The following is a 71,589-nucleotide window of genomic DNA, read 5'->3' on the forward strand; positions in this document are numbered from 1 at the left end:
ACAAAAACCTAAAAATCTTTACCCAGGATTTGTACTGATACACAACAGTCGTTTGCTGGTCTTTCACGAACCAACCAGTTCTGGTCACTTGTATCAGTTTCCCTTCTGTTTTGTCTCCTCAATTATGATTAGGTCCCCAATGAAACTCTGTATCCTTCTTTCAGTCAGATCTGGTCTCAGCCCTAACTATAGCCCCCCATCCCAGGGCTGAAACATGTCCCAGGATCCCACGAAAAATAGCTCAGTAAATGTTGAAGAACTACTTCTTTCTCCAAAAAACAACGGTAGTAAATCACAATACCACCACAATGAATTTCTTGCCAAAAAATCAAGTTCTAAGAGAAAATAACAGTTCACTATTTTCTGCCTTTAAAGTCTAGAAAAGCGACGTCCAATAAAAATTCCTACAATGGAAATGTTCTCTGTCCAATACAGTAGCCACTAGCACATGCAACAGAGTCACTGAGGAACGAAATCAATGTATACACCTAGAAAGTTTGTAAACACCACTTCAACTCTGACTACTTCGATATAGGGGCTCTAAAATTTCAACCAGTAAACTAAAAGCACAAAGAACTAAAAGAGAGAGAGAGAAAAGAAAAAAAAAAAAAAGCTTTGTAGGGGTAGCAAACATAAACACAGCCATCATCCACAGCTCCTTAAATTCTAGGAACTCCTCCCACTTTTCAGGGCCCTCCCCCAACTCCATCTTCTAGGCTCCTCTTGGTACAATGAATGGCTTGGATAGAGGCTGAGAAGGAATGTGGAGGCGGGGGGGGGGGGGGGGGGGGGGTTGTTTCAGTTGTCAGGGGTTTTTGAGTAACAAACATTAGCTAGCTAGACCATGGCCTGCCTTCCAGCCAGGTTTGCAGCATGCAAACTAATCCCAGAGCCAAGCAGATACAGAAACACTGTCCTTTGGATTGGCTGAGCATTAAATTCACATCTGCCTCTTTTTCTTTCCATCCAGTGAATGGGGTGCCACTGGGGCCATTAGCCTTTGTTTCTCATAGGCAACCTGAAAAACATATTTCAGGAAAAACAGAAAATGCTTTTCAATGCAGGGACACAGCACCACAAGTCCATACGGCAAAAGCTGGTTGGCACAGCTTCAAGTCATATTTTCCCTTCTCCACCTACAAATGTCAAGGTCACATTTTTCAAAGTGCAACAAAAACAATGCCCTTTTTTGTAACGTTATTTTTTTGACTTGAAATCTTAGGTGCAAATAAGATGAACGGGGGTAGGGAAAGCCAAGGATTCTCAATTATATAACCTATTGTGCCCATGTATTTGCTCAGCTTAAATGCCGCTTACAAGAAGTGTCTACATTTCTATGGAAACATTAATAACTTCCATCTGATCAACCTACACCACCTTTCATACAGTTTTTCAGGCTTTCTAGCTTTGTAATTACAGCCTTGAAACCAGACTGAAGGCAAAAAAAACAACCCAAGATTATGACATTTCACTTTTAAGAAATTTTTAAAAAAATGAAAACAGTACACAGCTTCAAGGCTATGATTACAGAATCAGAAGATGAAAACATTTTAGGAAGGCAATTAGGTTTGATGAGTCAGAGGTCATTAGTGTTTCTATGGAAATATAGTACAGACATTTCTCTGAAAACTGCACGTACTGATGAGCCTCTGACATTTTTGCTTTACAATTTCTGGTTCTCTGGAGTAACAAAGGGATTGTTCATAATTCTTCATTCAGCCTGGAGGTTAAAGAAATTTCAAAATGCACACATACAAGAAAATGTATAAAATAATCTGTTAGTTGCCATTTATTAAACCTTTACTATATGCCAGGCATTGGCTTGATGCTTTTATGTGAACCTTATTGAAAGTAGCTACTATTACCTCCCTCTTACAGGTTTAAGAGGTTTATATTCTGTTACATGGAAAGAACCACAAAAGTCAAAACAAGATAACTTATATTCAGAGCAGCCTGGCTAATGAAATCCCACCACTGCAAGATACAGGATTTGTAACAGCCAGATAGGGGGAGAATTTTTCGAAAAGCAAACCCTGACACTCTCCCAAAAGCAGAGCCTCAGAGTCCAAGAATACCACACCTTAGATGAAATGAATCCCTCCGGAGCAATCCAAGATGTCCATGTCAGAAGAAGCTAAAGTAATTTCACCAATCAGATCAAACCAAAGTATAAAACCTTCAATGAATAAGTAAATTAAATAATTAGGCAAGAACTATCATAGCTTCTTTTGAAAAATTATAAGTTGATCCCAGTAGGAGTAAGGAAAGTGAAGATTTTTTTTTGCTCATTTTCACTTCAAAGGCTAGCTACTGAAAAAGAGTCTTATGGACCAAGAAGTTCGCTTGAACACATAGTAGAGAGAACTTCTGAGGTCATTCAGAAAGTGCCCGATACCATCCAACAGATATTTTGATGGAAGAGTAGAACCAACCTCGTTCAGAGCATCCATTATTAAGGATCAGATGCAACCAGAAAGGTGCCCCCAAGCAGCAGAATTTACCTTTCCCACATACTTTCTGAAAGCCCCAATATAAAAAAGGAACAACATGACACCCTGGCTGCTGTGGCTCAGTGGATTGAGTGTCGGCTTGCGAGCCAAGTGTCGCTGGTTTGGTTCCCAGTCAGGGCACATGCCTGGGTTGCACGTCAGGTCCCCAGTTGGGGCACGAGTGAGAGGCAACCACACAGTGATGTTTCTCTCCCTCTTCCTCCTTTCCCCTCTCTCTAAAAATAAAACTAATAAATAAATTATAAAAAATAAAATAAAATGAACTGAATATTATTTTTTAAAAAGTTTATAATGAGCAAATACTATATTAAAAACCATGATATGAAATTGTACTCTCAGCATGAGTTCTCCTATATTCTCACACATACATACATGAAAAGGTACATTTTGGTCTATTTCTCCCAGTGAGTCTATGTAAGTGTGGGCATTATGGCTGGGTTTTTTCCCCCATTCTACTTTTCTGAATAAAAGTATGTTGTTTTTATAAACAGAAAACTGGACATTAAAAAAAAAATCCTAAGAACAAAATTATTTGGCTTAGCCCTCTAAAATTAACCACTTCAACGGAAAAGAAAAAAAACTATAAGACATTCTAATTCTCTAAATGACTTTTGAATTACTTATAGAAACACAATTCTGGGCTCTAATCTTTCTGACACAGCAGTTATTAATGCTAAAGCTCAGGACTATCTCTCATATCCCAGCTTCAGAATCCATTGCGTGGCAACAAAGAGATACAACGCCTTTAACCTTTCACCCAGGATCTTTAAAATCTGAAGTAAAGCTAGTCAAATCTATGAAAAACCCCACAAGAAATTTTTAAAAACTATTCAAACTTAAGGTCAAGATAGGAGAGCAACCACCAACATGTTTAACCAATACATTTATAGCGCTAAATACAAAGGACACTCCACAAACAAGATAAAGGAGAGCCCTGGCAGGTAGCTCAGTTGGTTAGTGTTGTCCCCATACACCAAGAATGTGGGCCCTGGTCAGGGCAAACACAAAAATCAACCAATGAGTGCATAAATAAGCGAACAACAAAAACAATGTTTCTCTCTCTTCCTCTAAAAGTAAATTAAAAAAAATTTTTTTTAAAGATTAAGGGTAGAAAAAACTCATGCCTCTTCTTAGATGCTAAACTTACCTACATCCTAAAATGAAGTTCAACAAATATGTACCTGACATTTTTAAGGTATATTTTATTGATTATGCTATTATAGTTGTCCCAGTTTTTCCCACTTTACCCCCCTCTGGTCTAGTACCCCCTTCCCTCCAGGAATCCCCCATTTCGTTCATGTCCATGGGTTGTGTATGTAAGTTCTTTGGAGTCTCCATTTCCTATACTATTCTTAACATCCCCTTATTTTGTTCCGACCCATTATGTTTCTTAATCCCTGCACCATTTCCCCCATTCTTCCCCTTCCCTTTCCAACTGACAACCCTCCAAATGACCCCCTTACCTATGATTCTGTTCCTGTTCTAGTTGTTTGCTTAGTTTGTTTTCTTTTTGTTTTTTAGACTGATAGTAGTGAGTTTGCTGTCATTTTAATGTTCATGGTTTTGATCTTCTTTTTCTTAAATAAGGCCCTTCAACATTTCATATAATAATATCTTGGTAATGATGAATTCTTTTAGCTTTACCTTGTCTGGGAAGCACTTTATCTGCCCTTCCATTCTAAATGATGGCTTTGCTGGATAAGAGTAATCTAGGTTGTAGGTCCTTGCTTTTCATCACTTTGAATATTTCTTGCCAGCCCCTTCTTGCCTGCAGTTTCTTTTAGGGATGTTTTCTTTCATTATCTTTTCAAATCAGTTTTCAATTTCTTGCTCTTCCTCTTCTCCTTCTGGCACCCGTATGATTCAGATGTTGGTATGTTTAAAGTTGTCCTAGCCCTGGCTGGTGTGGCTCAGTGGGTCGAGCACCAGCCTGCAAACCAAAGGGATGCCAGGTTGATTCCTGGTCAGGGCACATGCCTGGGTTGCAGGCCAGGTCCCCAGTTGTGGGCATATGAAAGGCATGATTCAGTGCAACATGGCACATGCTTTCCTGGACTGTTATACGGAAGCTGATGACATCGTATCCCAGATCCTGAAGGAGAGTGCTGACAGATAAGAAATGAGGAACTTCTGGGCATGTTTTTGGCTTCTATCCTTTTGGGGAACAAGGGAAGTGCTAGGTCCCGTGGAAGAAAAGGGCTCTGAGCTGAAGTGCTCACTACCCTCCCAGGTTGGAATACTGTAAATAAAGACCTGTTTTCCTCAACACTCATTGTGGGGTTTTGCGCCAAGGTGCCACATGAAAGAATTCCCTTTTGCTCGGTAACAGTTTTGACAGGCAGCAGGAATACCAGCTTTTCAAGCTTCATTACAACTAAAATATAGAACAACTATCACTCAGAACTGTCAGAAATCGAGTTGAATGGAAATGACAACTACAGAATGAAAGAAACCACATCCATCTAGATTGGTAGGAGGAGCGCAGATGTGGAAAGGACTGGTCCCTCACCCATGTGTGGTGAGCAAAAATTTGGGAGGGATATCTCGGAAGCAAGGAGTCCCAGTCCCACACCAGGCCCCCCAGCCCAGGGTTCCAGTACTAGGAAGATAAATCCCCACAGCTTCTGTCTGCAAAAAACAGTGGGAATTGAGTCCATGGAAAAACTGTTGGAGCCCCAAAGGGTCTTCTTAAAGAGCCCACACAGGGACTCATCTAATACTATGCCATTCCATATAAGAGACATGAGTAGCCACACATTTTGGTACCCAAGGTGGATCCTGGAACCAATGTCCCATGGATATCAAGGGACCACTATACTAATAAGCCATTTGTGCAATGCTGAGTGATCTACTGTGCTCCATTTTCTCTTCAATAAAAGAAGAAAGTATGGCCAATTTTCTTAGTATTCCTTTCAGCTCTAAAGTCTATGAGTTTATCAAAAGTTGGCACTTGTGTGCCCTAGGGGTGCAAATCATAATATTAACGCCTGAGAAACATTAAGAAGTTGCCAAGATTCTTTAACTAGATTCTTTTTTTAACTAGAAGAAACACCTTACAAATCATTCCTAATCTCTTCCCTCCCATCCTAGCTCTCATTTTACAGAATCTGGGAGAAATTGTGTAAAGGGAGTTAACATCCATCTGCAGCATCTCTCTGTGACTTAAAATACTAATCATGGTCCTAAAAGCTCTGGCATTTTCCTAATCAAAAAATGGGAACAACAAAACGCCACAAGGCTGTTGAAAAGATTAAATGAAATTCTAAAAACTTAAAGCACTCAAGAGAGTGCCTGGCACACAGTAAATGTTTAGTAAGGGTTAGCCATTATTATCATCATAGTTGAAGCCATTCTGATCTTCACCCTCCAAACTACAAATGTAAGTTTACTTAGGAAACAAGACTTCTTGATTTAAAAATGTAGACCACTTTGCAGCAGCTCTACAGAAGCTATTCCACTCTGCACAAGCATAGGGAATAGCAGCTTTTATTAAGTCATCACTCAGTGCTATTAGGGAGAGTTGGCTTCTTGATGAGCCTACAGCATTCATGTGAAAATTGACCTCTGGGTCAACCATTCAGATCTCAGATCATTGGACCAATAAAATAAATGATCAGGGCATGTTTAAGAGTTACTGACACTAGTTTACCCTGCCCCACTAAAAGTATACTCTTCTTGTATAATACATGCTTCTTTATAGTCTTTGATACCTATTATAAGTTCTACCAGCTTAGAGGTAAAGTTCCTCTATCGGGTTGGCCAAAAAGTTGGTTTAGTTTTTTCCATGCGATGGCTCTTAGTAGCTCTTAGTTGTCATTAACTCCATTTGAAACAACTTTCTTAAGATTGTATTGTGACAGCTGTCATATCGCAGTGCATTAAAAAAACTTAATCAAAATTGGTGAGTTTTTGTGCAGCTATTTTATATTGAAGGTGGAAGAAAGTACACATTTTCAGTATATTATGCTTTATTATTTCAAGAAAGGTAAAAATGCAACTGAAATGCAAAGATTTCTACAGTGTATGGAGAAAGTGCTGTAACTGATCAAACGTGACAAAAGTGGTTTGCAACATTCCTTGGTATTACTGACATTTTGGCCAAATAATTCTTTGCTGTGGGGCTGTCTTATGCATTGGAAGATGTTTAGCAGCATCCCTGGCCTCTACCCACTAGAAGCCAATAGTGGGAGATAGCTGACATGCTCAAAATATCCAAATCAATAAAGTTACTGGTGAAAATAAAAAATGTGTCTTATTTTACAGAAAAAAACTAAACAGACTTTTTGACTCAATAGCGTTATCATACATAGCATTATAACAAAGATAATTTTAGAGTATTATTCTTACTTCCCTATATCTCTAAACTAAGTCAAATATGGAGAGCGTCATGCTTTCAAAGTAAGAGACCATTATTTGGTATACAGCTGCTCTGATCTGACCAGCAATCCTCTCTCTGAATGTGCCTCACATTCCTGAGTAAGTCAAAGTGGGCATATTTTTCAGAAGCAAATACTGGCTAATAATGTTAAATGAGAAGAGCACACTTGTAAACAAGGCTGAAAAAAATACAAGCTGACTTGCAAATTTTAACTGTGTAGACACATTGGTTACTTACAGTCTCTACCATATTACAGTATTTCTGTTTTTATTGAAATAATGTTATTCACTTTTAATCTTGTCTAAATATCGACAGTATTCAAGTAGCCTAATGCTACTTTTCTTTATTTCCTAAAAGGTATTAAGTACTAAAAGTTCCTCCCATTCCACAAAGAAAGATCAGCCTCTGTGTCACAGGCCCAGGGCCAGCACTGCCTCCCATTGGCAAGGACCTGTCCTAAACCCCCTGACATTGTCTACAACACCACAAATGGGCTTTCAGACTTTGTTCTTTTCCAACACATCTTTAAAAAAAATTAATGACCGGTTAAGAAAAAAAGTTACAAATTGTAAACAAGCAATTTTCAAAGAGCACACCTGTCCCTATGCCTAAAAATAGAGGAGACATTACTCTGATTTTGGTTTTAATTTTTGCATCTACCATTAAAGCAATGTCTTCTAAGCACTAGACTCCCTATAGTACAAAGGACCCTTAGGATCCTCTACCAGAAGCTGGTGCTGAAATTCCAAGAGTGTGAGTACTAGAACCCAGACAGACCTGGGTTTGAATCCCATCTCTCCCATTTACTGGATCAAGTCACTCAGTTCTCTCATCTACAAAATGATGGTAATAATGTAATTCTCCTTATAAGATTACTGCATATAATAAGGACACAGTCAGTACACAGTAAATTTCACTTTAAGAAAAAAGAAGAGGCAAACCTTTACTAAAATTTTCAGAGGAAGAAAATGATCACAAACCAAGTATCAATAGGCTAATTTTGCATGTGAATAGAGTTGATAAATCACAATTCAGCTAAGAAATCAGTCTGAGACAAAAACAGGAAGAACACAAATAGTGCAAACATATGCTCTAAGCAAGAAAGAAATTTTTTGTTTGTGATTTACAACTGAAGTGGTAAAATTCTAGCACATAAGAGTTGGTAATAAAATTTCAAACTCTTCGGTTTGAAGTCTCTACTGGTATACTTCATTCATATCAAGGCACGCTGTTAAATCTTACCCTTGGCTAAGCTCTGGGTTGAAACCTGAGGTTCAAAGTGTCATAGAGCGGTGAATTATATATTTTAGTTTACCCCAAGTATTAGAAAACTTTTATCAAGGTATGAATTAACAAGTTTAGCATACCATATCTACACCAGTGTGGCTCCTGGGATTAGCAACTGATTAGGAATACATTTCAAAGACGATTTATCAAGAATCCATGGTAGCCCTGATAGGTGTGGCTCAGTTGGTTGGGCATCATCCCGAAAAGCAAAGGTCACACGGTTTGACTCCCAGTCAGGGCACATGCCTGGGTTGCAGGTTCAGTCCCCAGTAGGGCATGTGTAAGAGGCAACGATGGATCAATGTTTCTCTCTCATATCCATGTTTCTCTCCTTTCTCTCTCCCTTCCTTCCCCTCTCTCTAAAAATAAATAACATCTTCAAAATACATATTTTTTAAATCCATAGTAAATATTCAAAGATACGTCTAATATAGGTAAAGTACAAGAAAACAGATATAGGAATCAATTCACAAAATAAACTCCCTGAATAAGAACTCTTCAAAAAAAAAACTTCTTCCATCCTTAAGTATGCAAATTATCATAACTGATTTCTAAGAAAATTCTTCATAATTTCTTTCCAAGTGCAAAATGTTTCTATGAAGAATTGTATAGATGTTACTTAAAATAATTCAGAGTGAAATCTTTTTTGTGTGTAATAGCTAGTGAAACAAACCTGTTAAACAAGAGAACAATAGAATTCCTCCCTATGTATATTTAAAAAGCAACTGACACAATACACAATAAGAAAAAAAATGACAGTGAGATTTTTTTTCCATTGAGGTTTTTAAAGATTAAAAATCAAATTAAAATGTACATAATATTTTTAAATAGAATTTTTAAAATTCAAACTATAATCTAGATTCCTATTATCTCCACTGAAACATAATGAAATAAAATGTTAATTAAATTTATAATTATTGTAAATTACAAAACTACAAAAGACAATAAAATCAAAGAAATTGCCTTTTATTGCACTGGAGATAACATCTGTTTCAAAAACTGCTGGCAATATCCTTTTCAAACTTGGTTTTACAACATTATTTAATTAGAAATCAAATAAAGGTTTCTAATGTCTTTAAAGGTATTTCAATAAATACTTTATGTGGGCATACAAATACCTACAAAATTACTGTAGTTTTAAACCCAACTAAGCAACAAGAAATGCCACGTTTGGAGAAAGACCTGAGTTCTTTAAGATGAAATCCTATCTCACCATAGTTAAATGAGCATAAAAATGCATCTAAAAATCTCCTTTTCTACACCACCTTGGAGTCAGCTGAATTCTCCTAGAGGACGGGGAGGAAAAAAAGGAAAGGTGAGGAACGAGGCAGAAGGAATGATGAAAAGGGAGGAATAAGAGAAGAAAAAGGGGAGAGGAGAAGGGTAGCCTAAATAGTAAGGTCCGTGAAACTAGTGATTCACCTTTGAACAAACTTCCTCCCCTCAGCTTACTCAGGTGGAAACTGAGCACACCATCACCTGTGTTAGAGTTCCTACCGTGATGAGACTACTGGAAGATTTTAAGCAGTACGAAAAGAAAGCATTTTAAAACATCCCAAAGTCATTACCTTTTCTATTCTCTTTCAATCCTTGTAATTACATCAGAAGAAAAAAAAAATCTCTGCTGCTAGTCGGTCTATTACCTCTCTAATACTCGTTAATCACCCTTCTTATAAAAGGCCTGATAGACATGGGCAGACAACACCTTAGCTAGAATTTAACACAATATTATTTTTATTGTTTATTTTTACTGTTACCTTCTATTTATGGCAAATATTTTTTCATTTAGTATAATGACAAAATTTCCCCTTAAAATAAATTTGGGGGTGCAAAGTGTTAACTACCCAATATTTTAAATGTTAAATAAACAATATATTAGGAAATGACAAAAATCATGATGGTGATCCAGGAAAGACTAAAGTCTGAAAAACACTGGTTTAGTGGAATAGCAGTAAGTCATTTTCAACTCTAAGTCACAGTTAACTCATCTGTAATATGGGAATTCACAATACATCAAAGAAAAGTTGTGGAAAGGATTACATTAGCTTAGTACAGTGCCTGACACACATTGGGCACTCAAGCAACCATTTGTTCCCTTCCCTTTTTAAGGTTATAACCAGAAAGCCCTTTTAGAGACCTCCAGAGAGGTGGGGGGTGGGGAACCAGGCTTCCTGTGTGTTACAGACAGGAGCATTTGTTCTGGTTGTGATACTTCCCACCGGGAACCTCCAGAGACCAGGTCTTGCTTTTTACTCTGATAAAGCTGCAGTTTACTCTCCTAAGGCTCATAATTCTAGTTGCAAGTGACTGGGAATAAAGTGCTTCAGGAAAGTGATACATATCTTAAATCACTGAGCAATCAGACCCCAAAGGGTAACAATAAAGGCAAAGCCATTTTATAACAGATGTCCAAGCTAAAAGAGGGTATTTCATGTGGGCAAATTTCACAACGCTGTAATGGATGGTCCATAAACCAACCTTGATCGCTTCATCACTTGCTATTGCCCAACTAGAGCCCACAGGTGAGAAAATCCTGGGGGGTTGGGGGTGGACAGTTCCCGAGTAGGAGTGCTTAGAAAAAAGGAACTGAGTACTTTAAAGTAACTCCAACCATTGTGTAATATTAGGCACCTTATTTTACATATATTGCCTAATTTCTCCAAACATAACTGTGAGGTAATTTCAAGTCAATTCACCAAATGGCCAAATCTCCAAATAGCCAATTCTCTAAATTTAGCAAAATTTTGTTTTAAGTATTTAGAGAGTTCACACAATCATTTGTTTTGATCAGGCAGTTTAATTAACTTTTAAAGATTCCTGCCAAATTAAGATTGACAGGATAGCCCCGTTTTCAAGAATGCTTAATTTGTCTCTACCCCAGCTCTCTGCAGCTGAAGCTGGAAGGGCCATGGCACGGAAAGGAGCCCTACTTGCGGAACGATACATCCTGGTCTGAACTGCAGGTGATGCAGAAGAGACGGGATACAGGAAAACAGGGAGAAGGAAAAGGGCAAAAATGGCAGGGTAGCAATAAGGGAGTTGGAGAATCACAACAAATTCTCTAAGTTCAGATTCAGCAAACTGTTTTTGTTGAATTGGATACTGGGTAAATTGAACACTTGGCACACTAGTTTCAATGACTTGGATTTCAGTAAACTGGCTGCTTACCTATGAGCCAGGTGGTATTATTACCTTACTCACAGACAAGAAAATTGAGAAATGTTAAATAACGTTCCTAAAACGTAACACAGCTACATTCCAGGTTCTTCACACCCGACCTTATTTTATTCTCCAGGAAGCTCCACGTGGTGATTCTACATCCTTTCACCACCACCATCTTCCGAAAAAAAAAAAAAAAAAATCACAAAAGTAGGAGAGAAAATATTTAAAACCAGGTCTAACCCTAACGCACCTAGTTACCACCACACAATAACCATTTACCAAATGATTTTTAATTGCCACCTCCACCAATGCAGTTTTGTCTGCCGCAATACAATAACCACTTATTCTCCTGTAGAGTATCTGCTATTCAGAGGTTGAGCGTAATTGTTGCCAGACTAAATTGGAATAATTTCAGGGGGGGGAAATATCAAAATTTAATTAAATTAATTTATTTATTTATTCTTAGAGAAAGGGGAAGGGAGGGAGGAAGCCAGTAAGAGAAACATGGGTGTGAAAGAAAGACATCTACTGGTTGCCTCTCATATGCACTGGCGCCCCACAACCTAGGCATGTACTCTGACTGGGAATCAAACTGGTGACCTTTTTTCAGGATGATGCCCAACCAGTGAGGGCACAAGTCAGAACTTTAGAGACATTATTTTATTTAGCCTGTACAACCTTATTATACATATGATTTCAGATCCAAATTTGCAAAACTAAGTTCACTTGAGAATCCCAGTTACCATCTTTACAGATCCCAAACTGGCAATTCCTGCTGTGAACTACAACTTCTTTTCATTATCTCGATTTCACACACACACACACACACACACACACACACACACACAAGCATACAATTTTCTGATCAATTGTTTTTGATGAAAGTCTGGGCTAGTCTCATTAAATAAATGTAAAAACAAAAACAATTCTAAAATCTACAAGATATTAGTACTTGCTCAAACTATTTGCCTTACTAATGGACTCTTCAGGGATTTATCATGTTTATGATGATGCCAGGAGTCATATCCTATCTCACCCACTGATACATAAGATTTGGCTTTTCTTACAGCAACAATTAAGTTTCCTTCTATCAGATAGTAGTTTCTCAAGTCTCTCTTTAAAAAAAAAAAAAAAAAAAAACCAAACTATTCCATAGATCTTATGACACAATCTATATATAAAGCATTTTTAAGACTAATACTTTTACTTTTATGCTGCCTGCCTGAATATAATCAGAAACCTTTACTATCAAAGTTGCCATTCCTATAAAATATTTTAAGAACTAAAACAGTACTTTTAAAAAGCATTTAAACATTTGATGTGATTCCTCATTAGGTTCAAAATTCTCTTTGATGTTAAGATGGGGAAAGAGATCTTTTCAGCAAATCTGAATATTGCAAACTGACACAATGAAAATGCTGCCCTACCTTAAAACCTTTTCAAGTATAGATTTTACATATTCAACGAAGAAATGACAAATTTGATTTTTTAAGTCTGTTTCAGGAGTCTCTTTTGCACTCAATAGTGCCTCTTTAATTATTTCTTATCTTCAATGTACACCCAAGGCTACCCTTAATGTTTCAGCAAATAGCGATTCTACCTAACCTCTTTTGAAATCAACAAAAGCTATAAATTTAACTCAAGACAGCTTTTGTAGTTCAGTTAGGCTCAAGGTCATCTCAAGGCTTTTAATTACTAGCCAGGATTTGAGGAGGTTTGCAACTGGTATAGCTCAGGGAAAGAGCAGCTGGCTTATTCACTTTCTTATTAAAGAGCATTATAAAAACTGTCTTGGCAAATTGCAGCTTCTCTGACCACCAGTGGTGAGCACAAAGAAGCAGAGCAAACGATCTTCAATCTTCATTCATGTTTACTCTCAATCAACACAAACTTTAAAAATTACCAGAAGACTCTATAATTTTAATTTCAACAAATATGACTTGTGATTTAATTCAAAATTTGTAGATAGCCAGTTTCCCATTCTGAAACCACCCTTGTTAAAAACTGTGGATGCCTTTCAAAATTAGCCTATGATTTATTTAGATCTCTTCACTATCAAACCCTCTGCAGGATCAGCATAGAAGTCAGCCACTAAGGAACCCATGCTGATTCTTCAGATTTCTAAAGGAGTAAGTTTAACTTCACTCTTCATGCACTGAATTTCTAATCAAATTCAGTTGTAAGTTTCAGGACTCTGAGGATATACTTGTGTGATGCAGACACACACACACAATCCATCCCCCTGAGAGCTGTAGAGGCAACCAGAGAAGGCGTGGGTGTCTTTGCCACCCATTCCCCCATAATCTGCAACAGAGAGAAGACAGCCACAGAAGAGACCCTAAGCACTGCTCTGACCAGGCGGGAGATTCTGGAGTGAGGGTGTGGGGCCTGGTACTAGAAATCTAAAAGATTCAGAGGACAAAGGGCATTGGGAATGATTATATCTCTCCTCCACCCTCCAAAAAATGAGAACAGAGTGAATAGCCTACCACAGTGCCTCCATTCTATCTCAAGTACCAGGCATTTATTTAAAAAATAACTACTGCGGACAATCCTAGATTTTAGTATACAAGATATCTTAGTGTTAAATTAAACTGGTTGTTGGTAAGTGTACATAAGTACTTCTAAAAATCTATCCCCCCATCTTTGCAGAAGTGGAAGTATGGTAGCCAATGAGGTTTATCTGAGGTGCGATTATTGCTAATTGAAAATAATAATAATAATAAATAAAAGAAAAAAAGTCTATCCCTCCAAAAGAAGCCAAAATAAAAGAAAGCACAAGATGGTCTGGGCAGTACTGTTCTATCAGGAAGACACAAGAACTATCTCAATGTCCAATAAAAAACAATGGGCCATCATATATCCATTAAAATGTTTAAATAATCTTATGTTGAACAAGTAAAGTTCCTAAAATAAGGGGGGGGGGGGGGAGCTTTAATCAAAAAGCATAAAACTTAATGGTACATATAATCACAATAACAACAAAAAAACCTAGGATTTGAAGTCCAGAAGAAAACGTAAGAAAATTTTAATGAAAGTTGCTTAGAGGCAAGATTACAGGTAATGTTTCCTTAATTTTCTGTCTTTTCTACAGTGACCAAGAAGTTCTAATTCAAAAACAATAGACTCCCTAAGCAGTTCACACCTAAGGACCTAAGGGCCAGAGGCAATTCAAGCACAGAACTGGGAGATCACACCATTTAAAATTTAAATACAAGATAGAGCTAAACCCCTCCTGCTTTTATTTATATGCAAGCCAGTACTTCCAACTGTGTCCCCCTGGCTCTGTTCCTTAGTGCTCTAAAGTTGCTTTACAAACAAGGCACTGGAAACATTGGGGAGTCTCCAGCCAGCAGCCCCATCTATGCTCCTGAAAATGAGCTTTGGAGAATAAATGCACAGGACTTCACACATTTCATATTACCCATAAATGCTCGGTAATTGTTTTTTATTGATGGGCACACTACATGAAAATCAAACTTACTTTGAAATATTCTGAAAAGGCTCACAGCGGATAGGAAATTATATCTTCAAAAGTTAATTGCATTTCATCACAGAACTACTTGCCATCAGAATTCCAGCCAACCCAACTATCTTTCAGATTCCATCTGTCAGCAAGTAAGGAAATTTTTTTTTTTTTGTAGTAAAGCAATTTTAATTTCCCACATTAGGTGATTGATTAAGTTCTCTCCTCTAAAAGGCTGATTGGTTTCCTGGTGCCAGTAAAATGATTGATGAATATTTCAACTGCAGCTCCCTTGCTACCCCCCCCCACACACACTTCACCCCTCCCCCATGCACTGCAGCTCCTTTCCTGCCGGGTTCCCTTTTTATAGACCAACAGTATTTAAGGGATTTTTGCAATTTTGCATAATGAATCTACATTCTCAAATGTGGGGCATTTAATCTTAAGAGGACAGGACTCTTCTCAATGCTGAATGAGTTTTGCAGATAAAAATCCTTTTACAAGGAATGACGGAAAACTCTGAAATTCACTACAGGTTTGATTCAGTGAATGAAACTACTTACAAAAGAGAAAGTTTGCCATAGAAGGGTTATAAGTGGGAAGAAAGTGATATTTTAAAAATTAAAAACGTCTAATTTCAAATTTACAGTATCAATTATCAAAACACTGGAACCTTGGTTGCAAACATTTCTATAAAGTGAACCTGGAGAATGGAATTTACATGTAAAGTATTTGATCCTACAAACTTTAAAGCAGCCAGGTGTTCTAAAATCAAAACAGGGTAACGGTGTAAATGTTCTATGAGGGGTAATTGAACAGTATCTGAAATCAAAATCATCCAGGAGAATCTGGCTGTTAGCGCCATACTTCGGCGCTTTAGTCAGGACTTTCCTAAACTGCAATTTCCTGTTTTACCCAATTCATTCCATCATCAAGCTGAAAAATCCCTTCAGGAATTATCTAATTTCGCTCCTTCATTTTACAGGTGGGCCCATAGATACGCGACTTTGTTAACAGGACTAGAATCAGAACCTGGGCAAAAAAACCCAGACCCATCAACTATTTCCTGGACCTCATACCCCCTCAAATAACATACCTCTTCCTCTCGCAAATCTTTTCCTACTCAAACCACACTGCTACCATCATCCGTTAACCCACGCTGCCACGTCTTCCTCACTCTCCTCGCCAGGAAATCACCTTCTACATTTTACAAGCTTTGGAGAACCGGCTCTTGTATTTCCATTTTTAAAGGGTCACATCAGCTTTCTTGGATTGGTTCTCCTCTTTCATATAGCCAGCTTTTGTGTGGCAGGGGAAAAAAGGTACAAGAGACAAAGGCCATCTTTTCCTAAACTGCATTTCCCAAAGCAGTCAGTCAAGCACATTTGTATTTATCTGGTGTATCTCATCACTTTAGTTACAAGGAGAGCCACATTTTCAAACAGAAACTACATTCTGATTCCAGGAGGACGCATAAAACCTTGGATTTAGCTTTGACACTCTTTTGACTTATATACTGGCCCCAGTTGCTTCAAGTGACTAAAAAACACTTTCCCTTCCCTTATAAGTATTTTGGAGACTTCCTGTGACTACCAACAAAAGACTCAGATTCCTTTCTTTCATTCATTCAACATTCATGAAACACCAAATCCTTGTACTTAATGCTGAGGATACACATACAAGATATAGTATCCCTGCCTTGAGTAGCTCAAAACCCCTTTCTTCCTTAGCACCCCTCAGATTCACCAAGGATTTTCCCTGATTCTGCAAAACTGTTTTCTAGTCGGCTTATTAAAGCCACTGTAAAAGAAAAAAGTCACTTGCAACTTTAAGAATGGATCTTTGTGACTCTAATCTACAGGGAGTTGATTTCTGGGCCTCCTCAACAACTATAAATGGCCTGGATTAACAACTGCTTGCTTTGGGGCAGACACTATGCTTGGCACTTTATAGACTTTGTCACTAATCCTAGTCACCCTCAAGTCAATTTCAGAATGCTATAGTGCGTGGGGGAGGGCGGGGTGTTAAATCTAGGAAGCAAATTATTAATGCTGTTACTGTGAAATCTGGGGCTTAACTTCTGTGGTCTTCAGTTTTCACATCTGTAAAATGGAGATGATAATAAAACAACTACTTCACAGGGCTATGAGGATAATTTGAGCATACACACACACACACATATATGGTGCTTAGAATATTATATAACAAGCACTATATAAATGTTAGCTGGTATTATTAAATGAGAACACTAAAGTTCAGAGAAGTCAAGTGACAAAGTCACATAGCTGTGATCTTTGTTCTGCCACACTCCAGAATCCCTGCTCTTTCCCTCTCACACCGCCTAACAAAAATCCTTCCTCCCTGGCTGAGACTACTACTGCCACTTCCAAAAAACAAAGCCCTCTAAATAGGTATCAGTGGGGGGTTTCCCCCAGGTGGTTTATTATCCTGCTAAAAAGGCATTTTAAAGGAAGAGTTGTAAGGCTAGAAAGGAAGTCTCCTGACAGGTTAGATTTCAACAGTACACCAAGAATATGGTAGGAAAAAAAATCTGCCTCAATTATTAAATTTAGTAATTAAAGCAAATTAACTCAACCGATGAAGAACGCATTCAAAGATTTCATCTGAAATCTAAAATAAAATCCAAGTATTAAAATGAAAAAAAGGATCGTTTCTTCTTATGACTAAATTGCAACCCCCACACAACACAAAAATGCTTTAAAAGGTACATTACGTGACACTCCAAGAACATCAAGGTAATTACAGAGCTCTCAGGAAGCAAGCCCAAGTATCTTACTGATCTATCATCACTCACCAACCTTCATCTTAAATTCTGACCCGGTAAACTCCTTTTTGTTATTCACACTGTTAGGTGACATTTCTTCTATTAGCCATCTGACTACAGAAAGAGTTGTACCTAGCAACTATCGTAAGAAATAAATCCCTAACTGTTTAACAACACAGTAACTGACTTACACTAAAATGTTACTCACACTAGGAAAGGATATTCTCAAGCCACAAGAGATGCTTCTCCTGTAAGGACTTTATGACCACCTCCCCTCAGTGAAAAGCAGGTTAAATGGCAAATCAATCTACAAAATGACAATCGCAACGTTAGAAGACTCAAAGAAAATCAAACATGTCTACTGAAGGCAAACAAGCAAGCTCTTCTTGATGAAAGTTTTGAAAAAACGGTAGAATTTTTATCTCTTACAAATGTTTCGTATTTTTATAGCAATAACACTTAATAGTAAGTATTTTTGTGTGGTCAGATTTATTTCCATAATTACAAATCTGCCCTTTGTGAGGAAATAGGTTCTATTGGAAAGTTTCTGCCACCAGATAATTAACAGTTAGGCAACAGGTTTCATGTAGCAGGTAACAAAGCCTTATCAGAGAATCCAGTGAGGGTGAACTATGACACACTTCATTTAGTCTCAAGCAAAAAAAACTTAAATGGTACGAACTCATTTTCAATTGTTTTCCCTCTGTAGCTCCTCTACAGAGGGTGGAAAAAAAGGAAATGAAAGAAAAACCCAAAGTAATTGAGTACTAATAACAGTGTTTGGTGAAGTCACCATTTTCTAATATTTTAAGTTGATTCACTCAGAACAGAGGTTTTTCTCACACATTTTAGTCTGAGTGCTCTTAATGAAAAATAACTGTATTTTCTAACAAAAAAAAAAAAAAGAGAGAGAAAAGAGTGGCACTGTTTATATTTTTGCTAATCTCTAGTATCTGGCTTAATTCTGGTAGCTAGTTTCTCCTATATGCATTCAGTATGTTGTGATGTACTTGTATTGTTGTTTATGTTGAGGTAGAGGCAGAAAATCTGGCCTCACACAGATTTATAACTGGAAAAGGAAGAAGTATGTGCTTATTAAAAAATTTTTTTTAAATCACAAAAACTCAGTAAGTGCTGGTTTCTTGAAGGTTAGTTCAACATGAAATCTAAAACCACATCAATAAACTGTGTACTCTGTTGCATTAAACTCCATTGGTCTATATAACATTTTGAACAGATTTTTTACCCATGCGGGATTTTATAACATCATATACCCAACGATTTGGAAAATATTCCTTCACTGAAATAAGATGATCTCCAAACTGCTGACATTTAATTATACAATATCAAAAAATCACATTTGTTAAAATCACCATCAGTCTCATCACTAAAAGTTTTAAGTGTTGGGAAAGTGTCAAACTCAAAGTAACAGGCACAAGTTTTCCAAAATTCTATTGTTGCCTGAAAGCTCAAATTTTACTCACCAGCAACAAATAATGGCAGTTTTGGAGTAGCAGGCTTGCTGTTCCTTTTCCAAAAAATGATTTGCCAAATACCCAAATCTCAATAAACCATAGTTTTTCAATTGTTTTTGCAAGTAAAAATGGTGTGTGTCGGGGGGCAACTAATTCAGCTCACAACATAATGAGCTGCACAAGCACTTTTCCTTAAAAAACTCTTCTATTTTGGCATGCAGCAGAAATGCTCTGTGTGGACCTGCCCTAGAATTATAAAAAACAAGTATACTCAAGAGTTGAGTATTATTAATTCAATAAAATTAACCACTTTTACTCTTTCATCTAAAACCTTCTTAGGTGAAAATTACTTTTTTTAAATACAGGTGTGTGGAGGTAAAGATTACATAGACTACTACTACAGTTTGGTTCCTTGATTTCTGTTAAGGAACCAACAGTTTTCACCCACCACTGTTCTTGCAACATCAGTGCAAATATCGACACGGTGAAAAAGGCAAATAATGTCAGTATTATTATAAAAATAGTTTTGAGCCCAAGAGCTTCCTTGAAAGGGTCTCAGGGACACCTCCAGAGGTTCATGGATCACAATGTAAAAGATACTGGTTTAAATAATACAGTAAGTAACAAATTTAATGACTCAGCAAGTAGGAAGAGATTAAGTCTGAAACAATTCAGTAATGAATGATCAACAAACGATGAATGGTAGAAAATAATACAATCCACCTAAGTACTAGTGCATTAATCATTTATAAATTTTAAAAGCAAGAAATGAGGAAGCAGGCTTCACAGAATTGTCATGTAGTCTTTTTTTTCTTTTGTTAAGGAACAATGAAATTGCATAAATTGGAGTTAATTTATAGCTTTTTCTTAGTACAAGTGTATGAAGGTGAAGACGACAATGACTACTACTAAGTTTGCTGCCCTACGATAAACAAGAACACCGCATCTGATCCAGCACAATATAAGGAATGTTTTTTAATGATCGAGACTGAATTTTTAATCCTTCCAAAATGATACAGCTTCAGGACTGAAATGAGTACATGAATTAAATAAAATTAATTTTTTCTTTTTATTGAGTATACTGGGGTGACACTTGGAAATTACTTTTTTAAATGAAATATCGGTACAGGTTAAGTAGCTCCCCTCACTGAATCAGTCTGTCCTTCAATTTGTCACAGATTTGTTACTGAAGTGTTTCCTCAGTCTTAAACTAAGACTCAAAGGAAATATCATAGGAAGTTTAAACATCTGTTTAATTAATCATGTCCTTTTTCAATCAATGGTTTTGGAGGAAGAAAATAAAGACCACAAATTTTGACACTACAAATGGATTGAAAAAGCAAGCAGGACCGACTTGTAAAACCTCTGAAATGCTTTTACAGAGAGATTAAAATTCTATGATACTATGAAACATAAAGAGTTGGAAATAAAAAGCTGAGGCTATCTACCTCTTCCACATGAGGAATTTAGTAGTGCATTTCTCTCTCAAATATAATTCTTGAGTATATTTTTAAATGAATTACAAATTATTTCCAATGCAAACAGTTGTTCAAGCAAGTATCTATGTTTGATACAGCCTTTGCTAACACCGCCACTGCAGTTCCAATAAGCTAAAGCTTATTACACAAACAATTCCCTCTGTCCCTATTACCAAATTCTTTTTATAATTTCCCACTTTGACAACGAAAGAAAAGTCACTGCAGGTATTCTGGTTCAAACCACCCACGGAGTATATCTACAAATCAAACCGCCAGGATTTGTTTCCAGAATACATTACATGTTGCTGCCTAGGGAATCGGTTTTGGAAACATTACACTTACGAGCTGACTTATCAACGGTGCCCATAGAATTGACACCAACTTGAAGGGAAGAATCCTTCCAGAAAATAGAAAAATATGCTACTACTGCCATCTGTAGTTTATGCCTGAATAGCTTCTCCCATGTAAACAAATTGAAAGGTGTACAGTTAGAAACTAGGATCCAAAGACCTCATTAGTTGAAGAGACTTTTTAAAGTTAACAAATTGTAGCATTTAGTTAGTATATGACAGAAGAATCTGTGGTTCCCTTGTGAACTTATTACATAACGCTGAAGGGGAAAACCACAAACTAACTACCTCGAGTGAAAATGGTTACAATGCATAAGAGCTAACTTTTGTTTTCCCCAAATTACCACACTACTAAGGAAATTCAAAAACTTGAATGCTTCCTGTGAATTTATAAGTAGTGTATCTTCTCTTGAAATAGTGACAGTCAATATTAAAACATTTTTAAAGAAATCCAGGAATTTTCTACTTAGACATGAGAGTTTGGTCAGTTTGTTCACTTCAAGATAAATTTTAAAGGTTCAATTATTCCTACTTTTTTTTTTTTTAAAGAACAAAAAGTCCAAGACACAAATGAAGGCTTAAAGTAGGCAATTTTCACAACTTATTTTCTCTTAGTTTGCTTTCTCAAATGACAACCACTGTAGCTTAGGGATCAAAAGATTTGGTGCAGCTGGGGGTGGGGTAAAAAGCAATTCAGCTCCCCAACAGCCAGCTGAGGAAATCCTGGTTCTCTCCCCAACTAAATCACTGTTAATCAGAATTACCAGGTTACATAGTGAAGTCTTATTTAAATAATCATAACCAGAGGAAAAAATGTTTTCTTGAGAAGCTATTCTACACAGGATACTTTTTAAAAGCAGGTAATAAGCAAGTAACGAAATAAAGTACCAAATGTTTTATTCTTTAAAATAAAATTCTCTATTCTATAGTTATTTCTAGACCACACTGAAAAGCAGGTTAGACACAAGTTTTTTTTTTCTAATTTTCCATTATTAAGGAAATTAAGGTCTAACAGCCTTATCTTTTTCGTAAAGACAAGCCATGTTGGAAAACAAGCAATAAATAAATAGCAGACTGGACTTGATTCTAGTGCTGTACAACAAAGTTACATCCACAGGTGTTGTGTGTGTGTGTGTTTTATCTTAAGATTAAGCTCAGATGAATCTGAAACATCAGCTCAACACAAGAAAAGGAATTACCTGCTCAGTACTTGTTGCCGACTTTTAATAACTCTGATATTTCTAAACCCTAGTTATCAATCAAAGGCATCCATAAACCTGTAAGAAATTACCTGAGCCAGGAAAAGCTGACATGAGGAATGCAAAAGTTTAAAAGAAAATATTCTTTCACAATCTGTTGGTTTTGTAAATACTTTGGATCACTACTTGTGTAGGCATATTCAATAGCTACCTTCCGTTTAAAATTGTTTCAAGGGCACTTTTATTCTTTGCTGAAATGCAAGCTTTGTTTTTATCTGTTGATTCAGATTTTGATTTTTCTGATTATGACTCTTTTCAAATAAAAGATGACAGGTTCACACACACAAAAAAAAACTGGACAATTTAAATTTACTCTGCAAAGGCATCTTCCAAAATTTAACTTTCACCTTAATTATATACATGAGGAAAATACTTAAACAGAGAAATGTCATTTAACTTGGCTACAACACAAAAATAAACATAAGAACAAAAAAGGTCCCCAAGATCTAGATGAGCATGCTGAAGAAGTCTCCTATGTCAAAGGAGCTATCCCAATTTCTGAAGTTGCCATCTGAACACAATTCATTAATGGACTAACTTATTCAACCCAAACTAATAAATATCTACCTATAGTACGGGTGAAACTCACACAGCCCCAGGTACCAAAACATACAAGTATCATTAGCAATTTAAAGCCAACTTGCATAACAAGCACAAGTGGTAGCAGAAACTTCCCTTACCAATAACACAGTAGTTTGTATTTCTACCCTTCATCTTCCACTAACCCTAAAATCAGGTATTTTAATCTAGAATTTTCTACCTTTGCTTCACAACCCCAGGAAAAAAAAAAAGAAAACAACTTGAAAAACCAAGAAATGATGAGTAAAATATGGCAATGCATGATTTGGGCATATTTTAGAAAATGTGCCAGTTTCTTCTTCCATTAGCTCCCCCTTCATCCTTCTCATCTAACTTCCTTTCACATGCGTTTGTACACATACACACACACACACACACACACACACCTTTTTGCCATAGAATTCGGAATGACTTACAGATTAGGAAGCATGTCATGATCGTATTTTGATTACATAAAACAGAAATACAAAAAAAAATTTGGTAAATGGTAAATTTAAGTTTGGAAATGTGGTCATCTTACATTTCAGCTGTTCAAAATCACCAGTGAATCTTAGTGCTTCTTTGGAGGTCACAAACCTACTGAAAAACCTGTCTGCTACTTGTTCTAAAGAACAACAGTACTATAGGATGCCTTTTTTTAATGACAGTGGAAAGTTCTGAGATGACTCAGAATTAACTTAATTCTCAAAGTCACAAAACTGAAGTTAAATAAATTGTCACAGAAAGCAGTTAATTTATTTTCAGGGCTAAACATTTGGATGGTATCATCCTAGCAGGAAAAAGGCATCTGCTTTAGTGAACTTCTCCCATTTCTCCTAAAGTGCTTGAAATATTTAAGTCTACTCCCTCATTCTTGTAGATAAAATGAACAAATTCAATATTTAGCATATACTTCCTCAATCATTCATCTTCCTTTTAAACTCCAAAGGGAGCAGTCCTCTACGTGAGTTCATTTTTGTTATGAAAACCTACAAGCAACAACTGAAAATACACAGCGCGTTAGCACAGGGAATTCCTGGGAGAGTGATGGTGCATCAAAAGGCGAGCAACTCTGCTCCCATAGAATAATAAAAACCACTTAAAGGACTGTAAATTCAGCATCAATGGCGTTTCCGGCAGGAAAACATTTCTAAAACTCCACCTCCAGTTTATTTCTTCATGACAGAAACCAAGAGAACTGATATCAAGATAGTTATCTGCTGCAAGTAAGTCATACAACATGGAAATCAGTCGGTAGAATAAAAAAAGGAGAATTGTGTCTCTGCTTAAGCAGTTGTTTATTTTTAGAAAAAAATATAAATTAGTAAGTATAAAAGAAAAAAACGTCCCCACCATTCCTGAGATGAACTCTCCTTTTTTCTCCCTTTTTGGTAAATCTTCTGTGAGCATGTTAAGTTATCAGATAATGAACCTAAATGGTAAAACAGGACATGAGGCTCATTTTTACACTAAAATTTCAAGCATCCCTCCACCGTCTAATGTTGCATGTATTTTCTTTTAAGCCCATCACACGGCCAAAGTCCCACGTGTTTCCAACAAAAAGTGTTTATAGCACTAAATAGGACTGATATGAAATAGTAAAGCCACCTTAGCCTAAATGGATTGCTCGCTAACATTGTTTTAAATGGTTCTGACCAATTGAGGAAATGAGACCATGAATGGCAAATTTGATTGAGTTAAAATCACCACTGAGTTCTTTAAAATGTACTAATGAATAATTAATAGTAAATGCAGTTACTAGGCTTCCCTTACAACAATATTCTCAAGTAGAACTGAAGTCTGAAGCAAAATCCATCCCCTGCGTGTTATGCACAGGTGGGTACAGGAAGTACACAAACAGGAAGGCATTATGAAAATACACTAGTATGGGCTCTAGGATCTGGGGTTGGGTAAAAAAAAAAATAGCGCGGTGAATTTTAGATCAGATTTACAACATTCACACATTAATACAAAACCAAATCTCCACTTTAAAAGCTTGAAAAGTCAAAAGCATTAAAGAAATCCTTTGTTCCCGTGTTACTGTCTCCTACCCTAACTGGATTCCAGCCTCCTTTGTGACACGGGATTTTATTGATCTCAAACATGTTCACATTCAGAAATTAGTCTCCAAAGACATCCCGAGGGGCTGCCAACCACCTCGATACCACACGCCACAGACAACTTAAAACAGGACACGAGCTCTGAGCACATACCACTGCTGGGCCAACTGCATCAGGTGAAGTTAACCAGGCTCTCCCCTAAACAGACTTCTTCCCGTAACTGGCAGAAGCAGCGGGGCTCCTGAACTGGCAATAAATGTATGAAGGTTCAGATCCCCGCCCCCCCAAGATGCCTCTCCTCCTGAAGCCCCTGATTCCTTCAGCACCAGAGCGCCTGCGTGACCTATATTCAGGCTCCTTTCCTCACACCTGCCAGGTCCCTGTCCTGGCTGAGGAACTTCTTGCTGAAGCAGTTAATTTTTAGTGCCTTCTAACTGTCCCGGGCGCTTGCCTTCCATTTGAAATCTGTTACTTGTTAGACACTGTCCTAGATCTCCCAGAGAATTGCGAGTTTATGGCGCAGGAGGGGAGGAGGCACGGTTCCCCGAGAGCCTGCCCTTTATTCGGAAATGAGATGTGAAAGGTGGAAGGCAGGGCAAATAAATAAATAAATCGGGTGTGCTGCCGGAGCGCCGGGCGGCCCGTCCGAGCACCCTTTGTAATGCGGGCCTCCTGGGGCTATCGCCTGCGCTAATTGCTCCAGGGCGCTTTCCAAGTTCAAAAGTTCACCTTTTACGACCTCACAAAAGCTCCTTACACGTTACCAATAAAAACATTCCGCGGCAAACACCGAGGGGGGAAAATATCAAACAGATACAACTAACGCGTCCCGCAGGGGAGGGAGCCAGGGGGCGGAGGGCGAGTCAGCCTCGGGGACAGCCTCGACGAGCCTGAGGACCTGGCCCGGACGCGGGGGCAGGGGGCGCGCGGGAAGAAGGGCCGGGCCAGGTGAGGAGCTCGCAGGGCTCCGGGTCCCGGATCGCGCGAGGGACGCACAGCACTGAGGTGGGGCCGGCGCCGACCTGGACCAGCCGGGGGACGGAGGGAGACAGGTGTCCCGAACGCCCGATCGGGCCGGAGACCCGAGGCAGGACGAAGTCGTCGGCTAACAGAAACGGGGACGGAGCAGAGAGAAGAGGGGCGCGGAGCAGGCACCAAGGGGTCGGAAAGGAGACGCTCGCTGGTCGAGCAACTAGCGCAGAGGCCGAGGCTCGCAGTGGCTCGAGCTTCGGGGCGAAGGGCGCGAGGGAAGTGTGGAGCCGCAGGAGCTGCTCCAGAAAGGTGAGGGGGCAGAGGGAACCAAGGGCGTGGTGTCGGGTCGGCAGAACCCGGAGCGAGCGTCCGCCGAGGGAGCACCGAGAGCGCTGGGGGAGGGGACCGCTCCGCGCGGGAGGGACGCTACGGGGGACAGGCCCCCCGCGGAGGGTACCCGGGGCCAGGAGACCCGAGGGGGAGGGGAAGCCCCCGGTACCGGAGCGCGAGATGTGGGGGCCGGAGGAGGATCCGCGCTGGGGTGACCCGGGGGGAAGGTAAGGCTCAGTTCTGAGATGACCGGGGAAGGGGGAGAGGGGTCCGCGTGAAGGGACCCAGGGAGGGGGTGGGGGAGGAGGGGATGAAGGTCGGGGTAGAGGGAGCAGGGGGAGGGTCTGCGCGGAGAATGGGGAGGGAGAGGGAGGGTGCGCGCTGAGTAAGACGGGGAGGAGAGGGAGGGTCCGCGCTGCGGGGACCGGGGTGAAGGTCCACGCCGAGGTGACCCGGGACCGCTGCAGCTCCCCAGAGTAACAGCAGGGTGAGAGGAGGGGTACCCCCGGGCTAGGGGACAGGGGAACGGTTCCTGTAAGGCCCAGACTCAGCACGCCCCTCACCCACCGTTGCGCGGCGGCGGAGGGAGCGCGGCGGGCGGCTCCAGGAACCCCGCCGAGCCCCCACCGCCTCCCCCTCCGCTAGGCGGCCGTTCGTCCCGCTCCATGCGGTGGTGCTCAGGGCCCGCGCTCGCTTCGCTGCTCCGCCATGACTGGCGCCCTCGTCGTCGTCCGCCGGGGGGAGGGGGCTGTCAGGGGCCTGCGGGCTCCCGGCCGCCGCGCTCTCTGGGGCCCGAGCCGCCCGGCTCCGCGCCCCTCCGCACCGCGCCCCCTCAGCACTGGCCAGCTCCCTCCCCCGACGTCACGCGCCGCTGCCACGCACGGGCCTGCGGGGCACGCTGGGAATTGGAGTCCGCTCCGCGAGGCCGGCCTCGCGGGAGTCCAGCAACTGAAGGGGTGGGAAGAACGATTAGCAGCTCTGAAGAAGGAAAGCCAAAGCCTAGCTCCATCACAAACCCTAATGAAAACTTCTGTTAAAATTTAATAAATAGTACTTCAGGGTCTTGTCTTTGTGATTTGTCCCTGGTCAACTTTCCCCAGGACTCCTCGTACCTCCCCGCCCGGACAGCCAGTCTTTCCCTGGAGGCGGGTCGCACAGGAACCGGGTGAGCACGTGCAACGAAGCCCAGCCCTGTAGGCGGGGTTCGGCGGGGGCGGAGTTTGGAGGTATTCTTGAGGGTCTTCCTGCGCGGCTTCGGGACAAATTGGACCCGAGATTAAAGGGCCGGAGTTTAACTCGAGGTGACTGCGTTCGTATGCAAATGAAATCTATAAAACTGCTTTCCGGAGTACTCTTTAAAGGCTTTTTACCTCCGGGTGGGCGAGAAAGACCTAAGTTTCTTTTCCTATTACTTTCCGCCTGCCCGTTGAACAGAATGGCAAACTAAGCTCCGGGTCATTGATGCCATTAAAAACAAAAACAAAAAACGAACAAACAAAAAACCTCTAAAGACTCAACTCCTGGTATCTTGAAGCTCTCGGTTTGAGCGGCTCCTTACCCATCCTTGTTCCCCTTCCCGCCTCAGTTTTCCTATCTGTCAAACGGAGTTGGACTACTGATGGGGTCCAATTGGAAGTTCCCAAACACCCCCTACCCCCCGCCCCGCTCCCCGCCTCAGTTTCTCGGATTTTGTAAAGTCCGCTGTTGTCGGCTGAGCCCACCTTCTGTGGCCACCAGGAGGCGCGCGCCCATCAGCCTCTGAGCCTTCCAGGGCGTCCGCCTTCGGCCGCCCTCTCAATAGGATTCATCGCGGCTGCCGCCCAAGGTCTAAGACCTCACCTGGCCTGCTGGAAAACAAAGAACCAGAACCCTGGTGCCTGGCCCGCCTCTACTCGGCCGGGTGATGCCGCGGCTTCATCACTAGCTGCTCATTTCCCGCCCTCTCCCCACGCTGCTCCGCCAGTCCTTTGGCTCCTCTGTGTCATGCCTCAATTTTCAAAAAGTCCTCGTCCGGCATTCGAGTCCCTGTCTGCTCTGACCTCTGCCCACCTTTCATCACGTCCCTTCCTTCCCCTCCTATGCAGGAGGTTTTGCGACACTTTCCTGCATTCGCGGGTTCTTTACTAACTTTATTTAACCTGCATTGCGCTCTTAATCTGTGTCGGCCACTGTTCTCAGAGATTTACATTAGCACCCGTTCTATGAGGTAGCGCCAATATCGTCCCTACCATACACTGATGAAGTCACCCAGCAGAAATGGGGATTCCGGACACCAGAACCTGAATCCTTGGTTCCTCCAAGCTGGAATGCTGCTGGTTTCAGTCCACTCCCTTTCACAATCCTGTTCAAATATCTCCTGGGACACCATCCCGGATGCCTAGAGGACACCTAGATCCCCTCTGTGTTCCCTTAGGGTTCTGTAGAGTTCCCCACGGACTATGAGAAGTGATCTTTCTGTGATTGCTTCCCCACTACCATTCCCCAGTCTCAGAGCCGGAGGGGAGCCCTTAGTGTGTGTGTTGGGGAAGGGGGCAGGGGGTATAGAGGAGATGGGTCCTCTGAGCCACATTCTTAACTCAGGGTTCTAAAATGTGCCAAGGCCTGAACTTTCCTTTCTATCACAGGCCTCTGCAGATGGTGAGTGCCCATTCCTTGGAGAACGAATCGGGCTAAATGGCACTGCAGAATCCTCCTGCAGTCCTGGGGTTCCGGTGGTGGACAGAGTCTAACTTGAATCTAAGTTCAAAGGTGGACAGAGCCCTGGCCAGGTAGCCCAGTTGGTTGGAGCATCGTCCTGATACACCAAGATTGCAGGTTCGATCTCCAGTCAGGGCACATATAAGAAGCAATAATGAATGTATAAATAAGTGGAACAACATTCCCTCTCTCTCTCTCTCTCTCTCTCTCTCTCTCTCTCATCCTTCTTCTATCTCTCTCAAATCAATCAATTAATTTTTTTTTAAAAAAAGAGTGGCCAGAGAAGCCAAACACTCAGTCCTTGGAAACAACTCCTCATCCTGCAGACCAGCCCTGTTATCCCTTGCTCCCAAAGCCTTCCTAGATCTCTCTGACTAGTCAGACCCCTTTATTCTCACTCTCATTATTGTAACTGCAACTGCTGAGCACACTCAATAAAAAATTGCTGAGTGGGTGAATAAAATAGATATGACTTTTCTGCATAATAACTGACCTTGGGCATTTTACCTCTAAGCCTCCAAGTCTTGTTAAGGGGTGAGGCATAATAACGATAGTTGCTACCTCACAGGATCGTTACAAGAATTAAGTAAGATGATGCATACAAAGCAATTAATATGTTGCTAACATGTGGAGTTGTTAAATGGGGCTTGCTTCCCCTGAGAACCTACAGAGAAGGGATGAAAAGCATAAATGTCAAACAATGCCAACACGCCAAAGCTGAGTACCAGCATCACCAGGACAGTCCAGGAGAAGTGGTCCTGAGGCCAGGAGCAGACAGACTAACAGGACGAGACAGGGATACAGCTAAGAACAAGGCAGGCGTGAGCCCCATCATGGAGGAGACAGACACGCTAATCAAATCAAATCATCACACAAACCCACAGCTGCACATAAGTGCTACAATAGAATACACTTAGGAACTTCCTGGCGCTATGGGAGTGTGTGACCGACCGCCCATGTGGGTCTGGGGTGATGACTGGGGAGAGGGAGCTTTGAAATAAGATGCTAAGGATGAGTAGGAGTGGGTCAGACTAGGCAGAGAGAGAGAGTTTCTGAGGAAGGAGAAGCACATGCCAAGGTCCTGAGACCAAGTTGGAACTGAGAGAATCCATTACGACTGGAGCCCACTGAGGGTTTGGGGCAGGAGAGAAGGGTGAAAAAGAAACCAGAAATCCAGAAACCCTGGACCCATGTAGGAAACAGCCAGCAGGGGGCAGAGTTCTCTGGTGACAGCGGCCTTGCTCTTCGAGGGTCCCCTAGGCAGAAAGCCGGAGCCAGGCTGCGTGGGGAGAAAGGGCTGGGAAAGGCAAACGCCTGCCAGGTTCGGTTTGAATACGTTTTGTCTACTATTTGAATAGATAGGTCACACATTACAAAATCCCCTGGATGTTAAAAAAAAGTATTCAATGAAAAGTAAGTCTTTCTCCTCCCTCGGATTCCCAACAGCTGGTTCCCTTCCTTAGCGAAAACCACCATACGGATTTATTGTGTTCATTCCCAGCTAGTCCATGCCAGCGATTTTCAACCTTTTTCATCTCATGGCACACATAAACTGATTACTAAAATTCTGTGACACAACAAGAAGTATATTTTTTGCTGACCTGACCAAAAAAAATAGGTATAATTTTGATTCATTCATACCAGACAGCTATTGTGTTGGCTGTTGTCATTTTTTATTTGACAATCTAAGGGAAAAGAGGTCAGTGCCCCTGACTAAATAGTCAGGTATTGCACGTTTTAAGAATTCTGGCAGCGGGGGATGGGGGAGTTTAAGGGAATTAAATGGTAATGGGCAAAACATACAATAAAGATTAAATTTTTTTTTAAATTCTGGCAGCACACCAGTTGGAAGTCGCTGGTCTCTGCACACAAAAACACACACCATATTTATTCTTTACACTCATCTAGCCCTGATTTTGATGCCTCCCCAGGGGACCTCTAGTTATGAAAGAAACTAATTTATACTGAATATCTATGGTTCTTTAATTCAGCTGAGAGTTATGGAGCATCAGACCTTGTGCTAGGCTAGTGGGTCACAAATCTTAAAGCCCATGGAGAGCTTGTTAAAACACAGATTGCTGGACCCCACCCCTAGAATTTCTGCTTCCTTAGATCTGGGGTGGCAGGGGGCCTGAGATTTTGCATCTCTAACAAGTTTCCAGGTGATGCTGGGGCTGCTGGTCCCGGGCACCACACTTTGGGACCACTCAGCTAGCTGCTCCTGGACAAAGTATGTGCACTGGTAGCCTTATTTCTCTCCCACAACGCAAGGCACCAACGACACAAACACATACGAAGAAGAAAAACAATTTCATCGAGTGATAAATTCTATGAAGAAACGAAGAGGAAAGGGATGTGCGTGAGTGGGTCGTGCTTGAGAATAGGAGTGGGGTAGGAGTGGAAGGTAGCAACATTTGTGGCACAAGTAAGTGTTCCTTTTTGAGCAGCTGAAGTTTACAAGTAAACAGACACACAAGTGGACACCCTGCCTTGGGCTCAGGGGAGGTCACCTACAGAGACAGTGTGGAGAGGGAAGAGAAAGGGTCCAGCCCCGCCCCAGCGGGGTCCGCAGAGGCGGAAGGACATGCAAAAGGGAGGGAAAGGGGGCCTGGGTGCAAATGAGGGGAAATCCGAAAGAAAATGAGAGAAGAGACTGTTTGAGAAGGAGGCGAGATCAAGAGCTGTTGATCGTGAGAGTGCAGGCAGGTGCCATCTTGGGTTCGGTTATAGGAGATCCCGGGGACCCCAACAAAGCATTTCCACGGTGAGCCTCCTCAGACCCCTGGAAAGAGTATTGGCAGGCGGCTTCTTGGGAAAGTGTTGCTGTCCAGCAGTCAGAGAGTTGAGGCGCTCTGTCCTAAGGACGTGGGGGAAGGAGGGTGTTTAAAAGGTAGGAGCTACTGGGGGCTGACGGGAGGGATCGTGGAGGGAGGAAGAAATGGAGCCCGCGGGAGAGAGGGGTCTGAGCCACGAGAAGGGTAAAGCTGGCCGTGCCGAGTGTTTGGAGAGCTCAAAGGCCCGCCTGCCCTGGAAACCGCACTCATCTGAACTTTATACCACTCCAAAAGGAAAGCACTATTTTCCCCATTTTACACACGAGACAACTGAGACCCAAAAAGGTAAACAGGCACGCCCACGGAGCCGCACAGAACAGGACCTCAGTGCGTGTGGCGAGCCCGTGCTTCTCTTACGGCCCCCGCTGCTGCTGCTGCAGGCTCCGAACAAGTCCCTTTTTTTGTGTCCGCACAGGGATGCCCTTTGGAGAGCCGCCCAGTGGCAGAGGCACCGTACCCAGCTGGCCGCGCAGGGCGGGGTGACCGCCCTCCACCCTAGCTCCGCCCCCAGCGGCGCGGGAGGGGGCGCGGGGCGGAGAGCAGCTGGCTGGGGGCGCGCCGCGCGGGCAGAGCCGGAGGCGGCATCGAGCGTGCTGTGCGGTCTGCTCTTTCCAGCGTCCGCGCCCAGCTGTCCGTGCCCGTTGTGCCCGTCCCGCTATGGCCGCGGCCACCCTTCCGCCTCGGCCGGTGCCCCTGCTGCTGCTGCTGCTGCCGCTGCTGCTGCTCCTGCGCAGAGACACGGTGCGCGCCGAAAGTAAGGTACGCGTGTCCCTCCGACCCGGGCGCGAGGGGGCGCTGTGGCTGGGGGCGGGGTGGTTGTGCGCCAAGGAGGGTGCCTGAAACAGGGAGCGAAGGATCAGGAGAGAAGAGACCGGACTCGGGCTTAGCATGGAAACCGCTGGGTCCAGGAGCCCGGGAGAGGAACGTGTGGGGAAAGAAGTGCTGGAGATGATAGTGGTGCCTGGGACCGGGAGCCCGAGGAAGGGGCACTGGGACCCAGTCCAGTGCGGGATGGAAGTCAGCACCGAAAACCAGGACCAGGGAGAGTGGGCGCTAGGAAGTTGAAGTTGGAGGGGGCGCAGACAGGAGATGCATTCCGCAGCCCAGCAGAGGAAAGGGATTCCCAGGAGCGCCGGGCAGAGGCAGTCTGGAGATGTGGCTGAAAGTCTCCATAGAAAGCTGACTCATGGCGGCAGACCCCTGGGTAATTGCTACCCACCGACTCCCAGGTTTGCAGCAGCCCTTGGGCCAAGGCTTTCAGGCCATGCTGGGGACCCAGAGTCCCTCCCCAATGAACCCATCTGGACTGGCCACGTGCCTGCCAGGGATCTCATGTACCCTCTGGAGGACACTGTCCCCAGAAGCGACTTGAGCTGTTTTCCCGCGTTGGCTAAAAGGATCTGCCCTGGTGTCTGTCCAGCAGTTATGGGTTCAGATCCCACCTCCGACTCTTAGCTGGGTGTCCTCGGGTCTTTGCCCCTCTCAGCCTCCATTTCCTGCACCCTGCATTGACGATCTCTAGGTTAATGAGATCATGTCTGTAAAGTGTTTAGCACCTCCCCTGGCATCTAGTAGGTAACCAATAAATGATACCGTGTTTATGAAATCTCACCACAGGGACCCTAAAAATGGGTGGGATCCAGAACTCAGGGAGAGCAAGCAAGCACTGAGGGTGTCAGAGCAGGGCCCCTTGGATGCACAGGACCTGAGTTAGGGAAGGGCAGGAGGGAGGGAGGGGAGAGCACAGGAGTGATTTATCTTGATGTCTCTCCAGTCTTTTCTCTCGGTAGAAGGGAGGCTGCCCTCTCCACAGGCAGGTAAAGGTCAGAAGCCACTCGCCACACAGTAGGTACATGAGCAGTGGGCATTGGCAGACCCTCTACGCGAAGATTCAGCTCAGGGTATGAAGACAGGTGGACTGCAGTCCTGACCATGTGCTCCAAAGACAAGAAGGGAATGAGTATCATTCCCATCTTATAGGTGGGGAGACCAGAGTGTATAGAGAGGCAGCGAGCTTGTGAATAAACAAACAAAATACAACAAACAAAAGAAACCCTAGGTTCTGGTCCTTTGTCATTCTTTGACTGTGTGACCTTGGGCAAGTCCCTGCCTGTCTTTGGGCTTCAGTTTCCCCATCTGAAAAACAATGCCTCCCCAACTTCCCTTCCATATAGGACCTTCTAGGATTCCCTGACCTAGCTTAGGTACAAGAACAAGTGAGCAAACCCTCCCACCCCAGATAACCTGATTAGTGCTTGCCCCTCTCGTCTCTCTGGCTGGGAGGAACATTTGGTCTTGGGCATCCTCTGAGCCACACAGAGGGCTGTAGAGCTCGTGGGGGAGGACTAGCATTCAAAACAAAGGGAAGACAAAGAAAGCCCAACACTCTGTTTATATAGTGAGTCAGTCAAACACTCGCTAGGTTGGAGGGAGGTGGTGGTGGTGGTGGTGGTGGTGGTGTGTGTGTGTGTGTGTGTGTGTGTGTGTTTAGGTGTCCCAGAGCAAGCTGGGGCTGGTGAGGTAGGGAGGCACATCCTAGAGTTTGGAGGTAAAGCAGCTGGGGGACTCAGCACGCCCCCCACACACACACTTCCCGCCCCACACAGCTTCAGCCAGCTGGGAAAAATAAAAATCAAGTGATGGGTGAATTTACTTCACATTCCTCAGCACAGCCGGACTCCTGCTGGCTCTGTAGAGCTGTTTTCATTATCACCCTCTCCCTCCCACAACAATCCTTCCTCTCCAAGCCTGTCCTACTTTCCCAGGTTGGGGGGAGCCCTTGGGAAGGCCAGTCTGGGACTTGAAGTCTATCTAGGACTCTAAAGGGTTAAGCTGGCCCCTCCTCTCCTAGGAGGTACAGGCTCCTCTCCTGCCCAGTACTTTCTGGGGTACAGGGGCAGCTTCACCCCAGCTCAGTTCTGTGGCTGGGCCCTCCCTCCTTGCTCAGTGTGTGTTAATTTCATGTTTATAGCAAGGTCTCTCCCGAACAAGATTTGAAGTTTCCATGTAAGGAAGTGCTTTGTCCAGCTTGGAAATAGGAGAGGGAGTTCACAGCGTCCCTGGCATTTCTGAGGGGTTGCCCAGCGTGGAGATTGGATGGGAGACACAGGTAACCACATGAAGCCCAGCCCTGGCACTAGAGACCTCTGGGAACCTGCTTTTTGGCTGTGCGTCCTTGGAATGTGGCTAATTGCCCTTTTCTCCCTCAGTTCCTCCATCTGTGAAAAGGCTGCGGGTGCCTCACTTCCTCCGTGCATCCAGGTGTGGGAAGGGGGTCTTTGGTCAGCCCAACCACTGACCAGGGCCCAAGGACGGGGGAAGGCCATGACTTGAGGGCACTGGGCCAGGGGAGCAGGAGCGGATGGAGCAAATAGGCAGTGATGTCCGGGGCTGGATCAGATGTTCCAGGCCAGGCTGGTCCCGGGGGCTTAGGTGTTGCTGTGCCTCCGCTCCAGGAGTTTCCGCCTGTGGGTGTAATTGGAACCAGGCTCCGGAGCAGGCCAGGGACGCACGGTGCCGGAGACCTGCACAGAGACCGGGGGGCCAACCCCACAGCGTCTCTCTGCAGGGAAGGCCTTCCTCAACATTCCTGTTGGCTGGGGGACCCAGGACAAAGCCTGAGAAACATCATGTGTGCCGACCCCCAGGCCCGGCACTTATATTCAGGATCTTACATGACCCTCCTGCCAACACTCTGAGGCTTCACTGTTCCCTCCCCATCTGACAGACTTGAACACTGAGGGGCAAGAGAGTCAGGGTGGAGCTGCCCAAATATCCTGGACAGGAGTTTGGAGAATCTGGGGGGTCAGGGTTCTTGGCCTTTAGTGGGCATCCAAATGGTCTGGGGAGCCCGAGAGTATGAGGCAAGGAGGATGGAGCTGAGGCCAGGGCATCTGCATTTTCTAAGTGCACCCCAGATAGTTCTGAGGCACATCCCCCAGTAGAGAACTCATGGAGGTGACAGGGAACCATGGAGGTTTGTCAAGCAAGAGTAACAGGTCCTCAAAGAGGAGCTTTAGGCAGTTGAATCCAGCAGAGGGGAGGCTGCTGTGTTGCCCAGGTAGCAATTAATGCAACCTGAACTCAGGCTGTAGCCATGGAGGGAAGAGCGAGAGAGAGAGAGATGGGAAATAGTTTGGAGGAAGAAGCTGAAGAACATGACTAATGTGTTGTCCAGTCAAGGAGACTCAGAGATCTTGGTTGGGCAGCAGGGTAGGTAAATATGGGTTGGGGAGAAGATGGGTCCAGTTCTGGACAGATGCCTGTGGGCATCCAGGAGAAGGTGTCCAGCTGGCAGTGAGCTCTAGGGCAGGGAGGTCTCTGCCTGCAGGAGGACGTGGGAGCTGGCCATGAGAGAAGAGAGGAGACTCAACTTCAAGGTGTCACAATTTGAACCTGTTCCATTTCTAGAACATTTCACAGCTTGAATCCTCCCCTCTTCCCCATTCTAGCCAGATTTGTCCATCTCTCTTCAGAAAAATCTCAAGTGTACCCTCTCACCATCTTATTGTGGGATATCCTTGCAAATACCTAGGGACCTTTTTAAACACAATCTACCCACACTTCTGGGGGCTAAGGCAGTGTGTGCTGAATGAGAATGAAGGGAGAGATGGGGACTGAGGTAGGGACTTCCTTGCTTGACAGCAGCTCCAGCCCTCATGCCCAGGGCAGGTTGGGTCAGACCCAGTGGGAACCCCAGGTCCTATGCTTCCCCGTGGCCCAACCCAGGACCTCCTCCTCTGTCCCAGGTGCTGGAGAAGCCCTTGCCTGGTGACTGTGGGTGGTCATGGGAGGAACAGCATGTAAAACAAATCTTGGAGTCAGGCTGTGCTGTGTGACCCTGGGCAAGCCCCTAGTCTTCTCTGATGCTTAGACATCTCTCTAACATGGGGTTGTGGTGAGAGCAAAGAGAGGTAGAAAATGGTGTGCAAATGTGAGGGAGGGTTGTTGGCAGCAACTCTAATAACAAGTGCCACTTAGAGAGCAGTCACTCTGTGCCCGGCTTGGTGCCAGGTGCTCTGCATGCATTGACTCATTTCAGCCTCAAGGAAAGTTTGCAAGGAAAGGACTGCTGTTCTCCCCATTTTACAGTGGAGTCCAGCCTTGGCTTCCCCCCATGGAGCTCTGCCTTCCCCAGTCACGTACCACAGGACATAGTAATCACAGGACGTGGGCCCTGGCAGTGTTCCTGGCAGCTGGGGCTGGGAGCAGAGGCCCTCTTCAGACTCCCGAGGGCGTCAGTCAGGGCCTTGGCCTCCCCCATCAGGACACAGCACCTCATCTGCAGAGAGAAGGAATGTTGCAGACTGATGCGGAGGCTGCTGCTACTGGGGTGGGCATTGGGGTGGAGGGGCTTCCCAGAGGAGGAGGCCTCTCTGGCCTGGCCGCACAGAACACACCCACATCCACCCGCTGGGCTCTCAGCCCCACCTGGGGGAGTGGGTGGAAGTGGCTGGGATCCCAGCAGAGCTGGGAAGGGGGCCCAGGAGTCTAGACGAGAAGGTACTAGCGGTGATCTGAGGAATGAGCATTTGGGACACCACGCCTGACTGTTGGCATTCACGGGCAGGAGAGAAGTGCTCCGCAGTGCCCACAGCACACTGCGCCTGCAGGCGGCCCAGGACATAGCTCCCACCCATCACTGCCCCCTTTACCCCGTCCTCCTTCCCCAGGGGCCTGGAAGTCCACCCATTCTGGGCTCAAATCCCCTTAAACAAGTCGCTTGATGGCTCTAGGGCTCAGTTTCCTCTCTGTAAGACAACGCTAAGAATATCTACCAGTGCATCCACGTGGAGACACAATCAGCCGGACAGCCCCCACCCGGGATTACTGGTGGTAATAATAGCTGCACTGTCAGGCGACCGCCTGTGCTCCTGGCACCGGACTCGGTAAAGTTCTCGTATTCCATCTCAGTCCTCACAGTCCTGCAGTGGGTAGGCCCTGCTAAGGACCCTCGTTTTACAGATGAGGAAACTGAGGCACAGAGAGGGTAAGCCCATGGCTGTTCCTAACCATTGTCTCAGGCTTTCCCAGCACTCAGGGAGTTCCCAATAAATGTATCCTCCCTGTGCTCTGTGCCCCAGGCTTGTCTCCATCCACTGTCTATCCACGAAGCAGAAGCTGAGTGAGCCTCCGATCTGTGATGCAGATTTGCCCCGGGCTCCCCCTGATTAAGACCCTTCCCTGATGCCCCAGGGTTTTCAGGAAGAAGCCAAGATCCTCAGCCAAGCTTCAGGGCCCTCCATGAGCCAGGCTCTGCCACCTCACACCTTACCTCCTGCCACGCCAGGCTCCCTGCAAGCACCAGCCAGAGTGAACCTCCTTCAGCCCCCCAAGATGCCTGGCTTGTCTTTACATATTTGATTTGCTCCCCCTGGGATGCCTTTCTCCGCCTTAAAGGGGTCCTGCTCCGAGCAGCCTTTGTGGGTACCTCTGTGCTCTCAGAGTTCACCAAGCCAGCTTCTCCCTCCGTCTTCTGTGCCTCCGGCCCTCACCCAGGGGCTTGAAGGGGCCAGGGGCTCAAACAGGTGTGTGAGGGCTCAGAGAAGACATGGAGCGCCCACGGCCCTGTCCCAGAGGGGCCTGAGACACGCATGCCTGCCGGGCTGGGCAGAAAGCCCAGAACTCAGTTGGGGCTTGGTGGCTTTAGTGAGAGCTGAGTAGCCATGAGACCTTGGGTGTTCGTTAATTGAGCCATAAATAGCAGTGTCCCAACAGCTTAGAGCTCAGGGTGAGCTGGCTGAGCCAGCTAGGGAGGTGGCTGGTGTGTCCGGACAAGGCAGGCTGGAGGCAGTGATTGAGCCTGCCACCTGCCACTGATCTCACCAAGCTACTCCTACAGGCACAAAGTCCCGCTGACCATCTTCACAAAGGTGGGAGGGGGGCTGGATTCTGCTACCCCTCCCTCTCCTCTTTTCTCTTTCCCTCCCCCCAGCACTGGCCTTTGGCTCATCTGAGCCCCTCTTGCAGGTGTTTGGCGACGTGGACCAGGTGCGGATGACCTCGGAGGGCTCCGACTGCCGCTGCAAGTGCATCATGCGGCCGCTGAGCAAGGACGCGTGCAGCCGGGTGCGCAGCGGGCGGGCGCGAGTGGAGGACTTCTACACCGTGGAGACCGTGAGCTCGGGCAGCGACTGCCGCTGCTCCTGCACCGCGCCGCCCTCCTCGCTCAACCCCTGTGAGAACGAGTGGAAGATGGAGAAACTCAAGAAGCAGGCACCCGAGCTCCTCAAGGTAAACTTTCTGGGTGACAGTAGGGACGGAAACGCCCCCCTGATGAGCACTGGGCATGGGCTGGTGCCAGCCTATACTGCCAGTGAACCCACACTCTAAGGCAGGTGCTGTTATTGTCCCACTTCATAGGCAAGGAAACAGAGGCTCCCTGTCCCTTGAAGGGAAGCCACTTCTTGCCCAAGGCCATTCGGCCAGTAAGTGACAGAGGCAACATTCTTGGGCTAGTTTACCTGAATATATAGCCTCTTACCATCTAGTCCAGTGTCCTGTATTTTACCCAACCCAGTTCTGTCGGCTCCTCTCTGTGGTATTTTAAATTTTAAATTTTGTGATGTTATTGTTTTCAATTAGTAACAATATTTCCCATGTTCAAGTGCCACCTGCATGCCGGATGTTGTGCTAAGCTCGTGTTACAGATTATTCCTCTAAATTCTTAAACCCTTCTGTGAAATACGGGATCGCTGTCCTCATTTTATAGGCAAGAAAAGAAAACTGAGGTTTGGAGAAGTCAGGTCACTGGCCCAAGCTCAAGTCTACAGCATACTTTATGTGAGCTTTGTGCCCACAGCCTCCTTACCACATGCCTTGGGCAGATTAGAAAGAAGCACCAGCTCTAGGGGACACAGCACAGCCCATGCCAGGACCCACCACCAGAACCCGTGTCTTGGATAGGCATGTGCTAGCTAGATCAATCTCCACAGCCAGCCAGGCACCTTTGTGTCATTCATACCAGGCTCAACACAGCGCTTGGTGGGGCTGGGATTTGAACCCAGGCCCTGCTGGGTCCAAAGCATGTGTTCTAAATCACAATGCTCTCTTGTCTTCCTTTTTGTAATGCACCAGATAATTGTGGTGCTTTTGAGAGTATCTTCTTTTTTTTCTTTTCTTCCAAACATGTGGGTGTCAAGAATTGTGAAGTTCAGTGAGCTGTTACCCTACTTAAAAACTAACAAGTTAGTCTGCCAGTTTCATGGATGCTGGCTGAAGTCAGAAGCCTCCTGGGTCAGAGACAAAGGACTTTATCACTCAGATCAGCCAGGGTCTCTATATTTTCCTGCCCTGGTTCTCCCACTGCAGCTCCCATGGGATGATGCGGTGAGCGCCAGCTAACACCTGTGCATACAGTGGGGCATTTTTTATTATTTTAAACAAAAATTTTAAATTATTTATTGATTTTAGACAGAGGGAGGCAGGGGAAGAGAGACATAGATCTGTTGTTCCACTTACTGATGTATTCATTGGTTGGATCTTATGTGTGCCCTGACTGGAGATCGAACCCACAACCTTGGCATATCGGGACAACGATCTGACCAACTGAGCTACCCGGCCAGGGCAAGGTGGGGTGTTTTTCCAAAGAGGTGTCCCAACTCAGAGAACCCAGATCTTTTATAATGTGCACTGAGCATGCCTTCCCTGCTCACTGTTCCAAGGCTGTTCACTGTACAACAGGATGACCTGGAACCAACACAGCCAGTGCCTCCACATGCAAGGCATGAAGAATTGTCCCAACATTTGGCTAAAAATGTTTTCTTTAAATTTAACTTTAGCCCTGGCTGTTGTGGCTCAATTAGTTGGAGCATCATCCCGTAGACCAAAAGGCCATGGGGTTTGATTCCCCAACGAGGCACGTACCCAGGTTGCGGGTTCGATCCCCGGTTGGGGCATGTATGAAAAGGCAGCCAACTGATGTTTCTCTCTCATATCAACGTCTCTCTGTCTCTGTCTCTGTCTCTCCCTTCCCCTCTCTCTAAAAGCAATGGAAAAATGTCCTTGGGTGAGGATAAAAATAAATAAATAGATTTAACTTTAGTTTTATTTTTTAACAACTGAATGGATACCAAAACTCTCCATGTTGGAGGGGCTGTTGAATTTTAGGCTAAGTGGCCTCTTGACATCTTGGCGGTCCCTGGCCCACACTGTCTCCTTGGGGCCTCACTAGGGCCCTGCAGGCTGTAGACACTGAGCCATAGGCCAGTCTTCAGTTACAGGGATAAACCCAATTTCTGCTCAAGTCCTCTTCTCAGTAACTAAATAACTTCTCAAACTCCTGGCCATGAGGATACTCAAGAGCTTTTCATAAAAGCTGGCTAATTTTGTCCTCACCACAACCCTTTGACAATGGAACTTAGGGTCCCAGCTTTACCCGTGGAGGAATCTGGGGCCCAGAGAGGATTGTGACTTTGCCTAAGATCACATGAGGAGAGATTGGCAGCACTAAGATTTGAACTCAGGAGTTGTCTGCTGTAGCCCCTTGCCCATGGGGAGGGGTCCCTAGACAGGGAACCCACTGTCCCTTGGGCCTTATTGGTGCACAGCCGCCTTGGAGGGTTTCATTCAGCCTTATAGGACTGGAGTAGGGTACAGGATTGATGGCAGGTGGGGTTGTAGGAGGAAGAGAAGCTGTGCTGCCTCACTAACACCCTAGGAACAGAGCTGGGTATGTGAGGGGCACCCAGAGAACTCCAAGAGAAGAAGGGGGTAGGGGAAGTATCACCCAGGGCTGAGGCCTCACCCATGTGGCTTGGCTCTCCCTCCCTCAGCAGGAGCGCTCTGTGGGCAGCCCCCCAGGAAAGGAGGTTAGAGAAATCCCGTGGGGGAAGGACATAGGGCACACTTGCCCCTTCTGCCCCTTGTCCCTACCCCATCCTTCTCCTTAAGCTTAGAAATCCAGCTCTGATTTGGCTTTAGTTGCTTGACTCTGAGCAGGAGTGAGGGGAACCCAGATCCCCTTTGTTGGGGAGTCTGGCTGCAGGTCCATGCCTCTCACCTCTTCGTCCCCTTCCCGTGAACACAAACCACGAATTGGTCTACCCTTGAGGAATCCCCAGTCTTGTGCGGACACAGCTCCTGACGCCTATAATGGCAGTGCGATTGGTCCTGGGTCAGGGGATGTCCCAGGAATCGTGGGAACCTGGAGGAGGTGGTAGCATTAGAACTGGGCTTTGAGGGATGTGTAGGAGTCCCTCCGGCAGAGCAGAAACGAGGGCATTCTGGGAGAGAGCAAGAGGAGGGTGTGCGGCATGGGATGCCTCCCTGCCTGCTCTCCGCTCCAGCCCCGCGAGCCGCCTGCCAGGGTCCCTCACGCGGTGCTTCTCAGACTACCCGTGGTGAAAGACCAGCGGTTTATCAGATCTGTCAAGAACCCATACTTCTGTAAAATACTCTCAAAATGAATTCTTACAAAATGAAACATGCACAATACTAGTCCAATATTTGACTCTGAAGAGCTGACAGATACAAAATGGCTCCGTCCAATGGCTGCAGAAGTCTCTTAAAGCCTCTCTCACTTTTCAGAGTTATTTTATCACAGACAGTAAGGAGCAGTTTGGACCAGCGTGGGCCCGCAGACGACATGTGGGTAGCCCACTTGAACTCACCGTGCTTCTTCTCACTGCCAGCTCCTTGCGCAAGCTGCTCCCTTGGCCTGGAATGTCCTTCCCTGCCATCTTGGCTTTCTCAACTCAACTCAAACAAAACTTCTTCCTGGCAGACTACTGGTCTGTACCCACTCCCAGATAAGGTCACACCTGGTTGTGACAGATCTGGGCACCCGTGTCTTACTGTCTGCGTTGCCCGACTTGGACACCTCTCTGTTATTCTCTGCATTCCTTGCCAGCCTGTGAAGAACCGTGAAGACTCCTGTCTTTTTTCATTTTTTTTTTAAAGATTTTATTTATTTATTTTTAGAGAGAGGGGAAGGGAGGGATGGAGAGCCAGAGGGAGGGAAACATTGATGTGTGAGAGAAACAGGAATTCGTTGCCTCTCGCAGGCCCCCACACATGTGCCCTGACTGGGAATTGAACCAATGATATTTTGGTTCACAAGCCAGCACTCAATCCACTGAGCCACACCAGCCAGGGCGAAGCCTCGTGTCTTGCTCATTACTGTCCTCAGTGCCTGGCCCAGAGTAAATGTTTGCTGAGGCTGAAGAGGGTAGTAGGGACAGGCCAAGGAGGACCCAGATGCCAGGCTCAGGAGAAGACAAGCCACACGTGGGCAGTGGGGAGTCACAGGAAGTTATCTAGCGGGCGAGAGACTCATGGTCAACAAAGCTGAGCTTGGGGAAGCCAGTTTGGTGGCTGGAAGTCAGCAGAGTGAAGCTGGAAGGTTCCCATTCAGCCCCCAGTCAGTAGTCATTATTGCTGGCATTCAGGAAGCCCTTGCTGTGTGCTCGCTCTGTGCTGAGCCCTGTCCAGACATTACTGCTTCTCGAAACCCTGTTGACCCATTTCACAGAGAAGGAAGCTGGGGCAGAGAAGGAAATATGTGCATGGTTCTCAAACTATGGTCCACAAAGCTGTACAGGTACCATGCAACCTGGGGCCGGAGCAAAGTCGTAGGGGAGCAGGGAAGACTCTAAGCCCTGCCCCTGCTCCCATCAGAGGTCCTGCCCCCTTTTTCTGTTTTAGAGATCCAAGTCTACTCAGAGAAAAACTCTCCGGCTTAAAACAGCTTGAACACCCCTGGGAGAGTGGGAGTAAAACTGTTTTGGAAACAGTGGGCCACGACCAGACGGGAGTGCTGACCTGCTCAGGCCCTAAGAAATGCTGCAGGCCTGGGAGTGGGGCCACGCTGGAGGGCGGGTTGGAGGAACTGCCCTGCCCTAGAAGCCAGGGGAAGCTAACTTCCCAACCTGCCCCTTGTGCCAAGGTGTCCCTGACACTCTTGCCATCATCCCAGAGACAGGGGGAGGGGAGAGGCAGCTACAGAGAAGAGCCTGGGCTGGGCAAGGGGACCCAGCATCTGCTACCGACCTGTTGCGCAGGCCTCCCTTCTTTTTTGTCCTCAGTTTCCCCATCTGAACACAAGACAGGAGCAGTAAAGCATGACAGAAGAGAGGTTTGGGTTTTACCAAGCTGGGTTCTGCTCCCGGCTCCTCCACTGAGCACCAGGGTGACCTTGGGTATGTCAGTTCACCTCTCTAAGCTGCATCTTCCCAATCTATATGATGAAGATACAAAATGCCCAAGCCCTGTCTTTGGTGGGGTCCCTAGAAGCAGACCCTGAGACAAATGATCCGTGTGCAGGTGTCTTCGTATGGAAGTGCTCCCAGGAGGAACTGGTACCAAAGTGGGAGACTGGGGGCAGGAAGGAATGGAAGCCCAGCAGGGCTGTGGTCTCAGGCCAGTGCCAGCCTCAGCCCCAGGGGACACTGGAGTATGAATGACAGCTCAGTGGTCCCACTGGGACTAGCGAGCAGGTCCTTAGATGACCACACCAGTCAGACGTGCCTAAGGGCTGCCCCAGGAGGACACATGTTCTCAGACATTTTGGGAGCAAAGTGGCTCTTTGAAGAGAGTTGTGGATGCAGGCCAGGAGCATGCAAGCCAGGCAGGGGCACAGGAAACAGCAGGAGAGATCTGGGGGGTGTAGTCAGAGCCTGCCACTACATACCTCCTGGGGTGCTGTGAGGATTCAGTGACGTCGCGCATTAAAGCCCCTAGCACAGTGCCTGCCACAGGGCACGTGCTCGGAAGATGGAATCTGTTGCTTTTCTCATGATTATTATTAGCAGGCTGAGTCTGGCGGGTGCTGAGGGCCCAAGAAGGCCCTTCTGAGACTGGGGTTCTGGAGCTTTGTGCTGCGGCGGGACTCCTGTGCCCGCTTCGTTCTTTCTCTGACTCTTCCCCTTCCTGGGCAGCTGCAGTCCATGGTGGACCTCCTGGAGGGCGCCCTGTACAGCATGGACCTGATGAGAGTACATGCCTACGTCCACAAGGTGGCCTCCCAGATGGACACGCTGGAGGAGGTAAGGGCCGGGCTCCAGCCAGGGGCCCGGCTGCTACGGTGCTGTGGGCTGAGGGCGGCCTCAGAAGGGAGCCCGGGCAGCTCTGGCTCAACCCTGGTGGCTGCTGAATGCTGGACTCCAGTGGAGAGCAGGGAGAGGGAGACACAGGCCACAGGGTCCAGACTGTGGGCAAGAGATCTGACGGGCTCGGGGGCCTGCAGGAAGCTGGAAGCCTGGTGGGGAAACTGAGGCACCTGCTGGGTGTATGAAAGGGACAGGAAGGGGCTGGAACTTGCAGTTGTCTGCAGTTCACCAAGACCGGGACCCACACACTGCACAATTCCAGGGCCACTGCTGACATAACTACCAGGTGAGCAGCGCCCCCCTGAGGTGGTGCCTCATGGTGCGGGGCTGGCTGAACCCACGAGGGGCCAGGTTTGAGCCACCCATCACGGAGACAGAGGTACTGAGCGTCTTCTCTGGGTCAGAGCAGCTGTGCCAAGGGCTGCGCAGGCCTCTGGGACCACCCCCTGAGGTCAGGGACAGAGCTGGGCAAGCACGGGGTTCCAGGCTGCAGGTTTGAGGTTTGCGTCTCTGCTGGCACAGCCTGGCCTCCGCCTGTTTCCTGCGTCCGGCCTCTGCTGGGGGCCTGGGGACCTGCAGCTGCCAGCAGCGGGCGTGGGGGCTTCCTTCCCCAGCTTCCTTTCCAGAGGGAGGCGGCACCTGGGCATCCTGAGCCCCAGGGTGGGAGATTAACCCCTTACGAACCCCAGAGTTGAAGTCACAGAGGCTTTAATTATTCAAAAAGTGTTTGGTGAGAATCCACTACGTGCCAGGCCCATGCCAGCATAATAACGATGAATTCCCACCGCGCACCAGTGCTTCCCGTGCACCCAGTGCAAGCCAGGCCCTCCTGTTGCCGGCTCTACAGTTACCCTTTGACCTTTCCTCTGGTAATCTTAGGAAATGGTAACTCGCTTCCCATAACTATGAGCCAGACCATCTGGAGGGTATGCCTGCTGGGCTTGGAACAAGTCAGAAGTGATTTTCACAGCCACAAAGAAATGATTTCTAATTATCTTCTGCTTTGCATTATCTGTGCTTTGCTTCTGTTCACTAAGTGATAATTCTATGAAGAAAAAAACTTTTTTTTTTTTTTTTGCTAATCTGGGAGGAGGGATGAGAACAGCCTCACTTGCGAGGAGCTGGCTCCCTCTGCTCGCTTCCCTTACAACAGAGGTCCTACATCAGGGGCTGTTTTGCTCCCCAGAGGACAGTTGGCGATATCTAGAGACATTTTCGGTTGTCACAGTTTGGAGGAGGTGGGTGGTGAGTGCTACCGGCTTCCTGTTGGGTAGATTCCAGGGGTGCTGTAAACACCCTATAATGCCCAGGACACCCCCCCCACCCCCACCGCAAACACAACTGTCTGACAAATGTCAGTGGTGCTGAGGCTGAGAAAGTTGCCTTGTGCAGCTGGACTTCTGTCTTCCCTGTGATCTAGTTTAGAACTCACTGTCTTGTTCCTTAGCAATTCCGGTCCTCACAGTCACCCTGATGTTTAGTTGTTATAATGATAAAGATCCTCATTTAACGGGTAAGGAAACTGAGGCTCAGAGAGGTCAAGCCACTCACTAGCTCAAGGCTACTCAGCCAGGAAGTGGAGAGTAGGAATTTGAACTCAGCTCTGCTGCCTCCTGCCTGCTGCCTCTGGGTCCCTGAATCTGTTCACACCCAGGGCTGACTAGACACCCATCACTTTGGTTATCTTTTCCTCTGTAAACATTTCTGCCCATGAAGTTCTGAACTCATAAGCTCCAGGGCTTCACAGCAAAGAGGTGTGTCTTGCATCTGACTCTAGCTTGTCCTGCTTCAGCTGAGAAGTAGACTCGGACAAAGGAATTCCACACATACCCCAGACCTGCTGGGGCTTTAGGGACCCGGGGTTGATACTGGGCCACCCAGCTTTCCGGAGTCCTGCCTAATGGGCAAGGCCAGCCTGGCCAAGAGCCCAGTGACAGGGATCCTGGGTTAGAGGGTCCATAGAGAGGAACATGGAGATTCTGAGCAAGTTTCCAGCAGGACTCAGAACCGGGGGCTGTGAGTGGTGGCTGGGGCTGCTCAAGCCAGGCAGGGTCCCCAGCAACGGGGAGACAGGCAGGCAGGGTCCAGAAACCTGGGAATAAAAGCGGAGTTGGTGCTGTGGGAGGAGCCAACACCACCCTGGAGAGAAGTCAGAGACTTGGGGACCAGAAGGGGTCAGTGTCTCACCCAATGGCAAAACTCCAAAGAGTTTCATTGTTTGAGCATTTTATTAAAAGAAGGTATTTACATATTTATGTATCACTTGTGAAATTAAAAGATAATTTTAAAGTAGCAAAAGGTTGGTAGCAAGTTAACTCAAGAACTCACAGGACTGACTAAACACCCTGGGGCCGGTCCATACTTCAGCACAGTGTGTGGCCAGTAACGGGGTGGCGAGTGCTGTATGTGCAGACATGGAGGAGTTCTCAAGACAGGCTTGAGTGAAAAAGCAAAGCATTCAAAAGATAAAAAGAAATCCATAACAACTGGCTGAGAAACACAGGTGGGAGGAAGACATTTTTATACCCATTGGTATATATTTAATTTAGTACTGTGAGCATATTTTATCTATTTTTCATCCATTTACTTTTTAAATAAAAATTACTATAGGGTCTCTTAGCAGCATACTTTTTTCCAGCCATGCTCATGGGTGCTGCTCCTGCCCACGAGAATGGGCAGGAAAGCCCAATGGTGGAAGCTGGGGTGTCCCCCCAGAACGAGGGGTGGGGAGGCTGAGAGAGGAGGCTGGAAGGACCTTGAGTCCCACCCCCACAGAGCATCAAGGCCAACCTGAGCCGGGAAAACGAGGTGATGAGGGAGAGCATGCGCCACTTCAGCGAGCAGCTGAGGCACCACGAGAACCAGTCGGCCATCATGCTGAGCATCAAGAAGGAGCTCTCCAGCCTGGGCCTCCAGCTGCTGCAGAAGGACTCGGCCGCCGCCCCTGCCGCCGCCCCAGCCACTGGGCCTGGTAGCCCGGCACAGGTGAGACCGTGGCTCTGATTACGCCTGGGCTTGGGGGGACAGTGAGCCAGGACCTTGGCTGGGACAGTGCTGGGGGCTGGCGCAGCTGAGAGTCCGTGGCAGGGCTGGCTGCAGGGCGGTCCCTTCTCGTAAGTGAGCACCATCAGCAAGGTGAGCTGGAAGCAGACGTGGGGATCCAGCCAAGGGGTCTGTTCCCTGAGCCAGGCGTTTGGCAGAATTCTGACTCCCATTTCCGAACTAGTGGGGACAAGGTCATAGAGATGGCCCTCCCTGCCTGGCCCTGGGAGACCAGGTCTGCTGCCGCAAACCACTTCTAGTGTCCCGTGCTGTGACTGGGCCCCTGGCTGGGTCAGGCCTGCTCAGGGGTAGACAGGCAATGCCTTGGGGACCCCTACACACTAATACTACATCCTCCACCCAACCTGGGGGAAGGCCTCCTGCAGCAAACCCCCACACGTTCCATGTTTAAGCTTGGAGCACAAAGTGAGCAGAGGCTCTGTCACCAGGAAAGCCACCCTTGATACATAACGCACCTTTGTGCCAATTTCTCTGGGCAGACAAACTGCAGAAAAAGCTCTTCCTTGGGGAAGACAGATTAGAAAGAGGAGCCCCTGGGAGTGGACAGTTGGTACAAAGGCTCCTTCCTATGGCTGACACACACCCAGGTGAATGGCGTGGCACATGGCGTGAGACTAGATTTCAGCCCCATTCATGCCCCTGCAGCCAGTCACCTGCACACGCGCAGGACACAACCCACACCACTCATGGCAGCCTTCCTTCTGGTGGGGGGCGGCGGGGATGAGGGAGCTAACACTGTGAAATCCTGCTTGGAACCTGACTTCCTCACAGGCTTATCCCATAACCACCTGCAAGGACGGTGATCAACTCCCACTTGGCAGATGAGGAAACGTGGAGGTGGAGCGAGGTCACACGGGGAGAGGGTGTCTGCGCTGGGACCAGCATGGGTTGTGTGCGACTGCCGAGCCCACGCTCTTCATTGCCACCCCTCAGCCTGCTGGTAGTGCGGGGAGGAAGCCTGGAGCCGCGGCCCAGCCAGCGCCGGCTTCCTGCTCGTTCTCCAGCCAGTTTCACGGGCGTGAATGATTCAGGCAGTGGTTGAGATACGGTCCTTGCTGTATCTCCTGAAGACTGCCTAACAATGGTTGACGTCACAGGCCCTGTGTTCTTGTGCCAAGTCAGCATCAAGGACATTTAAAGGGAAGTGGAAATAGCGAAATTCACGACATGTTGGAAACTGCATGCCCTAAGAGCAATGCCCCGGTGACCAGCCGTCCCAGTTGCCCCAGCACTGAGGGTTTCCCAGGATGCAGGACTTTCAGCTAAAACTGGGATGAGTGGGTCACTCTGCTGAGGGGCCTGAGACCCTCTTCTCTGTCCATAAACAAAGACCAACGAGTGAGAGACAGAGACGGAGAAGCTGACTGCTGGTCGCTGCCTCCCCAGGCAGCTGACCATTCTATTCAACCCTTTCAGTGTGTGACAAGAGTGAGGAAATTGGACAGATCAGGCTGGCCTTCAAGCCTGCAGGGGAGCTAGAGAGCTGAGTGGGGAAACTGAGTCACACCCCCGTCATGGATGTAGCTGCTTTGGGAGGAATGCTGTGACTTTATGAGCACCTAGGAAATATGGCCTAGAGCAACATGTCCGCTTCCAGCCCCCGCATGCTGAGCCTCCATGACACCCCCCCACGACATCCCTTCTACCAGCCCCCAACTCTGAGACTTCCCTTCTCTCCCAGGACACAGCTGGAGGGAAAGGCAAAGACAGCAACAAATATGGCGGCAGTGTGCAGAAGAGCTTTGTAGACAGGGCCCTCCCCAAACCTCCTAAGGAGAAGCTGCTGAAGGTGGAGAAGCTGAGGAAGGAGGGCAGCCAGGGCCGGTTCCCCCAGCCCACAGCCAAGCCCCGGGCCCTGGCCCAGCAGCAGGCGGTGATCCGAGGCATCACCTACTACAAGGCGGGCAGGAGGGAGGTGACCGAGGCTGGTGAGTTGGAGGGAGATTGGAACCTTGGGGAGCGGGGGCTTGCTGATGGATGGCCACACCCCAAGGATCTCCCACAGGGCTCCAGGGTCTTCTCTGTAGCCCCAGGCCTCAGCTCCACTGCGTGTTTACCTGTTGGTGCCCTTTGCTCACGCACACAGTGGCATAATGTTCCCTCATGGGGTGGGTGGGGATGAAACGATACGGTCAACACAGCGGGCCACTCGGTTCCTTTCCAGTATTCACAGCCACCTCTACCCTCACTGGAGTTTTCCTCCTTCGTTCAGAGATTTGCTGAAGGTCCACTGTGTACCTGCCGTATCGCCCAGAGATTCTGCCCAATACGGAGCTCACAGTCTAGTGGGAAAAACCATACCCAGGACCAGGCGGCTGCCTCAGGTGGGGCGGGAGAGTGCAGGGGCCGCAGCCAGGCCAGGGTTCTGAAGTGACACGGCCCATTGGGGCAGCGCCTGATTCCAGACTGGCCTGGGAATGGATGGCCTCTCCAGCACCTCCCACTTCTTATCTCCCCAGAGCGGAGCCCGTAGACACCTCTGTTTTTCCTTCAGCCCCTTGTTGGGCCGCCATGAAGGATAACAAAGTAACTCGCTGATAAACAGGAGACAAAAGTTCCAAGGATACCCAGATTCTGGGCCATCCCCCCTAGTGTGGCTCCCGACTCTTCCTCTGAGACCCTCCGCAGATGCCTGCTCTCCTCCGATGCCCCTGAGAAGTGTCCCAAGCCTGCTGCCCTTTCCTGGGTCCTGCTGACCACTTCCTCCAGTGAGGCCCCCTGCCCAGCCCATGTCCAAGAGGGCTGGGAGGTGGCCCTTTGAGGAGCCCATCTCCTTCGAGAGCCCCCTCTTGGTCTCTAGGGGCTCAGGGGCCCCTTCCCCCAGCCCCTGCTGCCAGCTGCTGGCCCTGAGTCCTACCAGCTCAGCCTGCCCATGGCACAGAGCCTCTGACCCCTGGCTGGGACAGTGCCCAGGAACAGCTGCAGGCCTCTGACTCTGCCAGCGAGGTCCGTGGGAACAAGCCCCCAGGAGGGCCCCCTAACCAGAGCATGTGCCCCCATTCCCAAGAGACTCTAGGGGCTGCCCTGCACGGGGACCTGGCTAAACCTTTGTGCAATAAGGGAGCCCGGCCTGGAGGGTACAGGAAGAAGTCAGGTCACTGTCCTAGAGTCAAGGGACCTCAGTGCACCCCCTGGGGGCCACCTCATCACAGTAACCTTGGCAACTTTCCTTTGTGCCTCACATCACAGTTTCCTGAGTACTTCCACCCCGTGTTGCTCTTGACCCAGGTGAGGAACCTGGCTCAGCAAGGTGAAGTCACTGGCTCCAGGCCTCACAGTGAGTTGTTGGGACTGGAAGCCAGGTCAACAGGCTGCAGAGCCTGCCTTAGCCACCTTCACAGCTTTGTCTGCGGAGCTGAGGAGTCTGTCTCCTGCTGTGCGGCTTTGAGTCTTCTTGCTTCCCCTACCCAGACCTCATGCAGCCCAGTCCAGAGAAGTGTGGGGGTCAGGGATGACCCAGATGGCTCCAAACCAGGTCCCAAGGGTGTTGAAAAATGTGCCTATGAGCAAAGCCCATGCCAGCAGGGGTGGGAGAGAAGGGGGAGGGGTACCAAGAAAAGCCAAGACGGACAGGAGATGGGAAATGAGTTAGGGGACAGAGAAAGACAGAAACCTGGGGTCTGGAAGGTGACGGGACATTGGCTGCACCTGCCTGTCCTTGCTTGAAGTGTCAAATACTGGGTAAGAGAAGCTAGAGGGTGGGTTCCAGGGGGCAGGACTTGGAGAGTCTGGAGATGGATCTCTGTCTCCTGGAATTGAATCTAGGAAATGAAAGAATTGGTACAAGGTGCTTAGCACTTAGAAGGGAAAGGGGTCTCGTATTTGGCAGAATCTGTGCAAATGTTTTGTACGCATCTGTCTGTCAACACAACAGCCCAACACAGTGGGCCTCATGACTCATTTCATTGAAGGGGAAGCTGAGGCCACTTGGCTGGGGCATCTGCTGACCTCGAAGCCCACTCTTCCAGGCCTTTCGCTCCCCAGGGCGGGCTCCCCTGGTCCCTCCCCAGGGCCCCAGATCAGGGATCCCACTGTCCTGGGAAGGACCCCAGGGAGCAGGCAGGTGCAGCGAGGATGTAAACTCAGGGGCTTCTCTCCACAGACAACGCCCTCAAGGGCACTTCCTGGATGGAACAGCTGTCTTCCAGGGGTGAGGGCAGGCCACCAGAGACCAGCTTGGCAGAGCATGAGAAGGCGGGGTCCAAGGCCTCTGAGGGAGCAGACTTGGCCCTTGACACCCCCTCCTCGAACCCAGACACCACCCCCACCCCTGCCACCAGTCCTCTGCCCACTGAGCCACCTTCACACCCAGAAGTCTCCAGCCAAGGTGAGTAAGCTGCACAGGGCAGGGGTCAGCAAACTCCGCCCATGCCATGGGGCAGCCTGGGTTGGTAAGCCCTCAAGCTATTTTTACATGTTTAAAGGGTTGTAAAAAAAAAAAGAAAAAAGAAAAAGATGGGGCAAAAGTTTGGTCTGGAAAACCTAAAATGTTTACTATCTGATCCTTTACAGAAAAAGCTTGACAACATTCTCAGTGAAACCAATAGTATTTTCAACAAATCCTTCTTAAAAAGTCACCTAGAATTCCATCCTCAAATCCAACAACTATTTTCACGTCTCTATTTCCTCTCTCCAGTGTTTGGCTCTGTGTTGAGGTCTACATTTGTGGTTTTTGGCTCGTGCCTTTCAGTAGAAATCCTCCTCGTGAAATCCTCAAGCCTGGCCTCCTGAAGGGCACCTTGGCTGCCGCCACAGCCAGCCATCCTGGCTCCCAGCACGCCCATTTCTAGGAATCTTGCCTAAGGGCCCGTCAGCAATGTGGGCAGCAGCTGCTGCTGCGCTGGGTTCCTCGCAGCCTGTTCTAACGTCAGGGAACTGGACATAAGCTAAAGGTCTAACACTGAGGGGTCTGGTTTAATAAATCCGAGGGCACAGCTGCCTGATGGCCTGGCAGAACCCTGAACTCACATCATTGAAAGGCCACTTAATGTGAGAAATTGCTCAGTGGAGGGGAAAAAAAAAACAACAGGATACATGAAACTATATTCAGAAGGACCATAGGTTTAAAAGTATGTCTGCATGACTGTACATGTGAAGAAAAGGAAGGAAATACAACATGTCAGAAAATTTCTTTAGATAATGGAATGTTGAATGATTTTTATTTTCCCCTTTTCTGAATGTTCATGCTTTCTGCAATGATCAGACATTGGTTTGCTCGTGAAGGAAGCAAAAACAACACATCAGGAGGGATTAAAGTTAGACCTAGAGAGCATTCCCAGGCCTGTCACTCTGACTCAGGGGCCATGAATCTGAGCACCCCTCGTTTCCCACAGGCAAAGAGGCCAGCTGTGAGGGCACCCTCCGGACCGTGGACCCCCCCGTGAGGCACCACAGCTACGGGCGCCATGAGGGAGCCTGGATGAAGGACCCCGCCGCTCAGGATGACAGGATCTATGTCACCAACTACTACTATGGAAACAGCCTGGTGGAGTTCCGCAACCTGGAAAATTTCAAGCAAGGTCGGGGACCCTGGAGGTGGGGACGGGGCAGAGTGTGGGTGGCCTGGGAAAAGCCCTCCATGGAGACTTGGCCCTCCTTGCCTTGTGGTTACCTCCTTAGCCTGGCCTAGCTCTGAATGGTCAGCCATCCCAAGGAGGGGAGTCTGGGGGCACCCCCTATATGCTGGCACTGTGCTGGGAGCTGGAATGCCCCAGAAAACAAGCTGGACAGGGCCCTGCCCTCAGGAGTGCAACCTACTGTTTAAGGAAGCGATGCTTCTAGTCTCCACTGGTGCTTACTGTGTGCTGACCGAGCTGAGTCAGCTCTGTTATCTTGATACCTCCAGGAGGTGGGGGTTATCACCTTATTTTATAGGTGAACAGAGCCCCAGGCCTTAGAGGAGCTGCAGGTCTGGGCAGGGAAGGACAGTACTTTGGTTATCAGATCTGGGGCATGGTGGGGGAAGGGGTCATTTAGACATGACCCACACTCCAGAAATGCACTGTCTTATGTGGGAGGCGGACTTAAAGAAACAATTTGAGTCTAGTATTAGAGGGGGAGCTCAGGGGTTGTGGGAAACCAGCATGGAGATCAGGGAAGACTTCCCAGCACAGGTGATGCTGAGCTGAGCCCTGGAGGAAGAAGAGGGGAGAGAGGGAAGGTGTTCCAGGCAGAAGGCCCAGTGTGTGCAAAGGCCTGGCAATGAGAGGAAGCATGGTGGCACGGAAGGGAGGGGGTGGTAATAATGAGAGAGTAGGCTGAGGCAAGCCTTGTGTGCCGCATGAAAGAGTCTGGACTTACCCCAAGAGCTGTGGTGTCACAGGGTATGACCTGGCACAGCTAAAGTCTTTCCTCTGCCAGATCAAATTGACCTGGTCCCTGCCTCGAGGGGCGCCTAGGTTGGCATGGGAAAAGCCAGTAAAAGGTGCCAAGACAGAGAGGGTCATGGGAAGCCAGAGGAGAGGTCCTCACTCAAACTGGGGAGATCAAAGAAGGCTTCTTGGAGGAGGGAGCACTGGCCAAGGCTCTGAAAGATAAGGAGGAATTCCCCAGGCCAGTAGGATAGGGAATGGCAGTCCTGACAGAAGGACCAGGGGCTGGTGCTGGCCTCTTTCTAAATCCTGGCTGTGCCGCTCCATAAGTGGGTGACCCTGCAGCCTCCGAGTCTGTTTCCTTCTCAGCAAATGGGTTACTGCCCAGATAAGATGTTGGCCCAGCTCCAGGCTCATAGCACACTCAGTGTCTGTGGCTGGCTGAGCCACTCCAGAACCCTGGGTGGCCTCGCCGGCCCTGGGTGGGCTGAGCGTTGCACCAGAGGCCTTGGTGTGACCAGCCCCCCTCCACACGCAGGCCGCTGGAGTAACCTGTACAAGCTGCCCTACAACTGGATCGGCACGGGCCACGTGGTGTACCAGGGCGCCTTCTACTACAACCGCGCCTTCACCAAGAACATCATCAAGTACGACCTGCGCCAGCGCTTCGTGGCCTCCTGGGCGCTGCTGCCCGACGCCGTGTACGAGGACACCACGCCCTGGAAGTGGCGCGGCCACTCAGACATCGACTTTGCCGTGGACGAGAGCGGCCTGTGGGTCATCTACCCCGCGGTGGATGACAGCGACGGGGCGCAGCCCGAGGTGATCGTGCTGAGCCGCCTGGACCCCGGGGACCTCTCCGTGCACCGCGAGACCACGTGGAAGACGCGGCTGCGGCGGAACTCCTACGGGAACTGCTTCCTGGTGTGCGGCATCCTGTACGCGGTGGACACGTACAACCAGCGGGACGGCCAGGTGGCTTACGCCTTCGACACGCACACGGGCACCGACGCCCGCCCGCAGCTGCCCTTCCTCAATGAGCACGCCTACACCACCCAGATCGACTACAACCCCAAGGAGCGGGTGCTGTACGCCTGGGACAACGGCCACCAGCTCACCTACGCACTCCACTTCGTGGTCTGAGCGGGGACCTGCGCTCGCAGGAGAGGAGCGGCCGTGGGCACAGGGGCTCTCCACAGCGACTCCTGCAAGGGGCTCCATCAGCAAATATTTATTGGGGACCAGGCCCGGGGCTAGGTGCTGCGGCATATGGCGTGGCCAGTGTAAAGCTTCCCTGGCACCCGGTGGAGTAACTGTTGCTTCCACCCGCAGAGCACTGTGCGGAGCTTCGTGTGCACTAACCCACTCCTCCTCCGGACAGCACCCTCGGGGTGGGAGAGTTAAGCCCATTTAACAGGTGCGGCCCCTGAGGCTTGAGAGACACCCCTTGCTCAAACAGCCTCGGTTTGGGTCAGGGAGCATGCTGTCCCCCAGATATCGCCCTCTCCCTTCTGCCCTAATTTCTCTTGTTCTTGCCACTCTGTCTCCCTTCCCAGGGCTCCCGAAAATCAGAGGCCTTTGGACCAAGGCGCTCATGTTGGGCGGAGGCCAGGCTCTGTGTGCCACGGAGGGCAGGGTGGGAACTCCTGCCCTTTGCTCTCCAGTTGGGTTTGGTGTGGCCTCCTGAGGGTTCAGATTTGTGGGTGGACGTGGGAGTCACGTGAGCACTAATACGAGAGATTGAATCGAACAAAGGATTACGTGCCACCTGTGAAATTCTGGGGCCCCTGTTCTGGCTGAGCCAGTGGTGGCTCTGGGCTTCGGGCCCCTTGGCTAAAGTCCCTGCTCCTCGCCTTTGGTCAGCCCTGCCTCCCTCCCCCACCCACTATCCAACCACATTCCAAACCTTCATGGTCACCCAGCCACTGAGTAGAAACCACACCCCAAGAAGAAATACCAGCCCCCCGTTCCAAGTCCCCCGCCCTCTGTACTCGTTTGTATTTTCTCTCCGTCCCCAGTGCTGTCATGTTTCTGCAGCAGCAGCTGCCTGCCAGCAGCGACTTTGCTAGGGTGGGGAGTTGGGCCAGGCCCCGAGGCTTCCTTTCCACCCAGAAGTGCTGTCTTTGGCCACATACCTAGGCCATGAGACCACCCCTCAGTCTCTCCCAGGGCCTTTGGGCCTGGGGTCTCCCTTGACCTTTCTCTCTCGGCCTCTCCACCCACAACCTACATGCACTCAGGGATACCTCCAGGTCTGCCATGAGCAAGACCCTAGGCCTGAGGTCTCAGTGGGGCCAGGACGAAACAGGTTCCTTCTTCCTCGTTAGTCCTGACCTGGGCGTTTGGTGGGATGGCCCAGCGGCCTGGGGGCTGGGGAAGGCTGAGATCAGAGCAGCCAGGCCCAGGAGAGGCACTGGACCTTCTGGTCGCAGGGAACAGCCAGAGCCCTTTTCCTGGCTTCAAAGGGGTTGGTGCCAGGGCTGCCCCGAGGCCCAGGACCTGGGCTGAGGCTGCACTGATGGTCGCCCTACCTGGTGCTGCTGAAGGCTCCCTGAGCCTCAGACCCAGGCAACAAGACCTTTGAACATGCCCCTCACCTGCTTTGGACAGTATTTTTAGAGCTGGGAAGAAACAGCTCCCTGTTTCACCAAAGGAGGAATAGGTCCAGAAAGGTTTAGAGAGTGGCCCGGGCCACACTGGGAACAGGGTACAGCCAGTGTCCTTCCAGAAGGTCTTTGTCTCTAACCTTTATTCTCCTGGCTTAGAGGCAGCTCGACACCCAAGCCATCCAGCGCCTCTGAAGGGTATTTACTGCTGATCCCTACACACCTCCAGGACCTGCTCCCCTCGCTCCGGGCCCATGCCAGCTCTGGGTATGTGTATGTTTGCACACCCAGTTGCCATGGTAGAAAATTTAGCTGCATACCTAAGAGTGTAGGGAAATGCGTTTTGTACAGAACACATAGCTTTGTATTGTCAAGTGATTTTGTACCGTCGGGCATTGTCAGGTGATGTTGTTTGTTGAAGCTGTAACTCACCCCCGAAATAAAGGAGAAGGAAGACGCCCAGCTGAGCAAGGCCTGACTCATAGCAGGGGACACATCCAGTCTCCCCCACCCAGCCATCCCCGCCCGGCACAGGCTCTTCAGGGGGCTGCGTTTCCTTTGGCCTTGGGTGTGGGTTTTTTAAGACTGTGTCTTTTATGATATCACAGCCCAACCATGTGAGAAGTGTTTACGCGCTTCTTTCTCCATTAATCGAGCAAAGGGAAAGTGAGAATGGATCAATTTTGTAAAATTAAAGGACAAGCAAAATTGTTGTCTGGGGAGATGATTCTGACCGCAGCCCCCAAATACCCACGAAGCTCCCTCAGGCCATTGTATGCGGGCCATGTGGAAGGAACAGTTATTTTCCTCGTTTTGCAGGGAGTTAAGCTGCAGCCCAGAGAAGTTAAGTTGCCTGTCACGTAGACTGTTAAGTGGAGGGCCAGCTTTCAAAGTCAGGTAGTTTGACCATCTTCACTAACTGAACACCAATAGTGTGTACCAAGCATGCCCTGTGCATATTCTTGCAGCGTGACAGCAGAAGGTATGCACTCTGAATGTGTCCATTTTACAGGTGAGGACACTGAGGTGAAGGGACTTACCCAAGGTCACAGAGCAGCTTAGTTTGTGGCAGGGTTGGGTTTTCAGGGCTGATCAGTACATTTTCTTTGTCCCTGTGTGCCACTCTAACGGCAGCTCCAAAAATGGTGGCTGTTGCTTTTCTTCAGTGTGGCCAGGCCACAAACTACATCCACATACAAGACCTAAGAAAGAGGTTGGGGTGAGTTTGTAAAGTGCCTTGAATGCCAAGCCAAGGAGCAACTGCCTCCAATCACATTTGGAACAAAATATCAATTTACAGAGACAAGAAAATTCTAAGTCAATTGGGTTTATACCAAAGCCCCAAACTAAATGTTTATTGTTACAAATCTTGTAAGCAGTTGTGTTTTCTGTTTTGCTTTGGCCACTGGGAAGCTCAATGTCAACTTTGAGATTGTTTTTGACAATTGTACTGAGTCTCCCACTGGACTCTGACTTCATTCTGCGTTCCTGCTTTTACCTTTACCCTCACCTCTTTCTTTTTATTCTATTGTATCTATTTTCGTAAGTTGCCACAATACCTTTTTTGCAACAAGGTGGCATATACCTAAATAAATACATGATCAAAAGCTTGATTTAAAAGTCTTGACTGCTGTGATCCACATCCTTATTATAACACAGACATTCAATAACTTCTTTAAAATATTTAGTTCATTCTGAGACTTGGCCTTGCCACTCCACTGTTGCTGGAAACTGATCTGAGTAATGAACTAGGGCAGAAGAACTCAAGTCAGGCCAAAAACCTGTATTCAGACACTGCCCTGCAGACCCCCTTCTCCCGGGCAGAGAGAGGCGGGATCTACACCTGCTCCTTGAGGGAGAGGAGAGAAGGGAAAGAAGTGCTTGTGTGGAAAAGAGCATCATGGCATTGGGGAGGGGGCCTTGAGTATCGCTTCATCCATGTTTCCCAAACTTGGGCCATTCACGTACAGACTTCCTTTGAGATGCTTTTTGTGGGTGCGCAGCAGATTTGCTGAGGTCACCCATACGTTGGGTTCCATGCGGAAAACTCTAGAATGCAATCTTGGATCATTAAGGTTGGGAGCAGGCGGGATATTCTCAGTGACTTCCTTTACCCTCTGGTTCTATGAAAACAAGGAAGCCCAGCGACTTGTTCAGCAAGTAAAGCTGTGGCCTTTCTGTGGCCCATGGCAATAATAGTCTCTCAGCGCTGGGCATGACAGGCATGTAGCTCTGTACACCAGTCAGGGTTCAAGGCAGCGCAGTGACTGACAGAGGCCAGAGGCTATAGCGTTCATTGGGTTTGGGGACCGGACGGAGTCATCTCTCACCCTTATCAGCTTGGCTGATGGCATTCCCTGCCAGAAAGAGCCATGGCGCTATTTGTGTAATTTTGTAAACCCCAAGGGAGATGGCCAGCATGCAGAGAGCACCCAGGAAGCCGGAGCTACTCTGGCCATTGTGACCAGTTAATGCCCCGCTCGGGGAATCTGTCAGCTCTCCTGGCAGGGCCACCTCCCGCACCGTGGGCAATCCAACATGACTGTCCCAGGGGCACCAAGCTCAGCAGGTCTCACCTCTCCCCTTGAGAGCTTGCTGGAGGTGGGGAAGCCAGGGGCCACCACCTCCGCATGGTGTTCCTGTGGAGCGGAGGGCCCGGAGGGGCTCCACATGCCTCGCTAAGGAGTGTGGGCCACGGAGAGACCAACACCTCCCCACAGGCCTCCACATCAGAGCAGAGTTTCCTCTGGACACCCCTAATGCTGTGGTCTTCAAAGGGACTCCTCTCTGCCCTTTTGACTGTCTCCCTGAGACATCAAGCCCTGACATCTCCCCTTGCCTGGAATGAGGAAGGAACAGGAATAACATCTGGTGTGTGCTCTCTGCCAGCTGCGGCGCCCGGTCTTGACGGCATTATCTCATTGAATCCCCCAGTGACCCCACGACGGAGGCACTGTTGCTGTCCATCTTACAAATAGGGAAACTGAGGCACCAACTGCAATATCACACGTTCAGGGCTGGTGGTGCCCAGCCCCGGCCCCCATCGGAACCACAGGGATTGTTTTAAAAGGCGCCGCTGCCCCGGTGCCACCTCAGAGTCTGGGGGCACGGAGTGAGAGCTGCTGCGTTTCAGAAGCTCCCCAGGTTTTGCCACGCATTCAAGGTTGGGTGCTCCTGCCCCTCACCCTCCTGCAGCCCAGAAGGAACCCCCCAGGCACAATGGGGTTAGGGTAGATTTGTCAGATGCCAGGCTGCACCCAGGAAGGCACTGTCTACCCTGGCTGTCCCAGAAGAGGGAGCAGAGAGAGCAAGAAAGGGCTACTTCTCTGCAACGGAGCCACTGCAGGCAGGGGTGGGGTTCCTAGGGCCCAGAGCACAAAGGCTCCCGCTGCCCCAGGCAGTGCCCAGACGCTGCCCTGCTCACCCAGGCCAGTCTGAACTCTGCCCACATCTGGGGCCAGCCTCTCGACCCCCCACATTCCAGCAGGGACCCCATGAGGCAGGAACAGACAGGGCTTTCAGGATGCACGCCTGCCGGGGGATGAATTATTACCGAGAATTATCTGCCATGAGCACGGGGTGGCATTTCACGTGCCAAAGGTTGTCTGGCCCTGGCTACTTGGCTCCAGGGCCCTCATTCCAACTGTGCAAGGACAGAAACTTTATTCTCTTCCACAGCAAGAGGCCTCCCCCCCTCACCATCTGTGCAGCACCCCCTCAGCGGGCCCCCCACCCCCATCCCCACCCAGGGGCCAGAGCCTCCCTTCTCCATGGCTCAGCACGGAGCGGATTAGATAAGGGTGATTCAGAAGTCAAGTTTCCCAGGTCTTTTAAGCCAGGGATTTTTATTCACAGGGAAAGTCACTGTTACCAAGACGTCAGCCCCAACCTGTTCTGGCTTTTCTGAGTGAAGCCCTGACAAGTGCAGACCACGGGTGCAGGGGGCACAAGCTTCTCCTGGAGGGGGCCAGGGCTTTTGGAGCCAGGCTGATCTTTGGTCTGAGTCCTGATTCTGTCACTTGCTTGAAGTCTCTAACTTCCATTTCCTCATCTGTAAAATGGGGATGACAACCTTGACCTTCCAGGAACGTTGGGAGGTTGAAATGAGACAACTGACGTGGAAGAGCCCTAAGTGGAAATGTGGAGGGCGTACAGCAGGTGAGGCACAATGACCAGAAGGGGCCTCAAAGACTGATGTAGGGCCTCACCCTCGTTCCCGTCCCCAGGGCCGCAGGCTGGGGGAGACCCAAAGTGAATTTCCAGCCAACCCACGTGTCACCACAAAACCGATGACTGTCCTTGTCTTCTGTAACAGAGAGCGGTGAGGGCAAATTTCTCTCACCCAGTGTGCCTGCTCGGATGGGTTGGTAGTGGCTGTCATTGGGAGCTACCCACCAGGCCCAGGGAGAACACTGAGCAATAGCAGTGTCTGCCACGGGGATAAGAAGTTAAGGTGGTAGAATGTACGCTAAATTTCGCCATTTCTATTGTGTCTTAGAGCAAGGTCTAAATAATATTTTTCACTCTTGGTCTTTGCCTGGATTTCTATGGCAGTCTCCACACTGTTCTATCTGCTTCCTCTGCCCTCTGAGCCTCTGTTTTGGCTGCTAGACTGAACTGGAAATGAGGGACCCTGACCATTTCACTCCTTACCTATCGCTGTCTGTGGCTCCTCCCATTGCTGTGAGGATCACACCACGCTCCCAGGGGTGACGTTCTAGGCCTCCACTCACCCTCCCAGTCTCATTCATGGCCACTCACTTCCAAATAGCCCAACCGCAAACCCCACTGACCTGAGGACCTTTAAGAACCAAGATGTGAGGATTCGAGGCAGGTTGGAAAGTCAAACTGAAAACCCTGTGGGCAGACTCACAAGGTCAGATCAGGATTGGCGGGGCAGTCCCAACACCTCACTGCATTTGTCGAGTGAGTTTAACCAACTGGAGGGAGCTGGAAAACCTCCAATGAACTCTGAAGTGCAGGTTAGCAAAGCTGTTATCCTGTTCACCCCTAACCCTGCTGATGGGATTAATCCTGAGTTGTCCTGCAGCGGGGAATTTTCCCTCCTCTCTCTCCTAATTGCCTATTCTAAAACAAATCTCTTAGTAAGACACAAAGTGGGGGCTTCCAGGCACCACTGTGTGTAAAGCTTTCTTGTCCAGGGTCCAAGCATGCGCGAGGGTCCCTGCCCCACCAGAGGCCAGTGGGGTTTCTCCACATTCCCTCTTAATTCCCAGCTCTTGTTATTCCGCTGATGTTTCAGTCTTTTAATTTCACAAATGCTTACCCTGAGCTTTTGCTCTGGCCCGATGTGGGGATGAGCCTTGGAGATTCAGATATGGCACAATGCAAGTTTACGCTGGGTATTGTCAATGAACTGGAAAGGAAGGGCTGGTGGTCGAGAATCGCACCTGCACTGCATAGCTGGGGAGCGAGGATCTTCTAAACAAATCTCAGTCTGTTTCCGAAAGGTTGGCATCTCTGCTGAAATCACTAAGGAAGAGTCTAGGCTTGCTAAAGAGACAACTGTTTGAATGAGTTCCTTGAGGGGAAAATAGCTTCTTTAAAGAAAAGAATCCAAACAGGTTTTCTTCTTTTTTCTGTTTAACTTTTTCCATTGACGTACGTCAAAGTTACAGAAAACTTACTCGAGTAGCACAAAGGAGTCCCATATACTCTTTCCCCAGATGCCCCGATTAGTCACATTTTGTGATATTGGCTTTATCATTCTTTCTCGTACCTCTTTTTTTCTAAACCACTTGAGGGGAAGTTGCAAGTATGATGCCCCTTTCCCTGCTAAAGACCTCAGTGTGTATTTCCTGAGAGCATGGACATTCACATAACCACAGTACAATTAGCAAAACCAGGAAATTGAATGTTGACATAATACTACATCTAGCTCTGGCCGGTTAGCTCAGTTGGTTAGAGCATTGTCTGCTACAACCCAAGGTTGTGGGTTTGATCCCCGGGCAGGGCACTGCAAGAATCAACCAATAAATGCACTCATGAGTAGAACAAGTCAGTGTTTCTCTCTCCCTCTCTCTTTAAAACCGGTTTTAAATTTTAAAATATATTATATCTGATTTATAGATCTTATTTAAATGTGGCAAGCCTTCCTAATGATGCCCTTTAGAGCAATTTTTATTCTAGTTCAAGATCCAGGCCAGGAAAGCACATCACACTTAATTGTCCTGTCTCCTTAGTCTGCCTCATCTCGGAGCACTTCCTCGGCCTTTCTTTGTCATGTCATGGCCACTTTTTAAGAGCACATGTCGTTTATTTCACAGAACAGTGTTCAACTTTCATTTGTCAAGTGTTTACTCATTTAGGTTATGCGTTTGGGGCAGGGATACAGAAATGACACTATGTCTTTCTCAGTGGATCCTATTAGGAAGCATTTGAGGTTTTGTCCTATTATTAGCGATGGTCACTTTGATCACTCAGTTAAGGTGATGTCTGCTAGTTTTATCTACTGTACAATTACTATTCTCTCTATATAATTAATAAATAATTTGTGGAGGAATACTTTGAGACTATTCAGATATTTCTATACTTTCACCCTCTAGCTTTAGCACCTTGATGAGTCTTACCTATATAAATTACTAATTATTACTTGGATGATGGCAAATTTGTGCCTTACAATTTCTATCATTATTGCTTGGCATCTTTCTGTAAAGAAGAGCATACAAAAATGTATGTTTGTGTGGACAGCGGGCCCATGCATTCTTATCTTATTCAATGGGTTATTTACTTGATAACCAAGTTATTCCAGATTTGGCCAGTGAGAACTCATTCAGATGGGCCACTATGTCCTTTGGATGTGTCTCTGTTATTCACTGAGCACTTCCTTACTTTCTGGCACAAACAATGCTCCAGGCTCACCTTGTACTTCCCCTGGGCGCATCCAGAAATCAGCCATTTCTTCAAGGAGCCCTGGTTCCTTGGTGGAGGATATTTAGAAGCAAGGAGCTGGGCACTAGGTGAGCTCATTGTTCCACGAGTATATATATTGTTTCCGGGTCCTTTCAGTGGACAGAAGCAGGAAATACATACACACATAAGTACAAGTCCAGGAGTTCTTGAAACACCCCGTTCCAGTCCAGTACCGCAGCATACTGGCCTTCCGTTTCATAGTCGCATCTCTTTCTACAACAGTGAGGGACCTGGCTCTCAGCGTCTTCAACATATTTCATTTTTTACTCAATTCTTCAATACACAGAGAGTGTTGCACAACTGCCAACCCATCCCACTATGAAAAAAACAGGCCTCTTAAGTGGAGTTCAGTATTTGTTTGCAATTCTTTTCATCGTTAGACTGAGTGTGTATATCAAAGTTCTGTGCTCAGAAGTTCCTTGGATTCATTCTTTTTTCCCTTTCAGTGTGGTTGGTTATTTGTTTGAAATATAATTTGATAATTTATAAATACAGAGCTACTTCATTCAAGATTTTTTGTTTTTTTTCCATAGCTTGTTTTAGTTCTCTTATAAATAATGTGTAACTAAAATTTTCTTTTCCTGCTTTTCAGCTTGTCTTGTTTTAACAAAGGAAATCCACCCATTTACATGTATAGTGCAAGCTAACATGTCTGGTCTTTTCCCTGACATCTTGTTTGTGGTTTTTAATTTGTTTACCTCTTTGATCTGAATGGGAGAGAATTAAGAGCTCCTTTCATCTGCCAGTGCTCAGCACCTGGTCCAGAGCGTGGTAATGCTCAGCAAACGTCTGTGAGATGTTGACCAAAAGCTCAGCAAGTGGCTTTCCCTTGTACCTTGACAGAAGGACAGAGGGCCTTGGCCTTCCTGTGACAACAGCAATGACTAACTCAGCAGTCACAGGTGTGTGACCATTTCTCCCACCATTTCTCCTGGCACCGTCCCCGTTCCTTTCTGAGGTCGAGCCCCGATAGGCTCTTGGGTTAGAGGCTACTTCCTTAATGGGCTTTTGTGGAGCAAAGGACAGTTTGAGGAATGAAGCTCTAGCTCACCCTCACAATCTCCACCAGCCCCAACTCCCACCCCAGGGTAAACTCACAATCCAGGTGGGGGGGGAAGGCACTCACCCCATTATCCAATCACTTCAGGACAAAATCTTCATCCCCCACTTCCAATCAGACCGATGTTCCCAAAACCCAATCCAAAATCACTTAAACAACAGGGAGTCCTGGGTAGGGCAGCCATGATTATTTAGCCAAAGTCTCAAAAACATCGTTGAGGATGCAGATTCTCACTCTTTTTCCTTGGCCACCCTCACGTGTTGGTCTCATCCTCCAGGGTAGAAAATGGCTACAGCAGTTCTGGACATCACATGGTACCACGGGCGTCCGGAGGCAGGACTGAGATTGGCTGGTTCTACCCAGGAGTCCTCCTGCGGACCATTCCTTCTCTCCTCCTAGTCAGAACCAGACCATGTGCCCTCCCCGCCCCCAACCACTGGCAAGGAGAGGAGGATCCCCGCGATTGGCTCAGACTCATCAGGATTTATCTGAGTGCAGTTAATGGAGGGGGCGACGCCGGCACAAAATCTGGTCTTTGCAGCAAGAGCAAGAGGAACCAGCAGCCAGCCTGGTGGCCACATTCTGCAGAGGTCTTGCCTTCTGCCTGACATGTCCTTTCTCAGTCTCTCCAGGTTAAGGCCTCTTCTTCCTTCACACTACCCGTCACCTCCTCCAGAAAGCCCTCCCTGTCCTCACTGGCTAGGTCAAAGAACCAGCACTCCCTTCATAGCTCTGGCCATAGTTACAGCTAAATAATGACATGTGTCATTACTTGAGTCAAGTCTACCCCATAGAGGCAGCTCTCCCCTTTATTCCCAGGACCCAGTCAGAGCCTGACACACAGTAGGTACTCAATAAATGCTTAGTGGCTGGACAACTGCATCAGTATGTCACAAGAGGCAGACATGAGGTCTGGAAGCTGATTTCAAGAGCTTCCTGTGGGCGGTGAGATTTTTGATGAAAGCACACATACAGCTGAGTGGTCACGCTTAGGTGGAGCTCGATGGCCACACGAACGAGGACACTTGTGTAAACAGCTGGGCGATGGGTGTGGGTCATCTTATTTTCCTCTCTGTCTTTTTCTGGCTGGTTTAAATCCTTTTCAATGATGTGATGAGTATCACTAACAAGGGACTGAGTCCCTTTTACAAAAACAAAGCCTGTATTATTATTATTTTAAACAAAACGTCATTTTCAGCAACTTGGTTGTGGAAGAAACCCATGGGGTGCTAAGAACTTCCTTCCCTGTTTTATTTTTCATCCTCCCTGCCCTGGCCTCTCTCCTGGAGCCTTAGATACCCTCTTCCTCCCTTGAGGGTAGGGTATGAGTTTGTCACAAAGGCCCAAAGGTTGCACTGCGTTCAGATTTAAAAGTGAGGCAAAATGATAACTTTCCATGAGAGACTCATACAGATGGTTGTGCTTTTCTTTTTCTCCAAAAGCAGGAATCCAAGGGATTTGAAACTTCTGGCTCTTTTTCAATAAAGAATTAGAATCTATTCTCAAAGATATGCCCGGGTTAATAATTGGTATGTGATGAAGTGTTTATTCACTCACTCACTCACTGCTGTCTGCCCCTGTGCCTGGCCCATCCTGTGTGTGGAGGATATAGAGATGAACCAGTTGTGGTGCCTGTCCTCAGGGAGACAGACACAGTCACAACTATCACTTCAAACTATGACTGGTGCTCTAATGAGAGCAGGGTGGGCATGCTGTAGAGCAGAGGCTGACTCTCACCCAAGGGAAGGACATTTGAGATGAGTCTTGAAGAATGCATAGAAGGTTGCCAGGCAGGGAAGGGGTGGAAAGGCATTACCTGGGTTGGACTCCTGCCTTGCCCCTCTCTTAGCTGTGATCTGGAGCAAGGATTTTACTCTCTGTCCTCAGTGTCTTCATCTGTTAAGTAGAGATGATGACAGCACCTACCCCACAGAGCTGATGAGGATCGACCCAGACAAACCACCTAAAGAGCTCAGACCAGCCCCAGCACAGGGTAGACTTTAGTAAGTTGCTAGCTCCTGGTTCTGGTGTGATGGGTGTTGTGCATGAAGGTGGGAAGACCAAGCTGAGGCTGGGGAAGCTCATGGGGGCCAGGGCAGTTCTCGACAGGAGAAGGACACACACAGATCAGGCTGCCTGTGAGAGAGGGTGAACAGGAGGGGTGAGTGGGGAGAGCCGACACAGCAGTCAGGGTGCAGTGATGAGGCTGTGAGCACAGGTAAGATTCAGGGGAGTCTGTTAGGGACTAAACTGTGTCCCCTCAAAATTCATACATTGAACACAAGACTTCCAGCCAAGATGGAGGCCTAGACTGACACGCTCCATCTCCCTCCACAACTAAGAAGGAATACAACTACCGCAAAACCAGAAATAACCACAAGCTCCAGAAAAATAAATGGAAGTCCAACGTATGAAGCTATAAAGAAGTGATGCTCGTCTGGATAGGTAAGAGGGGTGAAGCTGGGGCGGAGAGGTCAAGCTGTGCTGGCGGCAGCAGCAGCGGTGATGGCGGCGGGACGGCAGTAAGCACAGACACCCGTATTTAAGGGGAGGTGAGAAAAACCTAGGGAGCACCCCTGGCTGCAGACCAGACCGTCAGCTTGCGATTCCAATGCCAGGGAAGACAGACTCCCATTGCCTTGGACGGTGAGGCCCGGAGAGGGTGGGGATGGAGGAGGAGGCTCCCAGTCTCTCAGTGGAGAGTGAACAGCAGGAATCCATCTTGGACCCCAGCCCCCACAGAAAACGCCACAGCGTGGTGAGAAGGTCGCCCAGTTGTGACAAGTGCATGGGACTCCGCCCCCTGTAGCACAGGAGGTGTGACAGCCCTGCCCAGGAAGCAAAGGTAAACAGAAAACTGTCAGGATGGCAGAGATCATGATAGAGATCCCGGAGACGCAGCTGACCAGCCAGCAAATATCTGATCTAACGGCTCAGCAGATAGGAAATCTTTCTGAGACACAGTTCAGAGCTTTGGCTATTAAAATGCTTACAGACATAACAGCAGATCTTAAACAAGACGGGGAAGGAATGAAGGCTAGTCCTGCTGAAATGAACAAAAACACATATGAAACTAGTGGTGAGGGAAAGAAAACCAGGGATCAAATCAACAAATCGAAACATACGGAAGGAACAAACAGCCAGTGCAGAAAGGGGAAACAAAAAGTGAGGAAAATGAGGAGAAGCTTATAAACCTATGGGACACCTATAAGTGGGCCAACATCTGAATCATAGGGTTGCCAGAAGGTGAAGAAGAAGAACTAGAAATTGAAAAATTATGTAAAAAAATAATGAAGCAGAACTTCCCGAACTTGGGGAAGGAAATAGACTTACAGGTCCAGGAAGCACAGAGAGTTCCAAAACAACTGGACCCAGGGAGAACCACACCAAGACACATTAGAATCAAAATGTCAAAAATTAAGGATAAAGAGAGAATCTTAAAAGCAGCAAGAGAGAAGAAAAGAATCATGTACAAAGGGGTCCCGATAAGACTATCAGCTGATTTCTCAAAAGAGACTCTGCAGGCAAGAAGGGACTGGCAAGAAATATTCAAAGTAATGAAAAGCAAAAACCTACAACCAGGATTACTCTATCCAGCAAAGCTGTCATTCAGAATAGAAGGGCAGAGAAAGTGCTTCCAGGACAAAGTAAAACTGAAGGAGTTCATCAGCTCCAAACCACTGTTATATGAAATGTTAAAGGGACTTGTTTAGGAGAAAGAGGATCAAAACTACAAACATTAAAATGAAAGCTGCATCACAACAACCAACAACAGAAGCTAGGGAATCGAAACAAAGGCAAACTAAATAGGCAACGAGAGTGGAAAAAGAACTATAGGTATGGGGAACATTATGGGGGGAGGTCAGCAGGGAGGGGGAAGGGGGAGAGGGAGGGAGATGATATAGGAATTAAGAAGCATAGTAGGAGGGAATTGAATAGACAGGAAGATGTTGAGAAGAACTATAGGCACAACCAATGGGCATGGACTAAGGTGGGGGGACACCTGGAGGGAGGGAGGTCACTGGGTGGAGGGGAACAAAGGGAAAAGAAATTGGGACAACTGTAACAGCATAATCAATAAAGCATATTAAAAAAGGTTTTTAGGAAAAAAACAATTCATACGTTGAAAGCCTTCACTTCCAGGGCCTGAGAATGTGACTGTATTTAGAGTCTCTAAAGAGGTAATTAAAGTAAAATGATGTCAGTAGGGTGGGTGCTAACCTGACGTGACTGTTGTCCTTATAAGAAGAGATTAGGGCAAGACAAGCACACAGGAAAGGCTGTGTGAAGACACAGCCGGGAGGCGACCAACTACACCCTAAGGAAAGACGCCTCAGAAGGAACCAACCCTGGGAAACCGTGATCTCAGACTTCCAGGCTTCAGAACTGAGAAAATGGATTTTTTTTTTGCTCAAGCCATCCAGCTGGTGGTACTTTGTTATGGCTGCCCGAGAAAACTACTAGAGTCCACTGGTGGAGAGACTGGGGGTTGCCTGGACATGGAGGGTAAGGAACAGAGGACAGCCCCTGGATTCTGGCTGACACAGGAGGTGGAAGGGAGTGCCATCAATAAGATGGGACAGGTGTGGGGGCAGAAAGGGTGGATCCATTGCTCCCTCATGGGACACATCCATGATATGAAATGTGCTGGGGTCGGGGGTGGGGGAAATGTGGACCCCTGCTCCGGCCTCCACCCCTCCCAACTCAGGCCTCTTAGGCTCTTAGGACCTCGGCCCCCAGCCCTGCAATGGCTCCACCAGGTGCCTTGGGCTTGCGAGCTCTGTGCACTGGTGACAGATGCTGTCATACCTAGTCCCGTGCAGCCTGGTGGGGTGCTGTCAGCTGGGCATTGCCTCAGCGCAAGGGAAGGGAGGCCCAGCTGATGCACAGGCCCCACAGACAGGGCCAAGGGCACCCATCCTTCCAGAAAACCAGACTGGTCACCCGGATACAACTCATCATCTCGCCATGGGCCCAACCCACGTTGTAGTTACTTGGGTGTATTAGGGTTTTTCAGTAACTTTTTCACCCCTGGTAATATTAAGAGCGCCCACTACCCACGTATTATATGTCTGCCCAGGTGCAGAGAAGTGAAGTGGCATCCAGGGACACACAGCTGGTTGGACAGGCCTGCCTCACACTGGAACCCATGCTCTGAACCACTCTCTCTGAGGGCAGGGTTCATTCCATGTTTTCTTTCAATGTGAACGTGAGGGATTGCCATTGGACTTTCACAATGACTTCGTGAGAGCACAGAGATTACACAGAGAGGTCATCTCTGAACATGTGTTTCTGAATTTTATGCTTAAGAAATTTGTTGTTGTTCTAAAAGAGGTTGCAAGGCTCATCTGAAATATTTAAGTGTAAGAACTTGGAAGCTGTCAGAGGCCAGAAACAGTAATTACCTCAAAAGCACACACAAATGCCTGCCAATTCCTGGGCCATCTGGGGAAACCAGGCCCTGCCCCAGAGAGACCCTTGGGGAGCGCTCCACCCTCTCAGGGGTCCTGGCCAAAGCCACTTCCTTGGACGCGGCTGGAGCTCTGAACCCTCCTGGAAACTGGCCTGCTTCCCAGCTGCGGTTTCTGCCCTGATGTGCTGGGAGCCATCCCACGGCCTGAGGCCTGGCTCCTCACCTCCCAGGGGAGTCCAGGGGAGAAGTGGAGCTTGCATGCAGCAGGTCCTGGGTTCAAATCCCACATCCACTTCCTCCACAAGCCCTGAGTGTGGGCTTTGGAGCCGGGCCCTGGGTCAGAGCCCAGGCTCCACCACTTCCTGGCTGTGTGGCCTTGGGTAGCTCATTGCCCTCTGTGCTTCGGTTTCCTCCCTGTCATGAGGATTAGAATGGCACTGACATCACAGGCTTGGATTAAATGACGGGCTTGGATTAAATGACGCAATATGCATCACGTGCTTGGAACAGTGCCTGACGCTAAGTGCCTGGTAAATGTGAATGGTCACTATCTCGGTGCCTCTGAGCAGCGCCCTGTCACCTTCCCAAGCCTGTGTCCCCATCTGTACAATGGGAACAAACAGCACTGATGGCTCTGATTAGATGAGATGATGAGAGGAAAACACTTGGCACAGTACCTGGCAATTAGTGAATGTTCAGCAAATTCTTAGCAATTATCCCAAAACCCTTCTGGGGGCCTACGCTCCGGAAAAACTGCCCAAGATTAAAGGATTAAATTAGCAAGAAGCGAGGCAAAGCCAAGCCATTTGATGATTTCTAGAGCAAGGGGGGCCTGCAGCCCCATGCCCTGAAAGAGCCTTGGTAAGTGGCGCATGATGGGCACGGGGACATGACACGGAACCGTGGAAGGGCTGGAAAGCAGCTTGTTCAGAGGCTGAGGCTGCAGGCTGGCGGTAGGGAATTCTGAGAGCAAAAGCAGCTGGAGAGTGTCAGCTGTGGGACTGGGGGACTGCGCTGGAGGAGGGACGCTGGCAAGGCCGAGGGTGGGGTACAGAGTGGCAGTCTGAAAGCTGAGACTGTGGGTGGGTGGGGGCAGGGTTCCAATCAGGCCATGAGCTCAGGACAGTCCCTGCCCCTCTGAGCCACACTTTCCTCATCCGGTCCATGGGGCCAATGGTGCATCCAGTGACACAAAGAACACGTGTGCTCCGTGCCAGGTATCCAGCAGGTGCTCAGTAGCAGGGCTGTTATGACAACCTGGAAGCCTGGTCAGGTGTGGGCAGAAGCTGGCGACAGATCCACCCGACTGCACTGAGACAGCCTAGGCCAGCAGCAAGGGCAGAGGCCCCACTGAGCCTCCCCGACTCCGCACCCCTGCAGGCTGAGTAGACCTGAGCAGTTTCCCTGGGGTCCTAAGGGGTGTCTAGCATTTTAAAAATTGCACATGCATAACTTTTATAATTACAAAAAACATTAAATAATTTTCACTTGGGAAAAAAAAGACTTTTCTGTGAATATATCATCCTAAGTGGATAAAACATTAAAAACAATTTTTT

General features: G+C 47.7%; 1 protein-coding gene and 1 pseudogene across 1 annotated transcript; both read left to right on the forward strand.

Annotated features, from left to right (window-relative positions):
- The first annotated feature begins 13,979 nt into the window (after positions 1-13,979).
- On the forward strand, positions 13,980-14,062 carry LOC150013712 (U4 spliceosomal RNA; annotated as a pseudogene).
- An 18,079-nt stretch (positions 14,063-32,141) lies between these two features.
- Positions 32,142-57,087, forward strand: OLFML2A (olfactomedin like 2A). The gene is made up of 8 exons (XM_090274710.1): positions 32,142-32,360; positions 38,571-38,834; positions 44,477-44,584; positions 47,423-47,632; positions 49,392-49,638; positions 51,813-52,037; positions 53,044-53,229; positions 54,560-57,087. The coding sequence occupies exons 1-8, from the start codon at positions 32,259-32,261 to the stop codon at positions 55,162-55,164; spliced, it is 1,947 nt and encodes a 648-aa protein (XP_090130836.1). The 5' UTR covers positions 32,142-32,258; the 3' UTR covers positions 55,165-57,087.
- The last annotated feature ends 14,502 nt before the right edge of the window (positions 57,088-71,589 follow it).

This window comes from Furipterus horrens, unplaced genomic scaffold (assembly GCF_987537825.1).
Source record: "Furipterus horrens unplaced genomic scaffold, mFurHor1.1.pri manual_scaffold_4, whole genome shotgun sequence".
NCBI classification, from domain to species: Eukaryota; Metazoa; Chordata; class Mammalia; order Chiroptera; family Furipteridae; genus Furipterus; species Furipterus horrens.

Coding starts and splice junctions, on each gene's coding strand:
- OLFML2A (XM_090274710.1), top strand. CDS start 32,259: ATGGCCGCGGCCACCCTTCCGCCTCGGCCGGTGCCCCTGCTGCTGCTG. Junction 52,038..53,043: donor CCCAGAAGTCTCCAGCCAAG/GTGAGTAAGCTG, acceptor CGTTTCCCACAG/GCAAAGAGGCCAGCTGTGAG. Junction 53,230..54,559: donor CCTGGAAAATTTCAAGCAAG/GTCGGGGACCCT, acceptor CTCCACACGCAG/GCCGCTGGAGTAACCTGTAC.